General features: G+C 38.9%; 3 protein-coding genes and 2 long non-coding RNA genes across 18 annotated transcripts; 3 read left to right on the forward strand and 2 right to left on the reverse strand.

The window, feature by feature from the left end:
• Positions 1-860: 860 nt before the first annotated feature.
• LOC122051046 lies at positions 861-2,876 on the forward strand. The gene is made up of 2 exons (XR_006131305.1): positions 861-1,246; positions 1,327-2,876. It is a non-coding gene; the product is annotated as an uncharacterized LOC122051046 (long non-coding RNA).
• Positions 2,638-6,661, reverse strand: LOC122051045 (phosphoenolpyruvate carboxykinase (ATP) 1-like). The gene is made up of 13 exons (XM_042611963.1): positions 6,576-6,661; positions 6,062-6,389; positions 5,672-5,850; positions 5,371-5,524; positions 5,214-5,298; positions 4,916-5,016; positions 4,332-4,630; positions 3,989-4,162; positions 3,842-3,907; positions 3,579-3,757; positions 3,322-3,491; positions 3,057-3,225; positions 2,638-2,961 (listed from the first exon to the last, which is right to left on the reverse strand). Exons 2-13 carry the CDS (start codon positions 6,358-6,360, stop codon positions 2,818-2,820), a joined length of 2,019 nt encoding a protein of 672 aa, XP_042467897.1. The 5' UTR covers positions 6,361-6,389; positions 6,576-6,661; the 3' UTR covers positions 2,638-2,817.
• A 12,586-nt stretch (positions 6,662-19,247) lies between these two features.
• Positions 19,248-27,549, reverse strand: LOC122051047 (probable beta-1,4-xylosyltransferase IRX9H). 4 transcript variants are annotated; one of them, XR_006131307.1, is made up of 5 exons: positions 26,618-27,549; positions 23,005-23,254; positions 22,582-22,765; positions 19,830-19,904; positions 19,248-19,548 (listed from the first exon to the last, which is right to left on the reverse strand). XR_006131307.1 is itself a non-coding variant. In XM_042611964.1 (4 exons), the coding sequence occupies exons 1-4, from the start codon at positions 27,379-27,381 to the stop codon at positions 19,517-19,519; spliced, it is 1,230 nt and encodes a 409-aa protein (XP_042467898.1). In that variant the 5' UTR covers positions 27,382-27,549; the 3' UTR covers positions 19,248-19,516. The 4 variants fall into 4 exon arrangements, 2 of the variants coding, with proteins under 2 accessions (XP_042467898.1, XP_042467899.1); XR_006131306.1 differs by having other exon boundaries at positions 19,248-19,593; XM_042611964.1 differs by lacking the exon at positions 19,830-19,904.
• Positions 27,550-27,643: 94 nt separating this feature from the next.
• On the forward strand, positions 27,644-31,440 carry LOC122051048. 10 transcript variants are annotated; one of them, XM_042611970.1, is made up of 3 exons: positions 27,644-28,404; positions 30,609-30,757; positions 30,825-31,440. In XM_042611970.1, the coding sequence occupies exon 3, from the start codon at positions 30,842-30,844 to the stop codon at positions 31,205-31,207; it is 366 nt and encodes a 121-aa protein (XP_042467904.1). In that variant the 5' UTR covers positions 27,644-28,404; positions 30,609-30,757; positions 30,825-30,841; the 3' UTR covers positions 31,208-31,440. The 10 variants fall into 10 exon arrangements, with proteins under 10 accessions (XP_042467904.1, XP_042467902.1, XP_042467901.1 ...); XM_042611968.1 differs by having other exon boundaries at positions 27,644-28,056; positions 28,133-28,404; positions 30,609-31,440; XM_042611967.1 differs by having other exon boundaries at positions 27,644-28,080; positions 30,609-31,440.
• Positions 31,441-33,065: 1,625 nt separating this feature from the next.
• On the forward strand, positions 33,066-34,997 carry LOC122053513. 2 transcript variants are annotated; one of them, XR_006132213.1, is made up of 3 exons: positions 33,066-33,466; positions 33,907-34,091; positions 34,170-34,997. It is a non-coding gene; the product is annotated as an uncharacterized LOC122053513 (long non-coding RNA). The 2 variants fall into 2 exon arrangements; XR_006132212.1 differs by having other exon boundaries at positions 34,177-34,997.
• The last annotated feature ends 37,092 nt before the right edge of the window (positions 34,998-72,089 follow it).

Below are 72,089 nucleotides of genomic sequence, written 5' to 3' on the forward strand. Positions count from 1 at the left end.
TCTTATCCTGAGATTCGTTCATCTTCGTTACTAAATAATATGTATTTTTAATTTGTTCTGATCTAGGAGTTTCGGTACCAAGAAGATTTGTAAAATAAATTGTGAATTCGCATGTAATTTCAATATAGTATGAGTAATTTCATCATGCCTCTATGGACTACTGTAATCGAATTTATTTGTTTTTTTTCTAATTTTTATGGTCCAAACATTTATTACCACTCTCAACGAATCGAACTACCACTCTCACTCTCAACGAATCGAACTAGACACGTCAGAATACGTCTCACTTATGTCTTGATCATTATATTAATGATTATTCATAATTTATTTTTTTCATCTTGACCAAGAGACACTGAGACACTGAAAGTCTCTGACGAGCGAATCATCCCTCGCCATATTAAAAAATAACTTTTTTAAGATAGTGATTTTTACACGATGTGATCATCCTTCTACATTTCTTTTTCCTTCGTACATTTTTCTTCTGAAAAAAAAGTATTTGACTTGAACATCGGAGGGTTTATTCCGGAGACTTTTTCCCTAGTTGCTGGCCTCTAATATTCCGTGTGCTTATTTGAGTGTGCGCAGAGCTTAAGTACCGATGGTTTAGTTATTGTCGTCCGTCAGCACCACATGGGGATCCGTTCTCTTAGACACATACGATAAGGGTGTCCTAGTCGTGTCTTTGTCAACACCAACAACAGCTTATCCAACCTTAATCTGACTCAGATTTCAAACAAGATTAATTAATAATTATTCATAATTTATCTTTTTCATATTAACCCATGGACAGATTGATGATCAACCGAAAGAATTAACTTTTATCATATTAAAAAATAACTTTTTTAATATAGTGATTTTTACCCGATGCGATCATATGTGCTAATGTGCGCCTACAGGATTCCAGTCCGATTGCCTATTGCTTACAATTCTTCAACTGAGACAAGATGACGGTTTGACCGTGTTGAAGAGGAGTGGACATCTTCTCTTTCCGCAGCTCATGAGCCACGCTTCTCATGGATGGCCTGGACTTTGGATCGACGCGCACGCACGCCAACGCGGTCGCCGCCACTCTCACAATCTTCTCCGCCAGGCCGCGGTCTTCGTCGGGAAACGGAAGGCGCGGATCCAACACATCTCTCAGCAGTAGCGCAGACTGCTCATCGCTCGACTCCGACGAAGACAGAGACAAAATGAGCTCCCCTGGGTGCCTTCCCAGGAGAAGCTCGAGCGCCACCGCGCCAAAGCTGTACACATCACATTTCTCTGTCACCTTCATCGTGTAAGCCAGCTCTGCAACGAGATGACAGGAAAAATTGGTTTTCTCAGGGCACAAATTCAATTGGCGTGTTTAGGGCCAAGTTTTGTTCGTACCTGGTGCTAGGTATCCGAGGGTTCCGACCAGCGCGGACCAGTTGGAGGAGTCGAGCTTGATGAGCTTGGCGGTGGCGAAATCGGAGAGGCAGGCCCTGAACTCCGCATCGAACAGGATCTTGCTGGACACGTCGCGGTGCACCACCGGGGGGCTGCAGTCGTGGTGCAGGTAGCTGAGGGCGTCGGCGACGTCCCTCGCCGCCGCCGCCCGCCTCTCCCAGCCCAGCTCCGCCGCCCGGCCGTCGTGCTCCAGCATCTCCGCCAGGCTCCCCCTCGCCATATGCTCGCACACCAGGAACATCCACTTCGAGTGCGCGCAGAAGCCGTACAGCTTCACCACGTTGCGGTGCCGCAGCCGCGTCAGCGCCTTGATCTCGTTCCTGAATCCCTTTTCGTCCAGCAGCAGCCCCCCGCCGCCGCGGTCGCCGTCTGCGAAGTGGAACCGCTTCACGGCCACCACCTGCCCCGTCGGGAGCTCTGCTTGGTACACGCTGCCGCTGGCGCCGACGCCGAGGCAGTAGGCGTCGTCGAAGTCCTCCGTCGCGTCGATGATGTCGCCGAACACCGTCCTCCCGTCGTAGTTCCAGATTGAGAACAAATCCAGGTTGTTATTTCTGAAATCGCCTTTTTCTTCTTGCTTCAGCGCGTGTATTCTTTTGCGACGACCACGAACGCAGACGTATATGACTGCGACTGCCATCGCCAAACAGATTGGAACAGAGATGAAGATAATAACTCGGAATCCATTTTCTGCTTTATGATCGGGATCAGAAGGCATACTCTCTCCGTATTCACTCTTACAATCTCAAAGATACTACAAATGAAGCAACGGAAATGAGAGAGAATTTAGAGTTTGCATCCAAATGGATCGAAGAAAAACTTAGAGGCAGAACTAATTGTGAGTGCTTAATTCAGAGGATAAAAGACTTGCGAAGTCAATCGTAAGCTTATGGAAGACTCAATATGACCAAACCATACAGTTTCTTTGGAAATTTTGAACCTTTCAAAGTCTTGTGGGAGACTTTTTTTTTGGAATTTGCAGACTGTCTTAATGACGAGTCTAATCGAAGAAGAAACTTGGCAATAATATTAGTAGTCATGTATGTGAGCAAATCACGGGTATTGCCGGCGTTGCTCTGAGTCAATGGTCAACGTTCCTATGGCTAGCGTGTCCTTGTGTTCATTGAGGGAAGAAGAGAAGAAAATAGAAATTTGAATCGTAATCTCTCATAGCTTTGAGATACATGACGAATGCACAAACTCAACTTTGAGAAAATAAAAATGAATTTAATATCATATTTCGTCATGCTCTGGTTGACATATATTGAACTGCAGATGGTATCAAATAGTCTAGAAGGCTGAACAAAAGGAAAGGAAACAACAATGGAGATCATCAAAGCTTTCAACTCTTCCACACAAATGACCTCCATAATCTTTCACCATGGCTCAGAAGTTTGGCCCTGCGGCAAGGATCTCGTCGGTCAGATTGCCATCCTGACCAATCTTGTAGTTGGCAAAAACCTCAAAGTTCTTCCTGAAAAGGCCAGCCAGCTTCAGCAACGTCTCCTTGTAGTCTTCCTTCTCAGCCCACTATAACCAAAGGAAACAACTGAACAATGTAAAGGCACAAACATGTGGTTGTTCAGCATTAGATCTCTTGAGCTGTAGACAAGATTAGGACTTACAGTGTTAATTGGATCCAAAATCTCTGGAGGTACACCTTCAATCTCCGTAGGTATCTCCAAACCAAACACATCAGTTTTTTTGTAGTTCACTTTCAGAAGGCTGCCCGAGTGTATGGCATCAATAATTTTCCTCGTGTATGCCAGCTTAATTCTCTTTCCGACACCGTACCTGAAACGAATTGATCGCAATGAATCACTAAGATTAAGCTCTTTCTCCTGCTATTCATTTTTTTCATCTGTAAAATATTTGATGAAAAAATTTCACCTTCCACCAGACCAACCAGTGTTCACAAGCCATCCTGTGGCACCATGGCTCTGCATTTTTTCAGCCAGCATAGCTGCATACTTGGTAGGATGAAGCATGATGAACGCCGCACCAAAGCAAGCTGAGAATGTTGCCTGAGGCTCCTTGACGCCTTCCTCTGTGCCAGCCACCTGATTTTTATTTTTAATATTAGTGAGCATACTCGAACGAATTGATTAAACAGCAACCAAAGAGTGGCAAAGCAATGGACTATATACCAGAGCAGTGTAACCACTGATGAAGTGGTACATTGTTTGTGGCAATGTAAGTTTGCTAACTGGTGGAAGCACACCGAAAGCATCACACGCCAACAGGATGACATTCTTCGGGTGTGGACCGACACATGGTAGCTTTGCATTAGGAATATACTCGATAGGATATGAAGCTCTAGTGTTCTCTGCAACATCAACAATTCAACTGAGCCAGATTCCCTTTTACACAGTACAATTGTGTAATAACATTGCTTCGGATAATTAATCACCTGTAACGGATTTATCAGAGTAATCTACTTCCCTAGTGTGTTCATCGAACACGATGTTTTCCAACACTGCAAGAGGTTTGCAAACATTAGGAAAACAAATTATTCAAGTTCAAAAAGGCATGCAAGTTTAATAGGCCAGGCACTTGCCAGTTCCAAATTTGATGGCATTCCAAATGTCAGGTTCCTTTTCCTTTGATAGGTCGATACATTTTGCATAGCAACCTCCTTCTATGTTTGAAATACCATTTTCACTCCAGCAGTGTTCATCATCACCGATAAGAAGCCTGTTATGGTCTGTCGATAGAGTAGTTTTCCCTGTGCCTAAAATAACAAAGGAGAAGTCATTAGAACTAAGAAGTCATATAGATCAAAATGAAATAGAATTCTACACATTCAGACATGGAATGCTTCTAGTTAAGTTGCAAAAGGTAGGATAATATGGATACAATTGGCTGGTGGCAGGCCAGAATCGAGCCTAACCAACACTTACCTGATAGTCCAAAGAAGAGGGCAACATCACCATCTTTGCCCATATTAGAGCCAGAGTGCAGGGAGAGAATGTTTCTTTTAGGCATTAGATAGTGCATCACACTGAACAAACCCTTCTTCATCTCCCCGGCATACTGTGTGCCAAGGATGACCATTTCTTTCCTAGCGAGATTAAGATCAATGCTGGTGGAGGAAGTCATGTAGTGTGTGTATCGATTACATGCAAACTGTCCAGCATTGTAAATTGTGAAGTCCGGAGTACCAAAATCCTCCAGTTCTTCAGGCGTAGGACGGATGCACCTGCGATCCATCCAGTCATTTCATGCACAAGAGATTTTTTTTTCTTCTAGTTTACATGTTTTCCCATGGTGTTAGGGAGAGAAAGAGGAGCTAGCTAGCTGCACCGATACATGTATATTTATGATCCTGTCTGATACTAACACAACTATCATTCACTACTAGAGATCAACAGAGGCAACGTAGTTTACAAATGACTTATCTGGATACCCGTCGAAGTCCACAAGAAATATAGCACTGTAAAAATGAAGAACATCTTTAGCATTCTAGTTAGTATTTTTCACTTACATGTTGTGCATGAACAAGGAATGATACGCCCTTGCAGAAACAATTCGAACTTTGATCCGATGCTCAGGATCCCAGTTGAGGAATTGGTCATTCACAAATACCTATTTTTATATATAAAAACCAGGGTTTACATGTCATTCAAATGTATATCTTAGGTTCTATGAGAAACTACAAGAAGCACTTGACATGCACAGTGGGTATACATCCCAAAGTATGTTCTTAGTGTAAAATAACTTGTCGATCTCAAAAAATAGTATTTGAGGTGCAGAAATGAATCTCATACAAGGAAGAAAAGTACCTTATCCAAAGAGTTTAGGTAATCAACAGCCCTCTCTCTGTTCACTAGGAAGGTGTGTTCGTCCATTTCAATATTGGGCGAGCCTCTGTGGATAATGAACATATATTTTAAACAGGAAGCTTCAAAGCAAAGGGGTGAAAGAGTTATGTGGACTTACTTTCCCCACCAAAGCTCATTGGCAGTAGTTTCATCCTTGACGACGCGCTTATCCCTGGGTGATCGGCCGGTCTTTGCGCCGGACATGGTGGCCAAGGCCCCCGTTGAAGTAATAAATGATCCCTTTTCATACTTTATGGCTTGCTCATACAATTCTACAAGAATTCAGCGATTCTTGTTAGTATCGTTTAGAAAAGGAGCAACAAGTTGCAGAACATTGAATCAATTCTCCCGGAAAACAAACTCAAGGACGACCGAGATTTGAACGATTGAATGAGGAAAGGGGGAGAGCGAAAGCATACCAGCAGGGGAGAGGTTGTAGAGGACATGGGTGAACTTGAGGGAGCTGTCGCTGACGCTGATGGTCGGCGTCGGATAGTGGTGGTGCTCGGCGTTGACCTTAGTCGCCTCCGCCTTCCTCGCCGGATCACCCCTGACCACCTTCGGCCCTGTCTCCCTCGTCAGCGACGCCAACGACGCACTGCAAATGACAAAATCATGTTACAAGAAAACAGGGGAGGAAGGTAGCCGAAGCGTCCCTCTCTCTCTCTCTCCGTGGAGCGGAAGATCGGATTCCATCTTCTTGCTTTTCAAAATTGTTTCTTTTATATTTAGAAAAATCGATCCACCGGTGGCCCACCAGAATCCGGCACCGAATCTTCATTTTTTTGGTAAGTAGAATTAATATTAACCTGATGGATTGGAGCTGGAGCTTCTGGCGGTCTTCCTCGGAGATGGCGGCGAAGGCCGCGCTGCTTTGCTGCGATCCGTCCTTGATGGGGGTGGTCGGCGCCGACCTCTTCTTCTGCAGCGAGTGCAGCTCGTCGATGGTCTTCGCCTTCACCGGCGGCGCGCTGTCGTCGTGGCAGATGCCGTTCTCCGGCTTCTTCTCCCCGCGCGTCTGGATCTTCGGCAGCCCATTGGGGACCGCCGCCGCCGTCGCCGACTTCGCGCCGCCGTGGGCAAAGCTGAACTCGCCGTTCCCCGCCATCGCCTTCCTTCCGCTCTGTTCTTAATCCACTGAAAAAACGCAACGATAAAAAAAAAAACAATTTTTCTTTCGTCAATTCGTTCTACAGATCAACTTCCACAGACGCCGTGGGCGCGCGTCCAGCTAAACAAAACAAGCAAGAACCACGCCCATCCCCGTCCATCATCAACCTCCACATGAAGCCAAAAAAAAAAGGAGCAAAGAAACACAACTACCTAACCCAAAGATCATATAGCACAAGCCAGGCGACGATCCACAACGATGCTGCAAACGAGAAAGGATGGGAAGGAGAAGGGCACCCATGGCGGGCTTTTAAAGGCGCGCCACCAACCCTGGTTAAAGTGACCGGAGACTGGGTCAGGTTTGTCCAACTCTGGTTAGACTTGAATGCCATTGTCATTGGTTGCGAGCTCCATCGCAAAATCGCAAAAATAGAAATTTAAAAAAAAAAGGTAAAAAAACAAAAAACAAAAAAAAAATCCTGCTCGTTATTGGGAAATAATTTAATGGTAGGCGACTGCAACCGTCGCGCGCCGCGTATCTTGGATTTTCCCAATCATTGCGACAGTTTTTACGTTTCATCAGAATTTAATGAGATTTATAAATGGAAGTTATAATAAAAAAAAGAGAGAGAAAATTATACTGCATTATTTCTATATATAATTTAAATAATTTGATATTAAGGATAATCCTTCCACCACGAACCTTTTCGTTTTCTTTTAAATAATTCCATAGTTTATATAAATAGATTAATTAATATGGAGTTAAATCGTAATGATATTGCTGACTCGTGCGGAGCTGGAGAAGCCATCAAAACACGAACAAAAGGAGGATTCCATATTTGCTTCGACGTTATCTCTCGACAGCTAAGTTCCACCTCAACGCCATTTAATTTATTAATTATTTTTTGATTAATTAAATTTTAATTATTCACGCGTCGAGTCAAATCCGTTCATTTGTCGATCGTGATTATATAATGCGAATTTGACCGTGAATTGAGCCAGAAAATCCAAAGCTTGTTTAGTGCGATTTGCAAAAGCAAGCCGAAGCACACGAGATGGCCCTGACTTTAATGGGGTATGATTTAACCATCATTATAAAAAAAGAATTTCATTCTCACTCTGTTTGTCTTTTTATTTATTTTTAATGTCCTGACAATTTATTATTATTATCAAACTCGACTTACAAGCCAATTTGACGTACGCATTTGATTTTTTGCTAATAAGATTGATCGAAAATATAGAAGCAGTGGTGATGATTTAGAAACTTTAGGAGCATTTTGAAAAGGTAGCAAACAAGAAAAGGAGTAAAACGAAAATTTTCTCTTAAGCCTCGGTGTTCATTATTGAATTAATAGGTTGGCAAATTAAATTTGTTTTCATACACACTTACGTGTCCAGTCGGAATTGCCGAATTGTGCTACGAATATTTTACCCCATTTTTTTATAAGAATTTGCCCTTGATTTTAATTATTTTACATGAACAGATTGTATCTATGTTTTCAACAAATAAAATAAAATAAAATGGTGAGAATTAAAAAAGTTTTTTCCCCCCTTTTTTGTGTCTAGGGCACGTGATTGACTTGCTTTGACCACCGGCTGTTCCTTGGTCAATACTCAACAATAAGACTTCCCAATTTTTTCTTTAAGGATTATAATCAAATAAATCAAAGTAATAAGAGGGAAAAAAAACTAGTTATAAGGGCACCTATAATGACGGTCTATAACATAGGGTTTATACTATAAATCTTTTATTATAAATTCCACTCTCATTGGTGTGGTTTCTAAGTTTTTCTATAAATCGGTTCTAAAATCTTAGGACCGGTTTATATTTATTAAAAAAATGGTAAAGAAAATTTATATTCTCTTTTGATACACGCATAAGTGTTAGGATCGATTTATAACTAGAGAGGGAGTGAATAGTTCGTCGCGTTTGTTGTCTTGCTTTATGAGATGATATGCAGCGGAATGAACTCGAATCAATACTTATAATGCTAACACAAAGATTTACTTGGTATCCACTTCAAGAAAAGGTGACTAATCCAAGGATCCACACACGACGCACTATGAAAAACACTCCTTTTCGGTAACTACCGGAGGTGAAGAAACCTCATACAATACTCACACAAGATACAACACACGCAAGAAGAAAAATATAAGAATACAAATAAAATCCTTCTTCTTCCTCACTTGTTGCTTGTTGATGATGCCTCTTGAACCTTGGAAGTACACCTACACTTCTCTCCAAGAACTTTCAAGAACTGGCGATGAGTGTCGAGGAAGAAAATCGTGTGAGCTGGAGAATAAGAGTTGCGAAGACGAAGGGTCGCCATAGCTTTATACCTTGCGCTTCTAGGACTCCCAATCGATTGGGTTTACTCCCAATCGATTGTCGTGTCAGATCAGCGCGATCCTAGTAGTCCAAAACTTGCATCCTGTACAACGGTCATATCCTAATCGATCGACCAATCGATTGGGGAGGCTTGAATCGATCAGCTGATCGATTCAGAGTGCCCCTGTGCTCTATGGAATCAGACCTGAATCGATCGACTGATCAATTCAAGCTTCCTCACGATCGCGTGAGAAAACCAACTCCAATCGATCGAGCGATCGATTGATGTTGCCCAATCGATCGACTAATCGATTACAAAAGCTTCTGTGGTCGCGATTCAAGCTCTCAATAGATCAGTCGATCGGTTGGGAGCCCCTCCAATCAATCAACTAAGCGATTGGACTGCGGTTTAATCTATCGATTAATCGATTGACCTCCCTTTTACTTGCTTAACTCAAGTTTAGGGTCCCCAAATGTAACATCCGGTCAACCGTGACCTGTTGGATCTCCTCATGCCTAGCATCCGGTCAATCACGACTTGCTGGGACTTCTTCACAAAGTGTCCGGTCAATCCTTTGACTCACTTGGACTTTTCTCTTCGTGCCAAGTGTCAAGTCAACCTTGACCCACTTGGACTTATCGTCTCGTGCCAAGTGTCCGGTCCTCCATGACCCACTTGGACTTCCTTCCACCAGATGTCTGGTCGCCCTTGACCCATCTGGATTTTCTCGTGCCAAGTATCCGGTCAATCCTTTGACTTACTTGGGCTTCCCAACACCAGATGTCCGGTCAACCTTGACCCACCTGGATCTCCACGTGTCTGGCTTTACTCACCAGGTCTTTCCATCTGCCTAACTTCACTCACTAGGCCTTTCCATCTGCCTGACTTTGCTCACCAGGACTTTCCATCTGCCTAACTTCACTCACTAGGACTTTCACCTAGCTTCACTCACTAGGATTTTCCCACTGCTTGGCTTCACTCACCGGGACTTTCATCTACCTAGCTTCACTCACTAGGTCTTTCACCTGGCTTCACTCACCAGGATTTTCCAACTGTTTAACCTCCAATTAGGACTTTCTCAGTCAAGTATCCGATCAATCTTGACCTACTTGACTCTTCTTCACATCAAACTGGTTATCCCTTGATCAGAGGGGAATTGTATTAATAATCTCCTCAATTGGACGATTGTATCTGCAATCTCCATATATTGTCAAACATCGAAACTCAAACATCAAGACTCAAGTTTGAGTCAACTCAAGCTTAGTTAACCAGGTTAATCTTGACCTAGAGATATTGCACCAACAATGAGGACAACAGAAAGGAAGGGCCCACGACCATATTTAATGTTTTTTTATTTATTATTTATTTATATTTTTTTGTTAAACATTTATTTATTTTTATCAGATTATTTTTTTATATAAATAAATGTATAAAATTTAAAATAGTAATATAATTATAAATATTAAATTAAAATATTAATTAATATTATATATAGTGAATGAAATTATAAATAAAGATAAGTGAAAATTATAAATAAAAATAAGTAAATTGAAAAAATTATTAGAAAAGTTTATGATAGTGGATATGAGTGTTTAAAAGAAGTGAAATTTTTAATTTTTGATATGTGATGGAATATAAATTTCTATAAGTGTTTTACCATTATAGATACCCTAAGGGCTTTTCCTTCGTTATAAAATTATTTTATAATAATTTACGTATTTAGTTTTCATTTTATCTCTTCTATCAATTCCTATTGTATTGTATCGAAAGAACAATATTATTATAGTGTTGTATTTAGAAAATACATTATAATGATTGAAATTTAGTATATGGTGGTGTTATTTTTTAAATACATACGGTAAAAGTGATTTGCTCTCTCTCAATGTCTCTATCAATCTGTTTTTAAGTCAACAAGGAGAAGATAAATCACGGATGACTATTAGTCATTAGTGTATATAGCAAGGTATGAGGGGCAGACATACTTGAACACACTGAGTTTTGATCCTAATACTCTGTGTCTTAACCATCGCCCCGCCCCACCATGCCCCGCCACGCCCCGAGGGGACGTTATTTTTTGAATACAGTATCATGTAATTGGTGGAAGAGATGAAATGAAAAACAAGAGTATGTTTTGATAAATCTAAAAGTTAGAAGTAAGTTTTGAGGATTTCACAACTTTAAATGTAACTTTAGTCAATTGCTATTATATTAGTGGATCATCCAACAATCTAATTTAATAACAAAGGAAAATTTATGAAATGATAATTTACTAAATATTTCAATGGGTGGATTTTTCTAAAAATAAAACTCGGATATAACTTTGCATAAAGTTTCAAACAATAAAATTCAAATATGCTACTTTTTATTTATTTTTTTAAGGCTTAGGGTATATTATTTAGGCTAAAGAATTATATAATTACACATGTATAATATATACGTGTGGGTCATTTTAGAATCACGTCGATGAAATGAACTATTGAATTATTATACACCAGATATGAGGCCATGACTTTCTAAATATTTCTATCATGAGTCAATGTCATAAACCATGTGACAAGGTTTGACATTTATGTTTTCCTTTTAGCCTTTGCCATTCATTTTTACTTGTGCACATTAAATGTTCACCAATATTCCATGTGATACGGGTATAATTATCCATTAAATTAGAAAATCACTAGGATAACAACAAGTGCTTCAAAGTTGGCAATTGGTAATGAGTACTGATCCTTGTGATCGATCGTCAAGTTGCGTTGCTCACTTAATGATCTATGCGATCATATCTCATTGATATATGAACTTCTAATATTGAGCCGAAATATTTGTTGGATATGATTTTGCAAATCAAAATCTTGGTGTCATCGACCGTTGAAAGTCAAGTTTCATTTCAAAATCGAAATTTACGTTTCATGCAATCTGGACGCTGAAGGAATGTCGCTGAACGAATCATTCAAGGTTGTTGCGGTAATCGAGAAACTCTCTCCGTCATGAAAGGATTTCAAAAATTACCTAAAGCACAAACAAAAGGAGATGAGACTTGAAAACCTTATCCTGCGGTTGCGAATACAGGAGGATAATCGAAAATTATCCGACTCTAGAGGAACGAAACGGACAGTCGACGAGATGTCCAACCTAACTGAACCAAAAGCCAAGAACCCGAAACAACTGAAACAGAAGGCTTAAGGCAAGAAGTTCAAGGGCATGTGCTATAACTATGGAAAGTCAGGACATATGTTTAAAGACTGCAGATGCCCGAGGAAGACAACCAAGAGTCAGAAGAATGTTGCGAACCAGGTCGCAACTTCTGCTAACATACATCTCACGATCAGCACCATAAATCTCACTGCGGTCGTATTTGAAGCCAACATGATGGACAACCCGAAGTAATGGTGGGTCGATACTGGAGCAACCTGCCACGTCTGTTCTGACAAGGTAAAGTTCTCCAAGTACACCCCGTTAAGTGGAAGAAAGCTCTATATGGGCAATTCACGACGTCCCCGATTGTTGGATTCGGAAAAGTAGTTCTAAAAATGATGTCCGGGAAGTAGCTAACTCTCATTGATGTGCTCCATGTTCCCGACATCAGGAAGAACTTAGTTTTTGGATCGACACTTGTTAAAGCTGGATTCAAACTAGTGTTCCAGTCCAACAACTTTGTACTTACGAAGAACGGTATCTTCGTAGGAAAGGGGTATTTGGAACAAAGTTTGTTCAAGATGATTGTAATGATTGTACACCGTGATTTTGATGGTAATAAAATAAAAACTTCTAGCTATGTTATTGAGTGTTTCAATTTATGACATGATCGGCTTAGGTATGTCAATAATAATACTCTGAAACGTCTCGTCAAACTAAATTTATTATCAAACATCGATGTTGATGAAACACACAAATGTGAAGTGTGTATGAAAACGAAAATGACGAGACTACCTTTTCATTCAGTGGAAAGGTCGACGACCCCTCTAGAATTAGTACATAATGATCTATGTGACTTAAAATTCGTGCAAACTAGAGGAGGTAAAAAATACTTCATTACTTTTATCGATGACTGCTCGGGGTTCTGTTATGTCTTTCTTTTAAAAAGTAAAGACGAAGCCGTAGAAACTTTCAAAACCTATAAAATGGAAGTTGAGAATCAACTTGATAAACGAATTAAAATAATTCGTAGTGATAGAAGTGGAGAATATGATGCACCATTTGATGAATTCTGTTCAGAATCTGGAATTATCCATCAAACAACGGCGCCTTACTCACCTCAATCGAATGGTGTTGTCGAACGTAAAAATCGGACACTAAAGGAGATGATGAATGTTTTGTTGATAAATTCAGGCTTACCCCAGAACTTGTGGGGGGAAGCCATTTTATCAGCAAACCACATTCTCAACAAAATCTCTCACAAGAAAAATGATAAAACACCATATGAACTATGGAAAGGCCGCGAGTCATCGTACAAATGCTTGAAAGTGTGGAGATGCTTAGCAAAGGTCGAAGTACCTAAGCCAAAGCAAGTTAAGATCAGACCTAAAACGTTCGATGCGATATTTGTCGGATATGTCCAAAACAGTAGTGCATATCGTTTCATAGTTCATAAGTTAGATATTCCTGATATTCATGTGAGTACAACTATAGAATTTTAGAATGCAATATTCTTTGAAGACGTGTTCCCAAATAAGAAGAGAAACGTTCAAAGTAATGACAATGGGAGTTCTAACAAAGATGATGTTCCAGAACTTAGTTGTCAGAAAAGGGCTATTAACAATCAAAGCGAAGAGTCACGCCGGAACAAACGGGCTAGAGTTGAGAAATCGTTCAGGCCGAATTTCATGACATTTATGTCGAAAATGGACCCAAGAACATTAACCGAAGCTCTCTCTAGTCCTGATGCCCCACTGTGGAAGGAAGCTGTCAATAATAAAATCGAGTCCATCATGAATAACCATACTGGGGAATTAGTAGACCTTCCTTATGGTACTAAGCCATTAGGTTGTAAATGGATACTAAAATACAAGTATAAAGCTGATGGATCGATTGACAAGTATAAGGTTAGATTTGTAGCCAAAGGGTACAAGCAAAAGGAAGGTCTTGATTGCTTCGATACCTATTCACCGGTGACAATGATTACGTCCATACGAGTACTGATAGCCATTGCAACATTGTATGACCTTGAAATACACCAAATGGATGTTAAACTGCGTTCTTAAATGGTGAGTTGGAAGAAGAAATTTACATGGAGCAACTCGAGGGGTTCGTAGCTCCTGGAAATGAGATAAAGGTGTGTCGACTTGTTAAGTCGTTGTACGGACTTAAACAAGCGCCAAAATAATGGCACGAAAAATTTGATAAAATAATGCTGTCAAACAAATTCAGAATAAATAAATGTGACAAATGCATTTATGTCAAAAGCACACCTGAAAGTTATGTAATCGTCTGTCTATACGTAGATGACATGCTCATAATGAGAAATAATCATGATGTAATCATGAGTACTAAGAAAATGTTGACCAATAATTTCGATATGAAAGATATGAGTCTAGCAGATGTCATATTGGGAATTAAAATTCTAGGACATTCGATGGGATAGTTTTAACACAATCCCATTATGTAGAGTCAGTATTGAAAAGATTCAATGCATACGATCTCTCTACTGTAAAAACTCCTATGGATTTAAGTCAACACTTAGCGAAAAACCATGGTGAGCCCATATCACAATTAGAATATTCTCAGATAATTGGTAGTTTGATGTATCTCACAAACTAAACACGTCCAGATATTGCCTGTGTGGTCAACAAACTGAGTCATTTTACGAGCAATCCAAACGACACCCATAGGAAAGCACTGATGCGAGTTCTTAGATATTTAAAATATACTATGAACTACGGATTACATTATGGAAAGTATCTCGCGGTTTTAGAGGGATATTATGATGCTAATTGGATATCAGATACAAAAGACTCCAAATCCACTAATGGATATGTATTCACGATCGGTGGGAGAGCAGTATCTTGGAAATCCACTAAGCAGACGTGCATAGCTCGGTCAACAATGGAATCCGAATTTATAGTACTTGATAAAGCAGCTGAATGACTGCGAAATTTCTTGGAAGATGTTCCGAGCTGGACGAAACCTGTGTCCACCGTACTTACCCACTGTGATAGTTAATCGGCAATTGGAAGGGCACAAAGTAGTATATATAATGATAAGTCACGACATATACGTCGTCAACATAATATCATTAGACAGTTGATCTCAAACGGAGTGATTGCAATCGACTATGTTAAATCTAAGGATAATTTGGCAGATCCCCTTACGAAAGAGTTAAGTCAAGATCAAGTATACTGTTCATCAAGAGGAATGAAATTAAAAATCTACAACTAAAAATGACTATAGCGGTAACCCAACCTTGTTGACTGGAGATCCCAAGATCTTGGTTCAATGGGACAACAAAGTTACAGAAGTTGTGTAACAACACAAGAGAAATGATTATCTCTACTATCCCAATTAGGGCTGCAAACGAATCAAGCCGACTTGCGAGCTTTTCGAGCCGGCTCGAAAAATATTCGATTCGTATTCGAATTTATCGAATTCGAACCGAACTCGAACATGTTCGAACTTTTTTTCGAGCCGAACTCGAGTCCAAATTATATTATTCGAGCCGTTCGCGAGTTGCTCGCGAGCCTTAATATTTATTAATATAAGTTAAATATATATTAAATAAATAAATTTTGAGCCTTTCGAACCTATTTTCGAGCAATAATTTGAATAGTTCGCGAATATGTTCGAATATTTCAAGCCTAACTCGAACTCGAGCCCTAATTCGAACCGAACTCGAACCAGACATTTTAAAATTTTCGAACTTTGAATCGAGCTCGAACTCGAATATACCTATTTCAAGCCGAATTCGAGCCTTACATTTTTCTATATATTCGGCTCGATTCGATTCATTTGCACCCTTAATCCCAATCCTAAGATGATTTGGTGTTGTCCTACCACATGTAGTGAGGATAAGCTTATGCTTTTAATGACTTCTATACCTTATAAAGGTGAAGTATGGTGGGATACTCTTGATAAAAGTATTACCTATATGAGTGTGAAGACAGACCGCTTCAATGAAACACTTATGAATCCAAGATGGTGTCCATGGCCGAAACGGAACTAACCATGAGAACCAAAAGTATGTGAGATAAGTATCTGTGTGGGTGTTATTGTCTTAGTATACACCAACAGCTGAGCGGTTCAAGACATCACGTTCACTGCGCAGCCTAGTATGCTCGATAGCATTCCACTACGGAAGGTTTAAAGCCACAAGCTACCTTTCCCGATACATTGACTTATCGATTGGACTCTTGTAAAGTGCTAGCATGCATACATGCACTACATGCATTAATTTCCATTCATGTAGGGAATTGTTGGATACGATTTTGCAAACTAAAATCTTGGTGCCATCGATCATTAAAAGTCAAGTTTGATTTCAAAATCGAAATCTACGTTTTGCGTAGATAAATCTGGACTATTAATTTGCTCAAAATCGATTACGGGTGAATGGGAAATTAATTGTTCAAAGATGTGGTCAAATTAACATTAAGGAAAAAGATGGGGCTTTAATCCCACATCGTTAACCGGCGAGAGTCAGCGTTTCCTTATATGTGTTGTTGTGTTCATGTTGTTAATAAAAGAGCAAAGGTGCTCTCTACCCTTGGGCGAGCGAGCCCGCCACCCGCGTAATGGGCGCTTTGTTGGTGCACTTCGCATCGTTGTGAGGAGCTTTAATTTATGCTCCACGTGGCGGTGATGTGGCATGGTCGGGTGCCACCACGTGGCGGTGATGTGGCATGGTCGGGTGCCACCACGTGGCGATGATGTGGCATGTCGGGTGACGAGGTAGTGCCTGTGTGGCACGTGACTGTGTAGAGAGCAATGACTGGATTGGGCGAACAGATGGTGACCGTAGGATCAAAGATGAGGACAGATTGTAAGTAGATGCGATCTGGAGCGTCGGATTCTAATCTGGCCTTGAAGGGGAAGGCTTAATCTGAAGCGTCGGATTAAATGTTGTAATCTGACGGTTGAGATCAAGATGAGATCTGAAGAGTTATAACTCTTCAGATCAAAGGACGAGATCATATCAGAATCTGAAGAGTTATATCTCTTCAGATCTGATGGTTGAGATCAAAAGACCTTTAAAGGGTTATACCTTTTCAAAATGAACGATCCAGATTAGTTCAAATCAAGGGTTACTTACCTCTTCACCCAATATAAATAGATCACTCTCCTTCTTGTAAATCATTCATTCTAAAAGCATTTACATTCAAACCATTCTTCCATCTCTTGCATAAGAAGAGTCCAAAAAGCCTACGAGAAGGTTCGTCGGTCTCGAAATTTGAAGTGCTACTATTTCGAGACGTCGTCGTTATATCTTGGGAACGAATTGCTGCTATCCGTGAGTACTGTAGCGGAACAATATCGTTTTACGGAGATAGTGTCAAACATTAGCCTTGACGACAACTCAGTTTGCTCCCTCCCGGCAGCAATCTCCCGAAAGACCCGACAGTCGACTAAAATCGACTATGTCAAATACCGAGGAGCAAATTCAGAGGTTCGAGAACCTCACAATATTAAGATTGTTCATGACACCTTGTAGTGTTTAATTATTATCCTCGTATGGTCGTATGGGAGAAGCAATCCATAAAAATTTCAAACCCTTCGGATGTAATATATCATGGATAAGATTTGAATCCTCATTATCTATAGAGCCCGCCCCATATTTTATCATTACACTATACTTCAAGAGAGTCATCTTGTCCAACTCGACAAGGAACTTGGGTCAGAGCCTCATATCTTAAAGCGGAATTGATTAACTTCGGTTCGACTTGAGTTAAACATGAGGAGGAACTCAACTGTGTGGATGGGTAAATGGAAGAGAGGGGAAGACTCATGATGAGGGCATGGATGGATGTGTGAGATTTTTTTCCCTTGATGTATACTGCTTGTACGAGTGGATGGATGTATGTTATTTTTTCTTATATCTAACTATATTGACTGTTGAGACTTCTTCTTTTCTATATATTTTACTTGAGCGTCGGAAAATTTTCGCCAAGATCCACCTTAACTCCCTTCCTACTCGCTTGTCAACGGTCGGTGGAAAAGCACTTGACTCATGTCAATGATTGTCGACCCCATAAGAGCCGATCTGATCTGATAAGGAAATACTTGGTGAGAAGCAATCCGACTCTGTCTCGTCTGATCTACTCGTGGTGACTGTCTAAAGTCTTTAGCTAGTTGGCTCATGACTCGATCTCAACCAATTCTATACCGAAAAGTGAATATATTTTTTTGGTGTGATACGCCACTTTTCAATTGCCACCAAACAAAAAGGTAAAGATGATGATATTCTTCAGTTTTTATTATTCCTCTCCTTCTCCAATGTACGAAATGGCTTCCGATAATGGAGCTGTGGTTTAGTTTTTAAGTGGTTAATGAGATATTTAAAGGTCCAATTCCAACTGCAGCTTATTATAAAAATTTTCTTCCAGTCGAACAATAATTTTAAAAACGCTGGCTGTTCAGATAGATACTAGTAAATATTTTCCGATTTATTTCAATGACTAATGGAAAATTTTTGCAAGATCAAATAATCAGAGGAATTAGATATCTGGATTTAAAAAAAAAACATTGAGGAGGTGGTAGTCTTGTTCTCCGAGTAAAAACAGGTGAATCAGTAGCATATGGGGAAAGGAAAGGGGACGAGATAGACTTTTTTTGTAAAGCCAAAAAGTAATTTGAAATCCACGAGAGAAGGATTCGGGGGAGGTGGTATTGAGAGAAGAAGCAGTGGGTTATTGCCATATACGATATTGATGTGGGGAACAAATGCAATTCTGACAAGGAATAATAAGAATAAGAGAAAAATTTAATTCTGACAAGGAATAATGGGATGAAGAGAAAAATAAAAATGATAAATTTAGTTAATTTTATTGATTAAATTTAGGATGATTGATTCAATTTTATGAAAAATTTTTATTGGTCGTTAAAATAAATCGAGAAATATGCATGACGAACAGTCTAGAAGTCCAGTAATTTTTAGTTGCGCGTCTCATTTGAAAGAAAATTTCTATAAATACGCTATAATTAGAAATTAAATCATGGATATCTGAATGATAACTTAAATATTTTATCATGATATCATAACCTTAGGTGATAAGGAATGACAAGAAAATAATAAATTTAGTTAGCTTCATTGATTAATCTCAGTTAATTTCATTGATTAATTAAAATGTTTGATCTGATTTTATAAAAAAAAATTATTGATTATTAAAATAAATCAAAAAATGTTCATAATAAACGACCAAAAAACCAAAAAGCCAAGTATTGTTTGATTTGACACCCAATTCAGGGAAAAAGACAAGGCAAGGAATAATAAGAGCATCTCGAGCTGGTGGGTGGCGAGGCTCATATGATGGAGATATCCATTATGATAAGATCACGTCCTGTTACCAATTATTAACATATATGCATATAATTAACCCCTGTTTTTTTCCCGGTATAATAAAACCAGAACCAATATCCCAAGTATACTTGAACTTTTTCATATAATAAATGACATCGCAATTTTACGGGTATCTGTAACTACTGATCAATTTTTGTATTATTAAAAACACAAAATTGATGCCGAAAACAGCTTACAAGAAAGAGGGTAAATAAAGGGAAAACAAAAAATTGATAGCTTTTGTAATCTGTGCAGATACAAAGCAGTATCATGATTATTGGTCTGCTATTCAAAGAATCTGTAAAATGGAACTAAACGATCTCAGTGGGCTGATTCATCCATCCTCAAGCAACTGCCGCACTAAGAAAGTTGCTTCCTGTATAAAAGCACGAATTCGAAGAGTGCTAGGTCAGGTGCTTTCCTGAAAATACAACAGGAACAGTCAAAATAGAAATGCCAAATTCAAACGGGTTAAAAGCCATGAACTAATGAACTATGACTATTCCAAACAAACACAGGAAGGAGGTACAGTGCCTTTATTTTGATAGCCACCTAAAATAATGTGCAGTCAGGGCATTTTGAGCATAACATGGTAAATGCTTAAAATATCAACCAAGAATCAAGAAAAAAGTTAATACATGAAATTCTCATTCTTACTGATGATAGATATATAGCCAAAGCATTCGTCTGGCACCTTGAGTACGCAATTTAAACCATTTTATGAAGTCGATCCTAAAATAAAACAATTAATTTAATAAGCATGGCACAAGGCTAGAGTGAAGCTATATCTTATTAGGCAATACATACAAAAAGTTACTAAGGTTGAGACAAAATATTAAGATGATATATATATATATATATATATATATGGAAACTTGAACTTTTTGTTCTCACATCAGCAAAAATAAAATAAAAATAAAAATCAGATTGAATATTTTTTTCTCCTCCAGGCTTAGATAGTTTTAATAACTGCATTTTAGAATAAAACATGGTCTTTCAATATTGCAATTTTCTTGCAGCCTACTCCTTTCATTCCTTCTCATAAACTAGATCGGAAATCTACCATATTGGAAAGCTCAAAGACTGGATTTCTTACTTAGCTGCTAGAAAAAGTTCACTGGCTCATGGTTTTCAGGTTATCTTTGAAGAAATGTTATAAAATCTTTTGGGGTTTTTCCCAGATTGGATTTTTTTTCATATTGATCTCTTAAATGAGCAAGCACTCAATTCTGAGGTCGAACTCAACAAATGACAAAGGGGCAAGATCGGCAAATAGCCACCGGAGTGAATTAGGAAACGTTAAGTTTTACTCTTCTACTTCCTTGATCGTGTTTCCTTATTGCTATTTTTATTTGTTTTTATAATTCATGGTGGCAATTATTACACAGTAGCATCATCAATCTCCATTATGTTTTTTTATATAATCTATGTATTATATGTATTTTATTGGAGGTTTGTTTAATTTTTTTTCATGACATTGTTCTGGCTGTTGAAAGACAAAAATATGCATTAATATGAAATTCTTACATACTTTAACAATTCATTACATGATATACATTTTATGGATGCAAATATTATTGGAGCACTAGTGCAACATAGAATAAATCATTTACTATGACAAATTAATTAGAGCATCCACATCAGCTTCCTTATCCAAAATGCATACTTTAGTGTAAATACTTTATTAAATTTGGATATCCACTTTCACTACATATATCAGCTTCCATATTTTTTCTCTCTCCTCTATAATATTTAGGGAATGAAATCTATTCCCTAAATTTAGAGAGGTACTATTTATAAATTGCAAAATTTAGGGAATGGATAGGGTAGCTGATGCAAAGATTGTTTAACTAACCTATCCAAATTTTAGGATAAAATCTTTAGATAGGGTAACTGATGTGAATACTCTTGCTCCTTGTATCAAAGTTTCAACAATGATAAAAAAAACATCAACTCCAACTCTACTTTAGGTCATTTTATATCCTGGGAGTAATTTCTTCTTTGTTGGGCTTTAATTTTAGAAATTCCTTTCTAGTAGAAGTTTATATTCTGATTCTAGCATGCAGTCATCTAATGAAAAATGAATTACTTATATGCAAGTATTTGGGTCTAAATCAATTACTATGCAATTATGAGAAATAGTTAAACTTATTTTAGTTTCATTAGTCTTTGTTGTAATCATATAATTCATTATCAGAACTGATATGATTTCATATATTTAATTTTTAAAGCACAAAATTACAATTTGTTATTTGTTAAGAAAATGTCAATTATACTTGAGTGTTTCCCTCAAACTGATTTTATACTTTAAACTTTTTAGTACTATTTCAGAATTATTATATTAATTAAGATTTTCCTTTCTATAATTTACTATTCAGATTATATTTTCTTCAATTGTATCATACTATGATTTAAATATTCCATTTCATTTATATAATAGTGCTAATTTATATTTAAAACATATAATAATGCATGAATCAATCAAATTTAGTTAGAATTAATTCAGTTATTTATATGTAAAATTTATATATCAAAATGCATTTATTCTCTTTTCAAAAATTTGTCAATCAAATTTCTATATTCACATTTATATTTGTTATAATTTTATTTAATATATCATAAGTAATGCGAATTTAAGAATAACAAAATTGTTTTAAATTTTTACTAATTTTGATTAATTTATTTATTAATATGTAAAGTCTTTAGTTCTTGCTTTTTTGAATATTTAATTTTTTATATTATTTTATAAATCATACTAATTGTGCATCAGGCAGAGCAATGACTTGTCACTCAAAAGAATGAAATCTAAAAAAAATGTTCTTAAAAGAGATTGATAGCAGTAAGCTATAGTAGATGATAAAAGAAGAAAATAACAAATGATATCAATAAGTTCAAAGAGAACAAATATACATATTTACATGATTTAAGATTTCATTTGATTGGAGTTGAAGGCATGGAGGAACCAAGACCAAAGAAAACTCAATAAAGTAATAGTTAAAAGTGATGTAGAAGATTAAGATGTTAACAACATTATCATTTTAAAAGCGAAGTAATAAGATCCACATAGTTGATTCCATGTAATAGGACTCACTGTGGTCAGTTATTATATTCATGCTTATCCACAAACTCTGTGGGCCAAAAGAACACAATTCATCTAAACTAAACCAAATGCAATAACATTATGTCTGAACTCTGAACATTAATAATTCTATGATAGTAATTAGACAGTGAATTAGATATCCATAGTTGAATCGAGCTTTATGATACTTGTGTCAGTAATGATGATATGCTCTCATATACATCCATTACCAAAAAGATTAAACCTGGCCCCTTTTGTGCAGAAGAAAGAATTTATAAATGAAGAGGAGTTCAAATTCAAAAAAAAAAAAAAAAATTGAAGTTGACCAACCTTGTGAAAGTCGCACATTTGAATGAACAATAGCATCAAGGTCCTTTGGCACTCGCCATCCTTTAGGATAAACAAGATTTCTAGATTCTATATGAAGATGCCAATTCATGATCGTCGAGCAACCCTTTGGTAGCCCTTCCATTTGACTTTCATCCTCTACAATCTGCTCTATGAATGTAGTCTCCTAAAAACAAATGACATTTTGATAGTAGACAATGACCATACACGGTTCATAAGTTTTACTGGTTCACATACCAAAAAAACAATAAAGATTCATGGCCAGAAGCAGAAATGGAGCTTGGACCTTTTCTTACTGTTTGCCAATAATAAATAACTTTCCTTTTATCTAAAACTAAGGGACAAAAGAATTCTGCAATGCATCAAATTTTGTTCAGAGCAAAAATATTTTAAAGGAAAGAATACCTGAAATCCCTCTTTCACGGAGTCTAGTTGCCTAATGGCATCTGAGTTTGGACGGTGCCATATCCTGGGGTCCCAAATTATTGTGCTATTGAACGCAAATCCAGACATATCAACATGAAATCTCCTAAGTCTCTTACTTTTCTCATTAGTATGCCATCCTATTACTTGACTTCCATTGCATACTGGACCTTCTAGTATGGCCTTATTTTTGCTTTGAGAGAGCATTGCAACAGGCCAAACACCAAATCTCCTGGAAATGCAAATAAAACAGATTAAGACTTAACTGGTACAAGAAAGTAAGATTTTTGACTTTCTTATTTACCATAATACATAGTCAATACTAGAAGAGAGGATTGAGAATGATTGGCCAGCACAAAGCCGAAAAGTGCTGATTAAGGAGGCAGTCAGGTGGAGAACTTCAGCAATTGCTGATTTGAATAAACATTCAGGCTCAAGCCCAAGAAAATAATTGTCATGTAAAAATTCTGTAAATAGTGACCTTAACTTCTAACTGGACATGCATGATTTATCTCAGTTTCATATCATTGAATGTGAATATTATTCTCTCCTTATTACAATCAGGTTAGTTTTTATTGTAAGTATGGGGTTTTTTATGGAAAATCTGATCTCACTTGTCGACACTGCAAAAATGGTGCATTAGTGTATATATTATATGGTGACAACAGTGAAATGAGCCAGAATTATTTGATTTCAGTTGTATTTATCTCTTTCACATTGCATTGCTTGTCCTAAGTCTATTGATCACATATTTTCCAATGTTCTCTCTCCTCAAATTTAAGTGCTTATGGTTATGGGAATCAATTTCAGCCTGTTTGATGAATGAGAGAACAAAATAATTGGTCGTTTGGGGCTCTAATTCTAAGTCAAAAAATTCACCAATCTTTCACTCTATTACTGCTATACTCTCATGTTTTTTTGGACTTTTCATAATAATGCAGAGGAAAGGGCAGGCCCTATCATGATAATCATAGGGTACCACACAAGCCTGCTTATTAAAATCATGTTGCTTGAAGGAACTATGAGACCTAAGATGAATTTTGTATTCATGGACTCCTCCAGACAAGGCTGGCAAAAGATTTAACACAGATGTCTCTTAACATTCACAAAATGTTGATAGAGAGATGCTACTTTCGTCTTTGGTAATATATTGAAAAGAAGGATGGACATAATTAGGACTTTTAACTTCAAAGCCAAGAGTCATTTAAAAGTTAATAATGATATTAATTCCAAGAGATTCATAATTTAAATGGCATGTCGGATTGTAGATATTGTTATTAATAGTGTATGCTTCTCAAAAGTCCAGTTTTCCAGGCCATGGCTTTTACTTTTGATAGCCAAAGTCTGAGAACCATTTGTTTGGGAATGCAAGAATTTTGCAGATGATGCTGCTGTATCTCAAGTTCTAGCATTCAAGCTATAGTCATTGCTTCTTAGAGATTTAAGTATATCTGTTCTTTAAGAATGACAATTGGGTGGCACAGGTATAATTAGAATAATACGTTTTTTTTTTTCAAAAAAAAAAAGCAAAAAGGATGACTAGGCATGAGGCTCCCATTAATATTTTCAGGAGGAACACAATAGGCCATGCATGTTTGAAATGGACCCTCTTGGAACCTGAATTGAACTAATAGTATTGAAAAAAAATCACAGATTTGTACTTTTTCTTTCATATATATTGAACTTTAAAACTGTCCAATTTTGAAAGAATATACTAAATTGAAGACCGACCCCACCTAGTGAGATAAGACTTGGTTGTTGTTGTTGTTGTATACTAAATTGAAGACACACTGATCTCAATGAACTAACGTGTAATGAAAATATTCTTTGCCTTTCATTAATCAGAATGTCTCCTACAGGCTTAGGCAATCCTAGTGTAAACAATATATGAACATTAAGAATAGACTATTTGCTTCTTTGTCACATCAGCAATCAACATCGACTCCATGATTCCACATCAGTAGTGAAGAAGAGTAATGCATTTTACATAATTTAAATTATGTTTTAGGTTTTATTTGAACAAGTCATTGGTCACAATTATAATTTGCTTTAATAAGGAGTCAATCCATTATGAAGTATGGACCAAGTATTATATATATACACAACACATGCCAAAGATTGTGTGCCATGTTGGCATAATAAAATCATTATCAACATGGCTGACACAGTGGCGGCACAGGCGAGATTATCTTGCTGTCAAATGTTAGGTTTTGTCGTGTTTTGGTAATTTACTAGAAAGATAAGTTTTGGCCCCCGAAGCAACATGAGATTTACTATATTATTTATATTTAATACCTTACAGCAGTGATAGGGAGCAAAAGTCTAATGCCAAAATATTTACATTTTTATCCACTCTTCTACTTTACCTGATTATAAGTAGATACAAATTCTATAGAGGATGAAATAAAAACATGCATTATCTTCTCCTCTCAAAGAATACACAGTGATCTTGTGTTCTCTCAATCCATGGACACAATAGATCTGCTCTTGTTGTGTGGTCCATAACAAATATCTAGTTGGATAGTTCGCCTCTCACATAAGCATCCAAAAAACTGTTAAATGGGTTAAAAACTATTTCGTGCACAGGCCCATGTCTGTTGAGCTGGAAAAGGTTAATCTTGCTCGAGTACCTAACTCTAACGTGCACTAGCAACTCAACTAGTCATTGATGATGATCTAATCATCATCAAAGTGGTCATTAGTCCCAACTATTTGTGATTAATTAAAGAGGTCTAACTCCTCCATGTTGAGCTCGGTGTAAGGTCATATCACTCATATATTCCACTCTCTCGAGTGAGTTTTAACTACATTAACAGAGTTACAGAGTTTTCTTTGATCTCCCTCTCCTAATACCTTTCTTTATAACAATTGAATTTGTATAACTATAAAACACATTGACAGTCTCGAATATGTGCATAGCATCTTAGCATATCGCCTTGTTTTATTGCATATTAAAGATACTCCTAATTGCACTCATATAACAGTATTTTTATTTTGTTTATTAATCCCACTCGATCATCATAGCATTGTCTTTGACGCCCTAATTTGTTGTATTCATTATTTTCTAACAGTAACTCTTGATCCATTGTTAGAGTTTTAGTGCAATGCCCATGTTGCTAATTTGGAGCACCACTTTCAATTTGCTAAGGGTCCATCAGAAGGGCATCTTTATCTATCAGTCACATTAGTCAATTTACATTAGGTTATTTAACCACTTATATTTCTCTCAGAATTTTTTTCCCTTATTTTCATTGTTTGGGAAACCTTTTACTTTGATGAAACAAACTAAAATTTGAAAAGGTCATATTATCAACAAGTTCAAACAATGCCATTTGTTTGGAAAGGAGATGCTAGATTGCTTTCCCAAAATGGACACTGTTTTTCCATTTCCACTCATTGTTTCTACATCTTTATTGATTTAAGTTTTGCTGATTCTCCCAATAGATACATTGACACAAAATGAAGGCATAGGTAAAGCAATAACTATGATGAAAAGAAGCAAGAACTTCAATTTGAAATTTTGTTTTTTTAGTAAGGAATTTGTTGGTAATAGTCCAGTAAGGTATAAGAACACTAAAAATACGTGATTCGGCACCTGATTTTCCTCAGTTGCTCGAACAGCTCAAGTGAGTAGATGTTATCGTCATCAGCGAAGTACACAATCCCATCCAGGCGGTGCTTCTGGATATGCTCGAGTGCTGTGTTTCGCTGATGAACGCCTCTGTCCTTTACGTTGGTTGTGTTCTTATTGCAGACAAGATGTCTGCACATAACTCCGGCATCCACGAGGATCTGCGAGGTCTCCGCAGAAGCCACGTGCATCTCCACCACGATCCAAAGAAGCGGAGGAGGCACCAAGCGCAGCGTTTGCCCCAACCGGTTCAGGTAGTAACCCTGGGAGGCGCGGTTGTACGTGGGCGTGACGACGATCAGCAGCTTCCCACTGCGCGATGGATCCGTTAGCTCATCCGTGGCGTGCGTCCTGCCGTCTGACGGCTGGATCTCGAGCTCCTGACGACCAGAGGGTAGAAGGGCTACGAAATCGTGGCGCGGAAGGTTAATCATACTTATGGAGGAAATGGCGGGAGAAAAGAAGGGGAGGTCATCAAGCTCCGGGAAGGGGTAGAGGCCGAAGAGAAAACCGAGGAGGAAGAAGATGAGCAAGCGGAAAAGGTGGCGCTTCCATGGATTGCTATGATGCTGTGGCTTAGCACGGGAGGCGAAGAGAGAGTAAGGAGGAGCGGAAGAGTCGCTGGAGTGCTGCCGGCCGGGGTTGAGGTAAGGAAGCCCTTGATGGTGGTGAAGAGGCTGATCATTGACGGCGTTAGCTGCCGATTGAGCTCGACGGACCGATGGCATGTAATCAAGAGAGTGAGCGACTCTTTATCATCTGAATCGGAGGGAGAACGGCGAGAGCGAGAGGAGACGAGATTCTCGGCGTTTGGGATGAAGACGGAGATGGAGCGCCATGGCAGCAACAAGGGCTCGCTTGACAAGCCGCCCAAGTAAACACGACTGGTAATTCATCTGGCCAAACCCACTATTAAATCGGTGGGCCTAGTCTTCTCCCCTATCCTTCCTCTTCTCCCCAACTAAACGGAGTCTTATCGGGATCCATAAAAGGGGTCCACAGCTTCTCCCTCCCTCTGCGTCTTCTCCGACTTTTTTTTTTTTCACTTGTGCGGCGTCCGACGAGCAACGTTTGGTGTTTCCTGTCCTCTCCTCCGATCTATGCGAGGGGAAGATCCGCTGCCTTTTGCCGATCTGCGAACCGTGTCGCCGGACAAGTCTCGTGCACAGCCATCGACGCCGTAGAGCCTTGGCCTTTTGTCAGTCTTGCACTCCGCGGCTGCTCGTCCTTCCTTGTGACCAGAAGGCGGCGATTGGTGGGCGATCAGACCTTTCGAGTCGAACGCCGCGAGTTTGAGCATCAGGTGCACCGAATCCTCCGCCTTATTCTGCAGCGAGCTTTTTATTCCCTTTTCCCCCTTGGATCGCTAACGACTTGGCTGGTTGGTGGGGAACCTGGAGTTGGTATTATTCCCGTTCGTTTCCATTGTAAATGCTCCCTCAATCTCTCGTCTTCTTCAATTTAGGGCATCATTTGTAGGGAGTCAATTGCCTGTGAACTACGAATCTAAGTTGAGGTTTTGGCGTTGTCAAAACCCCTTTATTCAAGGTGGAATCGTCACTTTGTCTAGGGCACCACCGTTGGGTGGAGTTTCAACCAAAGAGGGGGGACATTGTCGATGACCATTTGACAGGAAAGAAGATGGTGTTATGTGCCGACAAATTCTGTCGCCAAATTTTCTCTAAAATCGAGTTGTGCTTGTGAATCTTTATTCACCGAGTTGTTCTGTGCGTATGAATCGAACATCTAAGGTGAGGCTGTGTTTTTCTCCTGTATGTGGGGATTAAAACAATGAATAGGGTAGTTCTGAATTGAAACTTAAAGAGCGGAAGTTTGTGAACAAGTGACGAGCCATGTGATCATCATCTTTGGCGTCAAAAATCCTAAATACCACAAGTTAGCTTTTAACCTAGATTTTGGCGAGTTGTAAAGGTTTTGATTGAAATTCTAACTCGACAAAGGCCCTTTATATTTGTCCCTTTATATCTTTTTGATTCCTTTAGTTGATCAACTTCTTGTATACTTATTCTTTGTGTGTTCATGGCATGATTACTTAATATATTATGCCTGTTGCTTATATGGCTACATGTTTGTAGTACCTCTCTTGTATTGATGGATGCATGCTTAAGAATATGCTTATATTGGTCATTCATCTATTGAGATTATTCTTATTATTTGTTTGACATACCATTTGTGATATCTTTGCGAAAGTATTACATAGTTGTTATACATGGTCCTTTAGATTAGTTAGGGCATGATCAGTGGGTTACTTGCATGAAATAAATGCCATACTTGTTATACATAATCCATAGATATGTTAGGGCATGATGAGTTAGTTTACTTGTATCTCTGTCTTAATTTGAGGGGCTTTTAGCCCAGTTTCTGTACAAGGCCTATGGTCTCTCTATCTATATATATAGATAGTGCTTCTAATCAGTCAACATGGTAATCTTGCCAAACAATTTTGGCCAACAATTTAGTATTAATTTTTTTTTTCAGTTCTTGGCATTTGTTATTGCTTTGTAGGGATTTGACCACAAAATCAATAGAGTTCGTGACTCTCTTCCACATTGACACACTACAACTTTCTGATTTGACAACTAACTCTTGCAAATGCCATCTTGAAATGGATACTGCCCATGAATTTGTTGATATTGTTGCCTCCAAGGGCTAATCTCGTCAATCCTGCAAGTACATTTGGTCAACTAAGAGACTGGCATCTCCTTCCATGGATTTGTCTTGCTATTTCCTCTTTTGAATCTTTAACTATGAACCATGACATGTTCAAGTTGTTTTGAATTACATGTCTACTAGTTGTGTCTATCCAGTCAGTCTAATTCTCCGCATCATAGTGGTGGTGATCATTTCTTTTTTCATGGCCAATTATCATAGGTCATCATTGCCTATAGTTTGGCTGGACCTTTGCTCATTTCACCAGCTTCACCTTTGTTGATAGATTTGAATTCAATCATGGCATCATTGGTGGGCTAGTGGATTTCTTCTCTTTGGTATGCTAAATTGCCGCTTAATACTTACAAAGATTCACTTTTATGCTTCTCTTCTTTCCCCATAACCTTCTGGACCGACCAACCCTCTAATGCTAAGGATTGTTCATGGTTATCTCTTGGTATATGCTTCATGCATTGTCCAGTCAGCCTATAATATCATCTAAAGGGATGCTCTTTTGGCATATTGGTTCAGTTTATCTAGGGACTGCCATGACTCCAATGACAGTCAAATTCTTGGATGGCTTACCTTTCATAGCCCTCTCTGCACTAAAGATATGCCTGCAGCTCTCCAACGTCAACATCCTAGTTCCCTCATCAACATTTCATCCAGCTGATTGACACCTCTGCAAATGGAGAACTGCTTAATTATCTTGCTTTGATGCTCTTGCTGCTTTAGGTTGCTAGATTCTGAACATCCTCATCACTCCGTTTGACATAATCCTACTGTTTGAAAAAAAAATATATATTGCAATTTCATTGACTTCAAATTTTCAAATCTGATTTAATAGTTTAGCTCATGCTTGGCCCAATCTCATTGGCTCCATGAAGACTAGTATAGCAAATTTAGCTCATCTTATAAGATCTTGTAGAAAATTTTGTCCCCAGGGCGTAGCACAGCTGGGGGCGCATGGTTTCGTGGCCGAAAGGTCCAGGGTTCGATCCTCGGGGTGTCATTGCCTGGGGGTTAACGTCCCGGCTATGCGCTTTCAGTTGTGTATCTGCATTTACCTCCCTTCATATCTGTGGGACCGGCTCTAGGGGGGCTGCTGATGTGGCGGTTCCATATTTTTTTTTTTTGTAGAAAATTTTGGAGCTTATAGATTCTTTTTATTTGACTTGCCAACTATTATCATTCTAGCATGCCTCACTAAAACAAACATTTATAACGTTTGCAAAATGATTGTTTTTTCTTTCTAACTGGTTTCTCTGGTGGTGTCTTTCATCAGGGTTATTTGTGGCTCGATTTGATATTAGACTTCTACATAAAGCAATACCATGCTATTCATTTAATTTATTGAAGATACTCTTTCAAGGCTACGCACATGATACCTACCATGTTTATCTTGTTTGTCGGTTGTCCACCTGATACTGAAAGGTTGGCCTTTCCTACACAACAGGAACATTGTAGGCTTTCTTTAATTTCTGTTATCTGCCATCATCAGAACATTTAACTCAAGAAATGGAAGAAGCAGAATCATTCTCCAACCCTTCATTCTTGCAAGATGTCTCTACCAGAGCATCAGAGAGATCTGGCAGCGACGAATCACCAGCAGTGGCACAGTTAAGAAAGCTCCTCTTCCGTCGGATTCTTATAGGAGCGAGTGATGGACGATTCTTTCTAGGGACATTCCATTGCATTGACAAACAAGGCAATATCATCCTTCAGGATGCAGTGGAGTATCGTCACACCCGGCGATCTGGAGATCCATCTCCAATGGAACAGAGATGCCTTGGACTCATTCTGATCCCTGCCAGCTGCCGCACCTCATGCCATGCCGAATGCTCCATAGACGAGCAAATATCCCTCCTATCAATTAATAAATGATAGCAAACTGAGTTTCTAGTACAATAAAAAGGTATAAATCATCTGCTACTTGGTATTTTTTTTAAAGCAATACTCCGAATTGCTTTCTTTTGTGAGTGCAACATCATTTTAATTCCTCGCATGTCTCCTAGTAAACATGTAGATGATAATTGACTACGTCTTTAATCTCGACAAACTGAAATTACCATTCTGTTGATGAGAAATCACAGATGATGTTCTAGACTTGATTGATAGACCATCTTTTTATATATTTTTTTGTTTTCTGATAAAAAAGGACGACGGATGAGAGAGAATAGATGGATTAAGGATTGCTGATCCCTCCATCTATTTATTTATTTATTTATTTTAATAATTCAGGTGTTTGAATTTCATTCTATTAATTCTGGAGGTGGAGGTAAACTTTTTTTTAAATTTGTCTATTGGGTAAATCTAGAGCGTAATTTATGCACATTTAGTATGAATCTTGGCATTCTTATTACTCTTTTGAGTGTTTTATTCTCCTCCTTCTTAGTGGTTTGATTCCTTAGTTCTGTCTTTCGTGTTACTTGGAACTAATATTGAGAATAACGGCCTTAGTCCTTACCCTCTCCCTCTTCTTGGAGTTGCTAGAATGTTGTTAGAAATCTTTCCCAAAGCACCTCCCCGCACTGTATATTATTAATTGTTAGATTCTAGCGGTTAATTGGACATTTAAAGTTTAATCTCAATTGTGATATACTGTAGAATTTTTTTTTTCAATGGGATGATAAACTTAAAGAATGCTGTTTGGATTAACTTCATAAGTATTTCTCTATTTATTTTAGTAATCGATGGAAAATTTTTATGGATCAGATTAGTCAATTTTAACTTACGAGATTAATCGATTTGAGCCTGATTAAAAAAATATCATTTTGAATAATTATATATACTTTTTAAAATAAAAATGGCACAAAGTCTTGTTAAAAGTAGGGCTATAATTTAGCGAGCTGATGCCAGCTCGAGCTTGAGAAAATTACATGGGCTTGACTTGAGCTTGATCGAGCTTCTGAGTTTGAGCTCGAGCTCAAGTCAAGCTCAAGTTTGACTTGGAAAAATAAATTAAAAGCATGTTCAAGTGGAGATTCAAATTGTATACCTCAAATACATAAAATGACATACTTTCACAAATTCTTCCTTAATTTATTCTTCATTTTAAAAGTAATAATAATTTTAATTATTAAAATATTAAATTAATCTGACTTGACAAAGTTTGACGAGTCCTCGAATTAGTGTTAAATGAGCTTGAGTTCTACTCAAATGTTAAACGAGTCTGTTCAAGCTTAGTTTGAATGTTAAATGAGCCGGCTTGAGCTCGATCAAATTTGAGCTCAAGTCAAGCTTTGGTTGAGCCACTCATGAGTGGTTCACAAACGGTTCGGCTCATTTACACCTTTAATTAAAAGGTCCTATTTAAACTATTTTTTTAAATAAAAAAAAGATCTTATAGCATTCTAGTTTTAAAATATATGCTAGTGTGTTAGAAATTAGAATTATAAGTCACATTAATTTTTTTTGTTTTGTTTTTGCCATAGAATTATATTTGATCAAAATATAATTTTATTCTAAAATGATAATTTTTAAAAGATTTTATTTGATATACAAGTATCATAACACCTCACTAGCAAGATAATTAATTTTTTTGACATGTTTTAGCATTCGAAATTCCTATTTAAATTCGTCTGAACTTTTTGTATATTTTTGCCAGCTATTATGAATTTTAAAACTGTTTTATCATTTTTACAAATATAGTTTGAATTATCTAATTTTTTATTTTATCAATTTTCCTAACTCTTATTAATCCAGTTATAATTTTCTATTTTATTATTAAATTTCACAATATTATATTCACTTCATTTTAAAGAAACTTATTAATGCTACTGTTTTCCTTGCTAAGCGCTCGCTTCTCCTCCGTTTGCCACCTCGCCAAACCCGATCGACGATCCGGCGACGCAGATTTTTCTCCGCCGCGGCTTCGTCTGTGTCCCCATATGCTTGCGAGTTGAGCGCTCTGCGCGGACATGGTTCAGCAAAAGGCGCACAGTAGGGATTACAAGGAGGCATCATTTTCGTTTGGACGAAGGGAAAAACTGCCGCTTTGCTGCTTTTCAGATTGAATCTCCTCTCCTGTGGTTGAGACCAGTAGCAAGTGTGTCGTCCTTCAAGCACCGGCTACTCAAGTATCCAAATCAAAGAGACTAACCAGAATACATATCGGAGGTCTTGAGCCGTATGTTTGGCAGGGTGAGTCAACAATTAGCTTGGCACTTGGTTCGCATCCAAGGAATTTCGATGCCGTTATAGGTTTCCTACTTCTAATTGTCTAACCCCACAACTGACATTATTCTTCAAGTATTAGTATTGTGCATTCATATATGTTTATCTTTGCTGATGCAATCAGATAGCAATTTGCTTAGCAAATTCATCTCATTTTCAGAATACTTAATTTCAAATTCATCTCATTTTTTTTACTCTAACAATTCACAATTTGTTGATTAGAGTTTTTTCATTTGCATGAAATGACATATTGTGCTTTATAGTTAGTAAACTGTGTCATTGGTACTCCTAATTGGTATAAGTAGTTACTTAGAGTTTTTCCATGAGCAGATTTTTTATTGAAGTTACATATATCACCTTTGTTTTCGTTTCTTCATCTAATTCTGCAAGTGTTCCTTCTTTCTTAGGAGGAACAAACAAGCATTTCTCCCAGGATATGAAACAGTGGGCGGATCTGAGCACATGTAGTTTGTGTGGGACTTTGAAGTTTTTTCATTATTAATATTATTGGCTGTCTAGATATTGCTACTCATGTGATGAGGAAATTAATCCTCAAAGATGGGAAATAGCCCATTGATACTCCATGTAATGGGTAAGTACTTCAGGTTGATTTTGATGTAGTCAATCAAATTAAGTTAGGTCTTATTATATTTTGATCCTTGTGTCTAAGTGTGCAGGAGCTTAGAAATATAAGAAGTCGAGCGAAATACGCAACTAGCGAGAAGGATGACACGGGAAGCGAGTCGACGGGCTCAATGCATATGAGGGATGAGGTGCCGTGAAAAAGTATACCGATAGAGTGAGAAGGATTCGTGCGATGCTTCCGAGGGACGAGAAGCCGGAGCGGAAAACTACTCGAGGAGAAGGTCGGAGTTGGGTTCAGGTAAGCTCAACTCCGAAAGGCCAGAGTGTTGGTGTAATTTACACTAATGATCTAACTCAGATTTTGATGAATGACATGTGGTCTAAAGTTAGAGTGTTTTGTGCTGTAATTGCTTTACCAAGTGTGTAGGAGTTGACGGATTTAAATAACCTGACACTAGGTTGAAATCTAGCTAGCCCCGTGGAACCTGATAGTGCGAAGTCCAGATAAGTTCGGGGGACTCAATATCTGGTGGAAAGTCCGGTTGGGTCCACCGGACCTGACAACTGGTGGAAAGACCTGGTTGGTCAAAAACAAAATCAAGCGACTGCAGTTGGTAAGTGGAGGTAAGCAACTGGAGGAGAGATCTGTTGGTACAGGTTGCACTAATAATTTAGTTTTGATGTATGACAAATAGGTCAAAGTTAGATGTGGTGTGTGTTTAACCTTTTTACCAAGTGTGCAGGAGTTGACTGGTCTAAAGGTCCTGACACCAGGCTGAAATCGAGATAGGTCCGCGGGACCCAATAGCTGGTGGGAAGTCCAGATAAGTCTGTGGGGGCCCAATATCTGGCCGGAAGTCTAGTTGGGTCCGCGGGACCTAACAATTGGCCGAAATCTAGTTAGATTTATGAATCTGACAACTGACAGGAAGACCTGGTGGGTCATGTTAGAATTTGAAAGATATCCTAAGGCAATCGTCTTATGTTTTTTTATTATTTATTTGATAAGTATAGACTCATTATTTGAGTGCATATTATATGTTTGATTGTCTTAAACTCATTTACTGAATGTCTGTAACATAATTCATAGTATGAGAGAATTTATGATTGGATCGCAACTAGTGATTATCTCTACATGTGTAATTATGAATATATTGAAATTTTCATAGTCGTCGAATTAATGTATTTGGACACCATCAATTCTATAAGAGTAGCACGAGTTATACTCCTTGGTTCGGCCAAGCAGTTATTTTTTCACTGGCTGGAAACATTGGGATGTCGAGAGTTAAACGTAGATGCTGGTTATGGTAACTAGTTCATTGGAGTGACTCGTTGTAAAACTTCATATGGTTTTCTACATATATATAGATATGTCTGTGAAGTTCTTATTGCAACACGAGTGAAAGTTTCCTTCGACTTGATGTATACAAGTCATCTTGGTCATGGAGACTTATACTTTGACATCTTAAGTAAGCATCTCATTAAGGTGTTGACCCAGGATGATTGAGTATAAGTTGAAGTGCCCGAAGGTGTTTGGATAGCCCACAGAGGATTCACCTCTCCTTACGAAGAGACGTATACCCTATGACCGCTCGTTAGGATTATTACTCAAAGTCTTTGGCCAAAGCATCATATATTAAGAGTACGAGACTCTTGTACACATATACGAGTAATTTGAATCCGCAGAATGAGGAAGTATTACTTGGGTTAGGTGTGACGTAGTCAGTCTAGTGGGGACAAAACACATAGACCATGTCCTAAATCAAGTAGGTATAAGATGAGTGAAAAGAACGAGGCACAACTCACTGTAGCTGCTGAAGGGTTTAGAATTAATTCTAAGATCAACTATGATTTCCCGGCTAATTGGGGATCATGATGTACTACTAAGTGTCATTCATGATTGTTTTATAATTAAGTAGTTAATTATGGACGACCAAGATAAACCGGGAACCTATTGGGTCACACGCACTAACGAGTTTCTAAAAGACGTAAAATAAGTTAAAGAATAGAATTCTTAGATCAAGAGATAAATGTTTGGTTGGACCATACATAAGACAAATATGAAAATATTTGTCACAATGGAAGCACGGATGTGCCACATCTCTTATGGAAGAGTTGGATCATATTTGGTTTAATCATGAATTAGTTATAAACCAACTTAGTTTAGTTGTGAACCAAATCAAGGGATTAATGGGCTAATTTTTTGTTAAGAGATAATGAGTTGGATTTGGGTTTTCTAATCCAACTCATTAATGAGGGTTATATATTGATATGGTCGAGAGAAAATTATATACATGAGATCATTAATTGTCTTATAAGGTTTTTGGAAAACCTTAACCCAATTTCTCTTCTCCCCTCTCTCTTTGCCATCGCCAACAAGGGGAAGTCTTTCCCCTTGTTCCCATGACCACCACAAGGGAGAAAACTCTCCCTTATGTGCTTCTCTTCCTCTTCCTCTTCCTCTTGATCCCTTTTCTTCTTTCATGGCTAGTAACTTTCGAAGGAGAGACTTGTACTAAGGAGTTGCCTTGAGGAGCTCGGCGTGGATATGAATAGAGGCGAGGTTCAACAATGTTGCTACAATTGATGCCCTTCTCGTTACAAGTCATGCGTAAGGTACACCTAGCGTAAATTTACTTTCCATAAAAATTTAATTATACGATCATGTTTGGCATGTTGTATCCTTGTATGTGTGTGGTGCGTGTGATGTAATAATTTAGGAATTATTATTATTTTATTTTCCATTGTACATGTTTATGCATCAAGCATATCTCAATAGTGGTATTAGAGCTTAATCGTGTTTTGACATGATCGTAAAATTATTTTACGGTTCGTAATTTGTGTTGTAATTAATTTTAGAATTTTTCTGGAATTATTAAATTTTTTCTATTTTTGGAAAGTTTCCTAAATTGTTAGAAAATTCCATTTTTGGAAAGTTTGTGATATAATTTCAGAAAATTAAATTCGGAAATATTCTGTTAATTTAGAATATCTCAAATCTGGATTTTTTTAAAAAAATTTCAGAATCACCCGCATCGGGCATATCCCAACAGTGGTATCAGAGCCTGATCGTGCTTTGACATGATTGTAAAATTATTTTACTGTTCGTAATTTTTGTTGTAATTAATTTTGGATTTTTTTTTGAAATTATTAAGATTTTTCTATTTTTAGAAAGTTTCCTAAATTGTTAGGAAATTCTATTTTTGGAAATTTTTTATTTAATTTTGAAAAATTAAAATTAGAAATATTCTGTTAATTTAGAAATTATCATTTCTAGATTTTTTTTAAAAAAAATTAAGAAATATTCTATTTTTAGAAAATTTCCTAATTTGTTAGGTAATACTAAATATGAAATTTTTTTTTTAAAAAAATCTAGATATGAGATATTCTAAATTAAGTTATAGAATTAATCTTTTCTAAAATTTTTAGATTTATTAAAATATTCTATTTTTGAAAAGTTTCTTAAATTGTTAGGATATACCAAATTTGAAAAAGCTCCTACAACACTTCAATAAAGGCCTTATATCAAGACCTTCGACCATGGAGCTTCAATATATCAACTGCTACGACTTTCACTCTTGCGTAATACTCCGAAAAAGCTCCTACGACGTTGTGAAACTCCTCTGATAACTGACGATCAAGATCTTCCTATTTTCTCTGTTGTCGGTAATATTATTTTTAGTTCTTGTACTTAACCTTATAATCATTCAAACTATTAATGGATTGCCCAACAAAAGCACTTAACGAGTGCGGGTCTTGGAGTAGGAGTCGTCGAAGGCTCCGAACCAAGTAAAACTACTTGTGTTAGCGAGTGATTGTCTTTCTTCTTCTAGCTTCTCTATTTTATTCTTCCGTTGCATACTTCGATTTAATTCACTCTCGATTTTTGATAAACGATATTCACCCCGATCTAGTGTATTTACGATCATACAAGATCCAGTGAAAACATGTTTCCAGTTGAGGGAACTTTAGGCATCGGTCTAACTCAGGTTTATTTGATAAACCTAAGTTGAGACCTTGATTAAATCCTGGTCTTGATGAGACAAAATCTAATTACTATTCCTATCTTATTATATTGTGCTAACTCTGTTTTGCAGGATAAACATATTTTTATTTGTCGGGACTAACGCTTTTTATAGGAAGGAGAAATACGAAAAAGGAGAGTCTAGACGCCTGGAAGGGGTCCGAGCGCTCGGACCAGCTCGCCCGGGCGGGTGCTTGGGCAAGCATCCGGGTGGTCCTAGCGCCCAGAATTGGTCCAAGCACCCAGACTAGAAAAATTATCTAGGAGCTGAGTTGGAGCATGTTGACTGGTTGAGCCCACGTCAATGGTCCAGGTGCTCAGAGAGGGTCCGAGCGCCTGGAGGTGGATACAACTTCGCGGATAAAGTTTCTACGAGAGGTTGCCACGTCAACATGGTCCAGGCACCTGGAGTGGTTCCAGGCACTTGAAATGAACCTATATAAGGGCTTTCGGACAGTAGCTTCAGAACAACACTTTCTACGACTTTCATTCTTGCATACTGCTCCGAAAAGGCTTCGACAATACCGAAAGGCTGCTCAGAAGTTTGAAGAACGAAAGACTTTAATTTCCTTTCCGTTTGTCGGTAATAATTATTTCAATTCTTATATTCAATACTTGTAACACATTATTCGAACTGATAGTGATTGTCAAATGAAAGCGATCGACGATCGCAGGACTTGGAGCAGGAGTCGTCATAGGTGCCGAACCAAGTAAAACCATCTATGTTAGCGTTGGTTTTTGTTTTCTTTATTCCGCTGCGTAACTCGTTTTAACTTCGATTTTCGACAAACGCTATTCATCCCTCCCCCTTTAGCGTCTCTACGATCCAACAAGTGGTATCAGAGCAAAGCCGCTCTGAATTAGTGAAACTACCAATCAAGCAGGGGATTCCTTTTTGAAAAGAAAAAAATTATATATTATTTTTTTATTAGAAATTATTCTCCTCCAATTTTTTTTCTTCATTGAAAAATTCTCATTTTTTCTGTTTTTATTTTTCACCATTAGTCAGAATTAATGAAATACCTCATTTGACAAAATTTGTCATAATATTTTTTATTATTTTATTATTATAGTCTTGAAATCTTTGTGAATTTTCTTTTAGTGTTGAAAAATGGTGTACAAAGAATTACACGGGTGAAATGTTAACGAACCACCTTCATATGAGATGTACAAAAGACACGAATTCAATCTGTGGATGATGTAGATGGAAAGCTTCATCCTTATGAACGATTTCGATGGCGGCATGACACTGAGGCGATCAACCCAAAACACGGAAGTCAACAAAAAGGTAATAAATTCAATTGTAAAATTATTACCTAATGAAATCATATGCAGAATTGGAGAACACCGAGATGCCTATGAGTTCTAGACTCATCTGACCAAGTTTCACGAGCAGCCGAAGGAGCTAGAGGATCAAGTCAAAAGTGAATCCAAACTCGAGTCTAACTCAATGGAGAAGCCTACTAAATTAGGAGTTGTGCATGGGGTAAGTCTAATTTACCAAAATATCTCTATAAGTAGTTATTTACATAATATGCATGATAAATTAGATATTATTTCTTGTAATAAATTGGATAATGTTTTGTATGACGAATTAGATTTAAAAATTTCAAATGAAATAAAAAATTTAATTAATAATTTAGAAAATAAAACTATTAATTTTGAAAAATTAATTATTTCAAAAAACTATGAAAATTTAGTTTTAATTAATTCAACAAATTTAAATTTAAATAAAGTAATTAATGTCAGGGTCGAAATGTACTAGAGGATGGGGGGTGAATAGCTTGTCGCGCTTGTTGATGTGCTTCTTCGATGATGTGCAACGGAATAAACAACAATAAACACACTCACAACGCTAACACTAAGAATTTACTTAGTATCTATCTCAAGAAGAGGTGACTAATCCAAGAATCTGTTGAATTGTAATTCAAACTATTCCCTTCCCTTTAGTTTTTAGTCCCACATTGCCAAGCTAAGAACTTTGGAAGGCCTTATATATGGAACTCTTCCATCCTTGCTTAGCAATGATAAGGGGGGCCTACACGCATGCGCGGGCCAAGCCCAAATCGAATGAATTTGGGGGGTTCGAACCGGAAATCCATAAACCGGGCGTCACGTACGCGATTATCGCGCGCAGGGGGGGTGCAAATCCCCAGCTCGTGGGCCTCGCGCTTACGGGCGGCCCGGTCTATTTTTGCCAGTCCGGTTTGGTTCACTCCATTCGGTTTTGTTGCCTGATTTATCTATTCCGGTTCGGTCCTTTTCCGCGCCGCGTGAGGAATCAAAACAGCGCGACGCACTGTTTCTGTCCATGTGAACGAAGAGACGCGGTTTTGTTCGCGTGAAGGAGCAAAGCGACGTACACTTTGGTGCGTGCGCTGTTTCGAAGTGTATAAATACACTTCCTCCGTTCCTTCTGAAAAACACACCGAAGCAAAGCATTTCTTCTGCCTTTAGCTTCTTCTTCTCTCCCCTTGTTCTGAGTTCTTAGGCTTGGTTCGCGATCTGAGGTTGAGTCCGAGTGCGGCGCTCGTTTTGGAGTGCACCTACGAGCGACGCGAGCGGTTGTCGGATCTTGGGAGGATTTTGCCAGAGAGCCTCTGCACCGTGGGCGGCAATCAATTCTCTAAAGACAATCGGCACGTCCGACGCTTCGACCGGAGATACACAATTTCTTAACCCTTACTATTATTAAAGTTTATTGCATGCTCGTTCATTTATTGGTGCAATTATAGATTACTGTATTAGCGTAATTAGTTCTATTACATTTATTACAATTTTAGAGAATTGATTGTAGCATCAATAAATATGATGAACGATAGGGTAACGGGGTCTGATGAGGCTAGCGCCCGACCCGAAAGATTTTTCGGGCAAAACTTCTGACGTTGGCAATGAAATTTTGACTTACTACGCTAGGGTTATTCTCCGTTATAGAAACAGACCCTCCTTCACCCAATGAAGAGGAACCTGCCCGTAGTGCTACCTTAGAGAGGTTTAAGCAAAGGGATTATCTCTGCCATGGGAGAATCCTATCTGCCCTCTCAGACGCACTATTTGATGTGTACTGTTCAACCGCTTCAGCTAAAGAGCTGTGGAAATCTTTGGATAAAAAATACAATTCTGAAGATTTTGGTTTAGAAAAGTACACTGTGGCAAAATTCCTAAACTTCAAAATGGTTGAAGGCAAATCTGTGATAGAGCAGACACATGAATTCCAAGTCTAAATTCATGGTCTTGCTGAAGGAGATATGCCATTACCTGAAAAATTTCAGGTCTTGTCAATCATTGAAAAATTGCCTCCGAGTTGGGAAGATTTTGGCATGACTCTTAAACATCGGAGAGGTAAAATCTCTCTCGAAGATTTGATGATTGCCTTAAATATCGAAGAAGAACATCGGAAGCAACATAAAAATGATGATACAAGAATGCCTATGGATTTTATTCCAAAGGCGAATGTAGTAGTCTCATCTGATAAGAAGAAATTCAAAAATCAGAAAATGAAAAACAAGATGAAACCCAACCCAAAGGTTCAAAAGAAAACTGAAACCAAACCTAAGCCTTGCTGGGCATGTGGATAGGTTGGACATTATGCCAAATTCTGCCCTAAGCGAAAGGACAAGGAGAAAAACCAAAGCAATACGTCCAAGGCACAAGTAAATGTCGTGACTGCTAGTGACGACACCAGCGATAGGTTTGTTACCTTCAAACCTGAACTAAACTTGATCTATCAACCCAATGAATGGTTAGTTGATACAGGTGCTAATGTACACAGTTGTGCTGATCGCTCAGCCTTCCTTACTTATCAGGTAATTGAAGGCACTTCCGTGACCATGGGGAACCATTCTGCAGCCAGGGTGTTTGGGATAGGACAAGTTGACCTGAGGTTCACCTCTGGAAAAGTCCTGTCACTGCATGAGGTGCATCACGTTCCAGCGGTCCGTCGGAATTTGATTAGCGGATCAAAGTTAGTCCGTGCTGGTTATGAGTTGAACTTTAAATGTAATAAAGTTGTAATATTACATTTAGGAACCTTTATTGGAAAAGGTTACCTTAATGAAGGTTTATTTAAACTCAATGTAGAAAATGCTACTTTAAATAAATCTTCTGATATTGGTTGTTCATATAACATTGAGTCTTATGATCTGTGGCATGATAGATTAGGACATGTCAATTTTAATATCGTAAAAAGGATGATGAATCTTGACATGATCCCTAAGCATGCTATAAATGATAAGAAAAAATGTGAAATTTGTGTGCAATATAAACAACCCCGTAAACCCTTCAAATCAGTTGATAGAAATTCTGATATTTTAGAATTGATTCAACTGTTGTGAGTTTAACGGTGTAATAACGAGAGACCATAAAAGGTATTTCATTACCTTTATTGATGACCACTCTCGTTATTGTTATGTTTATTTGCTAAAAACCAAGGATGAAGCTTTAGATAAATTTATGATTTTTAAATCTGAAGCTGAGAATCAAACCGATAAAACTATTAAGAGGTTAAGGTCTGATAGGGGTGGAGAATTTACCTCGAACCTGTTTCAAAAATTTTGTCAAGATACAGGTATAATCCATGAGGTAACTGCTCCATATAGTCCTCAATCCAACGGTATAGCAGAACAGAAAAATCGAACCCTTGAAGATATGATTAATTCCATGTTAGGCAGTTCTGGGTTATCCAACTTTATGTGGGGGGAAGCTCTATACACTGCATGCCATGTGCTAAATAGAGTCCCAATGAAGTTAAGGGATAAAACTCCATATGAGCTTTGGAAAGGCCGAAGGACAAGTTTGAAATACCTTAAAGTGTGGGGGTGCCTGACAAAGGTACTAGTACCTGAACACAGAAGGAAAAAACTTGGTCCAAAGACCATAGATGGTATCTTCTTGGGTTATGCTCAAAATAGTATTGCATATAGGTTCCTGATTATTAAATCAGAAATTCCTGGAATAGATGCAAATACTATTGTAGAACTTTGCGATGCTACATTTTTTGAGGATATATTTCCTATGAAGACGAGAACACCTCAATCTAGTATTTCTACTAGAAATGAGCCTTCTTCCGTAGAGGTCCCATTATCCGTAGTGGGTACACCTTCCTCAAGTCACTCTAGACTAGATGAATCTAGTGAGTATACAGAACCGAGAAGGAGCAAGAGGCAACGTGTGTCTACGGATTTAGGCCAGGACTTTATCACCTATAATATAGAAGGTGACCCTGTGACATATAGAGATGCTATGGCTTCTCCTGAAGCTAAGCACTGGAAAGAGGCCATTAAAAGTGAAATGGACTCTATTATCTCTAATGCCACTTGAGAGTTGGTAGATTTACCTCTTGGGTGTAACACTATAGGATGTAAATGGGTGTTTAAAAGAAAACTAAAACCTGATGGGTCAGTAGATAAATTCAAAGCCCGCCTAGTTGCTAAGGGATTCAAACAGAAAGAAGGGATTGACTATTTTGACACTTATTCTCCTGTTACCAGAATTACTACAATCCGAGTGTTAATAGCATTGGCGTCCATATATCATCTTGAGGTCCATCAAATGGATGTCAAAACGGCATTCCTTAATAGAGATCTTGAAGAAGAGATATATATGGATCAACCAGAGGGATATGTAGTTTCTGGAAATGAGAACAAAGTCTGTAGGTTAGTCAAATCTCTTTATGGTTTGAAGCAAGCCCCAAAGCAGTGGCACGAAAAATTTGATAGAGCTATGTTATCATTTGGCTTTGAAATGAATGACTCTGATAAATGTGTGTATTCTAAAATGAAAGGTGATAATCATATTATCTTATGTTTGTATGTAGATGATATTCTACTGTTTGGTTCTAACATTTCTATTATTAATGAGACTAAGGCCCTCTTAAGTGGTAAGTTTGATATGAAGGATATGAGTTGTGCTGATATGATTTTAGGGCTGAAGTTGACTCGTTCAACTGATGGAATATCAATTTCTCAATCACTCTATATTGAGAGAGTATTAGAGAAATATGGCTATAGCCAAGTTAAATCTGTAGTCACACCCTATGATCCTTCAAAAACTCTCCACAAGAATAAGAGTGGTGTGACAGTGTCTCAATTAAGATACTCACAAATAATAGATAGTCTAATGTATTTAGCAAATTGTTCTAGACCTGATATTTCTTTTGCTATATCGAAATTGAGCAGGTTTACCAGCTGTCCGGACAGAACGCATTGGGATGCATTAGATAGAGTACTCAGATATCTGAAAGGCACTATATCCTTGGGCTTGTGATATGGGAGATTCCCTGCAGTCCTGGAGGGATATAGTGATGCCAGTTGGATAGCTGACACTGCTGAGTGTAAAGGCGTTACTGGTTATGTCTTTACACTTGGAGGTGGTGCAGTTGCTTGGAGGTTTGTTAAACAGACGATTATAACCCGGTCTACATCTGAGGTAGAATTGTGTGCTTTGGATACCACAGTAACTGAAGCTGATTGACTTAAGGGTCTTCTTTCTGAAATTCCCTTGATGATGAAGCCAATACCTTCAATTTCAATACACTGTGATAATCAAACAACAATAGCTCAGATTAGAAGCTCCAAGTATAACCAGAAATAGAAGAGACATGTACGAATAAGATTAAAGTCTATTCGTGAGCTAGTGTCTCTTGGAGTGGTGTCATTGGACTTTGTAAGTTCAAAAGACAATATTGCTGACCCACTCACTAAAGGACTTGATTCTGAGAAAATCAAGAGATCTAGTAAGGGAATGGGACTGAGGCCTGTCCTGGTTTCATCTATAGCGGCAACCCAACCTATCTGATTGGAGATCCCAAAAAGTAGGTTCAATGTGGTACAAACAAGCTATAAGGGTGAAACGTAAGCATCAAATTGATTGAGATGTAATCTCATAGTGTCTTCCCTGGATAGATGCTTGACTGCTAGTAAGGATGAGCTTAGGAGCTCTTAATGAGTTCAAGGTCTTAATGATAGGATGCTTGCAGTACATCCTTGGAGAACTCACCTATGTAAGTGTAACTGTGAGGCCGCAGTGTGGGGGGTCTAGGCAACTCTCCTTAGCACTTATGAAACAAGATTCGGTGGCATGGCCGTAATGCACCAACCCAGAAGGATTCAACCGTCGCCAGTGATGAGTTGTTACCAATTGATCTTCACATATATAAAAGGTTTAAGATCAAGACTCAGTTCTCTTCAAACCTATGTGAATAAGGTTGGTGTACTTAGGTGAAAATTCAAACCGGAAGGTATTTTCACTGAAAGCTCATTGCAACCAAGCCTCAGAACATATCTTTCTTTTCTTCTAAAATAATTTGAATTAGTGGGGGATTGTTAAATTGTAATTCAAACTATTCCCTTCCCTTTAGTTTTTAGTCCCACATTGCCAAGCTAAGAACTTTAGAAGGCCTTATATATGGAACTCTTCCATCCTTGCTTAGCAATGATAAGGGGGGCCTACACGCATGCGCGGGCCAAGCCCAAATCGAATGGATTTGGGGGGTTCGAACCGGAAATCCATAAACCGGGCGTCACGTACGCGATTATCGCGCGCAGGGGGGGTGCAAATCCCCAGCTCGTGGGCCACGCGCTTACGGGCGACCCGGTCTATTTTTGCCAGTCCGGTTTGGTTCACTCCATTCGGTTTTGTTGCCTGATTTATCTATTCCGGTTCGGTCCTTTTCCGCGCCGCGTGAGGAATCAAAACAGCGCGACGTACTGTTTCTGTCCCCGTGAACGAAGAGACGCGGTTTTGTTCGCGTGAAGGAGCAAAGCGACGTACACTTTGGTGCGTGCGCTGTTTCGAAGTGTATAAATACACTTCCTCCGTTCCTTCTGAAAAACACACCGAAGCAAAGCATTTCTTCTGCCTTCAGCTTCTTCTTCTCTCCCCTTGTTCTGAGTTCTTAGGCTTGGTTCGCGATCTGAGGTTGAGTCCGAGTGCGGCGCTCGTTTTGGAGTGCACCTACGAGCGACGCGAGCGGTTGTCGGATCTTGGGATGATTTTTCCAGAGAGCCTCTGCACCGTGGGCGGCAATCAATTCTCTAAAGACAGTCGGCATGTCCGACGCTTCGACCGGAGATACACAATTTCTTAACCCTTACTGTTATTAAAGTTTATTGCATGCTCGTTTATTTATTGGTGCAATTATAGATTACTGTATTAGCGTAATTAGTTCTATTACATTTATTACAGGATCCACACACGACTCGCTCTCCACTAATGAAATACTCCTTTTCCGTTGCAGCTGGAGGTGGAGAAGCCTTGTACAAACTCACACAACAAAAATACAACACACGCAAGAAGAAAATACAAAGATACAAAGAAAAAATCTTTCTTCTTGCTTACTTGTTGCTTGTTGTTGCCTCTTGAACCTTGGAAGTATAACTACACTTATCTCCAAGAGTCTTTAAGAACTGGCTGTGTAAGTGTGGAGAAGCTTGGAAGAATCGCTGAGAGTGGAGTCGAAGATCTGCGGAGGAAGACGCTCGACAACGGCTTTAAACCTGTGCAACAGTCGGATCTCAATCGATTGAATGACTCTCAATCGATTGGGGAGGCTTTGAATCGATCAGTCGATCGATTCAGAGCGCCTCTATGCTCTCTGGAAATGACTGAATCGATCGACCAATCGATCCAGCCTTTCTCGCATCTTCGCGCGAGAAGTCCAGTCCCCAATCGATCGACCGATCAATTGGAGATGCCCAATCGATCGGCTGATCGATTGGGAGAGGTTCTGTACTCACGACATTTGTTCCCAATCGATCGCCCGATAGATTGGGCCACACCTTCTTCGCGACACACATCCAATCGATCAACTAATTGATTGGACTACGGTACAATCGATCGGTTGATCGATTGACCCTCCTTTGACTTGTCTAAATCAAGTCCAAGGTTCCTAAATTCAACATGCAGTCAACCGTGACCTGTTGGAACATCATGCCTAGCATCCGACCAACCTTGACCTGCTAGGACTCCTTCACCAAGTGTCCGGTCAATCCCTTTGACCCACTTGGACTTTCCCTCCGTGTCAAGTGTCCGGTCAACTTTGACCTACTTGGACTTACCGTCTCGTGCTAAGTGTCTAATTCTCGATGACCCACTTGGACTTACACCAGATGTCTGGTCACCCTTGACCCATCTGGATTTCCTTGTGCTAAGCATCCGATCAATCCTTTGACTTACTTGGACTTTCCAACACCAGGTATCCGGTCAATCTTGACCCACATAAATTTCCACGTGTCTGGCTTCACTCACCAGGTCTTTCCATCTGCCTAACTTCACTCACTAGGACTTCCATCTGTCTGGCTTCACTCACCAGGACTTTCACCTATCTTCACTCACTAGGGTTTTCACCTGGCTTCACTCACCAAGATTTTTCCATTGCCCGACTTCACTCACCGAGACTTTCACCTGCCTGGCTTCACTCACCAAGACTTTCACCTAGCTTCACTTACTAGGGTTTTCACCTGGCTTTACTCACCAGGGTTTTCACCTGGCTTCACTCATCAGGATTTTCCAACTGCCTAGCTTCACTCACTAGGTCTTTCACTTGGCTTCACTCACCAGGATTTTCACATCTGTCTAACCTCCAGTTAAGACTTTCTCAGTCAAGTATCCAGTCAACCCTTTGACCTACTTGACTCTTCTTCACATCTAACTGGTCAACCTTTACCAGAGGAGAATTGTATCAACAATCTCCCCAAACGGACGATTGCATCTACAATCTCCATGTATTATCAAATATCGAAACCCAAACATCAAGGAGGTGCTTGGTAGGCAGGTTTCAGATGCTGGAATGGGAATGAAATCTATTTCATTCCCATTCTTGATGCTTGTAGATGGGAATCAGAATCAACATATGGATTTGATACCCCTACTTTCATAACCCACCCACCCACCCCTAGGTTATCGTTAAACTCATTCCTCCATATTCACGTGGGTTTTTTTTTACGGCCTAACCCCTCGAGTCGAACGTTTTCTTCTCTTTTGATTTTCACATTTTTGCGTCTTTCTTCCTCACTCGCCGTTGCGCCTCAACTCGCCTCTTTGCCACAGTCTGATTTGTCGAAGGTGAGTCAGTTGCCTCAACTTGTCTTTCTTTCTCTTTTGATTTTCGCATTTCAGCGTCTTTTTTTTACCTAATTTTCGTCAATCAGAATTAGTATCCTTTATTTTCTATTACCTCTTTATTTTCTATTAGTGACAACAGTGGTCCTTTTTCTAGGACTATGGAACTCGATCGTCGCTTTTGAGATCCTCTCTCTTCAGTAGATGTAGTTTTATCATTTTCATTCGATCACTTTGTCATGACATCTCTTATTTCCTATGATGTTCATTTACTCTATAAATGTTTTTTGAAATGATTGTATTCTTTACTTTATGTGAAGTAAAGAATCAACAGAAAAAAAGAAAAAAAGAAAAAAAACATACAAACTATTTAATTATGGCCTAAATTTGTGAAGATCATATGAAGGTTGAGTTATTGTTCAGTTTGGATCCCTCTGAAGTTGAAGATTTTATACTCAATTGTTTGGAATAGTATGTTTATGATGTCGTTGGATTTGATGAATATTTTTTGCTTATATCATTTTTGATATGTGATAGATGTTTTAATTATGCAAGACCATTGCCAAAGTTGTTGCCATCATATTGCATTTTTTTTAATAAAATTGTGTGATTATTTTTTATTTTACTTATAAGGGTAAAATGAGAATTTTGGCCGATTCTCATTCCATAATTTAAGCCAAACCAAGCAACATTAATGGGAATAATATCCATTCCAATATCTATACCAAGCACCATCAATCCAGTAATCATTCCCATTGTCATTAACCCCTCAATCAAAACCCATTATCATTCTCATTGCCAAATATATACCAAGCGCCCCCCAAGACTCAAGCTTGAGTCTACTTAAGCTTAGTCAACCTGGTCAACCTGACCCAGGGGATATTGCACCAACAATCTCCCCCTTTTGATGTTTGACAATACCTTTAAGTTAGGCTAATCACATAGCCTCAACTTCTTCTCATGTCAATGCATGAATGAGGGTTTCCTTCATTCTTCTCCTTTCCTAGAGGGCAGACTCTCTCTTTAGGAAATGAAGATTTAACTTAAACCCAACATTCTCCCCTTATTGGCACACATAAAAAAGAACTCTCCCCTTGAAGAGTTACTCACTGTTGTTCACAACTTTACTCGTTGTTCACAACACCATAATGAAGGTCCCATACCTTTCATTATCTCCAATGCTCACCCTTGAGGATTAACTATTCCAACAATGAAGGTCTCATACCCTTCATTGTACCCAATGTTCATCCTTGAGCATTTTTCAAGAGAAGGATATACCGCCTTCCATGGTTTCAAAAAATAATTTTCATGTCCTTAGCGAGTGACTCCCCCTAAAGACATGCTCGTAACTTCTGTCATTGCACTAACAATGACTTGAAATTCATAAACCTTTAGGAAACCCAAAAATTTGAAGTTTTGAGGTTCAAATCTCAAAATTTGAATGCAAACTTCAACTTAAACTTCAACTTTGTCTTTCTTAACCATTTCCTCTTGTTTTCATCATGAAAACTCCCCTAAATGTATATGAATGAACTTCAAGGGGTTAGGAGTGGTTAAAGAGACTAAAAATGGTTTAAAATGTTGAAATCAGGTCAAAATCAGTAATCTCAATCGATTGAAGTTGGGTCTCAATCGATTGAAAATTCAATCGATCGCCTGATCGATTTTGCGAGCTTCTGTTCACGGAAATTGCCAAAGCTTAGAAGTTTATCCAAAGAATTTCTGTTTATTGAACCCATAGCTAAACTTGAATCTAACACAAGGTAAACCAAATCCTAAAATTTAAATTTAACTCATCTCACAAAATCAAAGGATTCCTTTGTTTGAAAACTTAGACGGGATGAGATGAATAAAAAATTAAATTAAATTAAAGTTAAAATAAAATTAGTTAACGTATTACATTCTTTTAAAAATTATTGTAAAATTATTTTAAAAATAATTATAAAAATCCTTTTAATTTTTCTAAAATTATTTTAAAAATTATTTTAAAAATTATTTTAAAAATATTTTTAAAATATTTTTAAAATTTATTTTTAAAAAATCTTTTAAAGAATATTTTAAAAATTATTTTAAAAATCTTTTAAGAATCTTTTAAAAATCATTTTAAGAATATTTTAAAAATTCTTTTAATTTTTTAAAAAATTCTTTTTAAAAATCTTTTAAAAATTAATATAAAAATTATTTAAATAATCTTTTTAAAATTATTTTTAAAAATAGTTTAAATCTTTTAAAATTATTTTAAAATATATTTAAAAATTTATTTTAAAATCTTCTAAAAAATTATTTTAAAATATTAGTTAAACACTTAACTAAAACTAAAAAATTTTAATTAAAACTTGTACTAAAACATAAATTAAATCCAACTTAAAATAAAAGAAAATCTAAAACACTAAATAAACTTATATTAATTAAATAAAATTAAACCTAAAATTTTATTAAATAAATAAAATTAATTAATTTTAATTAATAAATTAAGTTAAGTTAAATCTAATCTTAAAGATGAAGTAAATTAAGATTTAAACTAATATTCTCATTAATCGATTAATTTGATTAATCAATTAATTTGATTAATCAAATAAGTGAATTAATAGTTAATCAATAGATTATCATTGAGTTAGTAATAAATCATTTAATTAAACTTAATTTTAACCTAATTAATTACATCTAAGATTAATTTTTGATTAATGATTACTTTAAATAATCTTATTTTAATTAATCAAACTTAAATGAATAATTATAATAAGTATGTAGAAATACTTATGTAAATAATATATTTGCTGAACATAATTGTTACTAATACTAAATCCCTTAAACATTTAGATAGATCTTCCTATTGCTATCAAAAATAATCAGGAGGTGCTAAGTTAAGGGGGAGGAAGGGCCTTGTAAATATGTTACAAAATTTAACATACCTAAACTCTATACGAATTAAGGGGGAGTATTAACTTAAGGAGGAGAAAGGATTTAAATGTTTTGAAAAATATTTTCACTTTATTCTGAAACATATTTTTAAAATATTTTTAAAATTAATTTATTGAATTTCTTTGAAACATTAATTTGAAAAATGCTTTTCAAAATTATTTTTTTTTAAAAATTTTTCTTAGAAAATTATTTCTTTAAAATTACTTTAAATTTTTTAGAAAATTAATTCTTTTAAATTACTTTGAAAATTTTGATTAGAATTTTTTTTTAGAAATTCTTTTGCATATATTTACATAGATTTTTTTTCCAAAGTTTACTTAGAAATTTTTGAAAAAAAAAATTACTTATAAAATTTTTAAAAAGTTTACTTAAAAATTTTTAAAGAAAATTTACTCAGATGATTTTTAAAAAATTTTACTCAGAAATTTTACTTAAATTTTTGAAAAAGTTTACTTATAAATTTTTAAAAGAGTTAATTTTTGAAAAAAAAAATACTTAGAAATTTTTGAAAGAGTGTACTCAAATAATTTTTAAAGAAGTTTACTCAAAAATTTTTTACTTAAAATTTGAAAAATGTTCACTTAGAAATTTTTGAACAAATTTATTAAGAAAATATTGAAAAGGCCTATCTAGAATTTTTTTAAACAAATTATTCAAATACAAAGTATAAATAAATTTACAAACCTCTCCCTGGGTCCGACATATACAAAGTATTTACCTTCAATTTTCTTTCTACATTACTGTCTGACATTACTTATCTTTTGCTTGTTTTTTTTGTTAGAGTGTATACTAAAAGTCTAGCTTTTGTATAAACATTTATTTAGAAATAAAGAATCACAATGGTCAAATATCTATATTTATTTGTTAAATGTAATTTGTTCAATTAATTTATATAGTAGACAACATGGTGTGTGGTGTCACACACAGAAGATCATGTTGTCAGTTCTTTATAAATTATGAACAGTTGCTCGCGACTAAAATGGAAAGGAACAAACTGTTGAAGTAGTCGTAGTGTAATTAAGTATTAATTTATCTTAACTAATAAATTACACTGATACACTCCAAGTGTATTGAGTAGGACTATTTTAGGTAAATTCTTTTTGTACTGACTTTATAAAAGAATTAGACCTTAGTTATTATGGAAGCGTGCGCTCTTAATCATAATATAATAACAAACACATATATTTAGTATTTATTTCTTTGACTTATCAATGGGTGAGATTTAGCTCGATAAATCAATAAGCCCGATAAGTTGAGAAATGATATTACTTATAGTGTGTGTTGCTGATTATAGAAGGAAACTGTGTCCTAGTAATCTAGGTTGAGAATGACCTCAAGAGGAGCTCATAAGGATTGTTATGTTAAACCCTGCAGGTGGACTTAGTCCGACATGACGATGAGGTTGAGTGGTACTACTCTTGGACAAAGATATTAATTAAGTGAGTTGTCAGTAACTGATTTAATTAGTGGACATTCGGCATCTTAAACATAGGGAGACTAACACACTCATAATAAGAAGGAGCCCAAAATGTAATTTGGAATTGGTGTGGTAGTTCAATAATAGTTCTTTAGTGGAATGAATTATTATTGATGAAATTAAGTTATGTGTTCAGGGCGAACACGGGATGCTTAATTTCATCGGGAGACCAAAACCAATTCCTCCTCTCGGTCCCTATCGTAGCCTCTTAATTATAGAGTACTATACCCACCTATACCCACCTTCTTACCCATCCTATAGGGGCCAACCAAGCTAGCTTGGAGTCCAAGCTAGGGCCGGCCAAAGGCATGGTTCATGGGTTCATGAGGTGGCTGGCCCTAGCTTGAATCCAAGCTTAGGTGGCCGACCCTATTAAAATAAAAAGGAATTTTATTTTTTAAAATTTTCTTATGTGGATTCCATGGTTTTAAAAGAGAGTTTAAAATTTAAATTTTTCCTTTTATAGCTTTCTACAAAAGATTAAGAAAAGATTTGAAATCTTTCCTTATTTGTAGATTGAAAGGAAGATTTTAATTTTGAGAAAACTTTCCTTTTTTTAACCATGTTCATGATTTAAAAGAGAGTTTAAAAATTCAATATTCTCTTTTATTAGTTTCTACAAAAGATTAAGAAAAGATTTGATATCTTTCTTTATTTGTAGATTAAAAGGAGATTTTAATTTTTAGAGATAACTTTCCTTTTTGGAAATCATCCACATGTTTAAAAGAAAGATTTTAATTTATAAAATTTTCTTTTTACAAATCACCATGAAGGGAAAAATTATTGGAGAAATTTTTATAAATTTCCGGAGACAGATTAGGAAGTTTTAATTCTTATTATAATTAAATCTCTCCTTGTTTATAGCTTATAAATGTGGTCGACCATGTAATGTGAGAAGAGGAAATTATTTTTAATTAAATAAATTTTCCTTTTCATAGCAAAAGAATTAAGGAAGTTTTTTATTTAAATTTCCTTATTTGCCAAGACCAAGGATTATAAAAGAGGGGGTAGAGGTGCCTTCATGGGCGATAACCTCTATTCTATTTTCTCCTCTCTTTTTCCCTTGGGTGTGGCCGACCCCTCCTCTTTCTCTCCTCTCCTTATTGTGGCCGACCCCTCCTCTTTCTCTCCTCTCCTTATTGTGGCCGAAACTTCTTCATTGGTGGAGTTCTCTTGGTGGCCGGATCAAGCAAGGAGAAGAAGGAGAGAAAGGAAGCTTAGTCTCTAGCATCCCTTGGTTCATTGGTGGTGGCCGAACCTATCCATCAAGGAGGACTCTTGGTGGTCGAAACCTAGAAGGAAGAAGAAGGTGCTTGGTGGTTCTCATCTCGGAAGATCGTTGCCCACACAACGTCCGAGGTTAGAAGAGGAATACGGTAGAAGATCAAGAGGTCATTAAAGTTTACAAAGGAAGGTATAATTAGTAATTAATTTCTGCATCATACTAGTTGTATTTCTTTTGTATGAATTCCAAACACAAGAGACATTAGATTCTAGATTTTCAGATTTGTTTTGAAGATGTGTTTCTTTTATTTTATTTTTAGAATTTGTGATTAGATTGTTCTTTTTGGTTAACCTAGAGTTATTTAAGAAAATTAAATATTAGTTTTCCTTAAAAGGCTTTGTCTAGGCGGTGGTGGTTGCTCCCATATCCAAGAAGGTCATGTGCCTCGCCATGCAGTCCTGGAAGCTAATTTTGAAAATTAATATTTAATGGAATTAATAACATAGGTGGATTTGGATCAATAATGTTAAGTTCCGCTTGTGATCCAAATCTAAACCATTAAGAACAGATAGGTTAAATTTGGAATCAATGATGTTAAGTTCCGTCTGTGATTCCTAATTTAATTTCTAAAGAACACAATAGGTTATTTAAGGAAAGGTTCGACACTTGTACAAAAATTTTTGTACAGTGGAATCAGTACGTTTTTCTAGGACTAACCAACATTTTTACCTTATTTTTTTTTTCGAATGCCAAAGAGGGAGGGTATGGGTTAATGTAGAAAAAATAAACAAATTTGATGAAGCAAATCAATTTCAAAACTAACTTAGATCATTTGTTTGCATATTGCATATTGTCTTTTAATATGATTTTTTTCTAACTTTAACCCAGATTATCATTGCATCAAAAAACAAGGAGATTGTTGGTGCAATTTGTACTAATGACCTAACTCTAATTTTGATGAATGACAAGTGGTATAAAGTTAAAGTATTTTGTGGTCTAATTGCTTTACCAAGTGTGTAGGAGTTGACGGGTTTGAAGGACCTAACATCAGGCTGAAATCCAACTAGGTCCACCAGACCCGATAACTGGTGCGAAGTACAGAAAAGTCTGTGAGACCCGATATCTGGTGGGAAGTTCGGTTGTCCACGGGACCTCACAACCGGTCGAAATCCAATTGGATCCATGAGACTTAACAACTGGCGGGAAGGCTTTGTGGGTCAAAGACAAAGTAAAGCGACTGTAATTGGTAAGTGAAGCAACTGGAGGAGAGATCCAGTGAGGACACGTTCTCGATTGAGGGAACTGTAAGTGTCGGTCCAACTTATGTCCATTTGGTAAATCTAAGTAGAGATCTTGACTAGATCCTGGTCTTGAGAAGACAGGATCTAATTACTACTCCTATCTTATTATGTTGTGTCAACTCTGTTTTATAGGATAAACATATTTTTATTTGGCTGGACTAACTCTTTTTTACAAGAAGGAGAAATGCGAAAAAGGGGAGTCTAGATGCTTGGAAGGTATCCGAGGGCTCAGACCAGCTCGCCCAGGCGGGTGCTTGGGCAGGCACTCGGGTGGTCCAAGCGCCCGGAATTAGTCCAGGCATCAAGACCAGAAAAGTTATCCAGGAGCCGAGTTGGTGCATGTCGACTAACCGAGCCCACGTCAACAATCCAAGGGCCTAGAGGTGGATAAAATTTCATGGATAAATTTTCGACAATAGGTCGCCATGTCAGCATGGTCCAAGCGGCCGGAAGGATTCCAGGTGCCCGGTATATTGGTCCTTGACTAGCAGTTTTAGAACAACACTTTCTACGACATTCATTCTTGCGTGTTGTTCTGAAAAGGCTCTGACGATACCGAAAGGATGCTCAAAAGTTCAAAGAACGAAAGACTTCAATTTCCTTTCTGTTTGTCGATAACAATTATTTTAGTTCTTATACTCAATACTTGTAACATATTATTCGAATTGATAGTGATTACCAAATGAAAGTGATCAACGATCGTAGGCCTTGGAGTAGGAGTCTTCACGGGCTCTGAACCAAGTAAAACTATCTGTGTTAGCATTAGTTTTTGTTTTCTTTATTCCGCTGCGTAACTCGTTTTAACTCTCGATTTTCGACGAATGCTATTCACCCCCCCCTCCTCTAGCGTCTTTATGATCCAACACGAAGGATCACCCAAGCGACCAAAGAAGATGCCAACGACTGGAGAAGGCGTCAGACAGTCAGCACATGACTGATTGATTTAGGCGCTCGGACCACCAAGGCGCCTAAAAGGCGCCTTGTCCCAGTGCTATTATTGTGGATCACCTTCGAGTCCACATCAGTAATGGTCCAAGCTCCATGTCCGGGAGCCCAAACATGGAAAAATTTAATCTCCAAGTTGTTACGAAGTTGTTGCATGAGATAAAGTTTGCCTCGCTAGGGGCATCCGGAGAGGGTTAAGGCATCTGGAGATGCCACGTCAGCAAACTACTAGTTTCAACCAATGGACTATAAATAGAGCCCTGGTTTTCTTCAGACAACAAACTCTGTAATCTTGCTTGTTTTGAACTTCTGTACTCTCAACGCTATTAAAGGCTTTTCTGCCTTCAACAAAGGAGAACTTTCAACTGGAGCTTTAACTGCCTTGGATAGTAACCTTCCCCATTGCAAACCAAATAAACTCAAAGTCTTCTTTTAGTTTTTATGTTATTATTTTTTATTAACTAATATGTATTTGTCTTTACTAAATAGAAGCAAAAGAAGTGTTTTATTTTAACTTGCAGGCAATTCCCCCCCCCCCCCCCCCCTCTCTTTTGTCAGCCGCACCAGGACTAACATAATGTGGGGCCCCTGGGTTGGGGTAAAAGTCAAGGAAGCTAGCTGATTGATGTGGTGGTCAAATTCAATGAGAGGTCAATGTTCAGGGCCAACACGGTCATATGTTTGGACCAGGAGTTCTAGCCGATCAAACTTCTTGTCTAATTGGACCCCGAACCCCTCAAGATCGATGAAACCCTGATCTATATAAGTGCCCTTCAGAGTCGAGTTTGCTTGGTCATTCGGGGCGGGGCGGGGCGGGGCGGGGCGGGGCGAAGTAATATTAATATTAGTTCTTTTGAAGAAGCAAGATTGTACAAGTATGATATGATGATAGTAATAGTTCTACTATCTTCAAAGAATAAGTGCAAGACAATATTAAAGTTACCAACAACAATTAAGTAGAGATGTAGCATGGTTGTTGGAGAACTTCTCAGGGCAGAGTTGTCGAAGCTTGCATAGGCAGACGCAACAAGAGTAGAGTAGATCGGATGAGAGAGTTGTTGCTAGCTCGACGTTTGAGGGCTTCTTTTATAGGCAACGTTCAGTCGACCGAAAAATTGTTCGGTCGATTGATCCATTCCATTAGGTCGACTGCTCCTTCTATCGGTTGATTCTTTACGTTGATCCGAATCAACTGATCCTATAATTTTTATTGTTCGGTAGACTGATCAAGTCTATCGGTCGACTAGACCCCTAAATTACCATTCCAGTGAAGATTTGATCTGATCGTTTGTAACTTCCATTTTAGGTTCAGTTAACTGATCTCCATTATCGGTCGACTAATCAACATGTTTACCAAGTTCATGAGTTCTATCATATCTGTTTGATCGGTCAACATATCCTATAGTTCGGTCGACTGAACCTTGTTCAACCCAGAACTCAATTTTATCTACAAAACAGAGTTAGCACAAATACAATAATAGTAGTGCTTATGCAAAATAAAGTTAGATAGATATATTAATGTATGAACAAGACAGTAAGAATTATCATGATCTCAACTTAAAAACCTTCGTCGGTTTCTTTAGTTGGATCAGCGCCTAAGGTTTGTCCCTTTTGGAACATGACTTCACCACATTATATCCAGTAGCTTATCTCAACTCACCTGCTAAACATCATTTCCTCCAGATTTGTTTAGATGTCTCTCGTCTGATCCACTAAGACTTTTCCTACAATACTAAATTAGTACAATAGCAATAATAGTAATGAAAAATAGTGTTAGTTAAACTATACTTAGGTTTATCAAAATCCGCTGGTCTGGTCAACCGCACGTAGTTAATCGAAAACTATCCGGTCATACATGCTTGAAGTTCACTCTTCCAAAACTTCTCACTACCTAGGGTTATCTCTCCCTAGGGTTTCATTGTCTAAGCTTCACTCACCAGAGATTTCACCACCTATCTTCACTCACTAGAACTTTCGCTTTGCTTAGAGTTCACTCCTCCAAGACTTTTCATTACTTAGGATTATCTCCTCATAGGTACCTAGGGTTACCTCCCCCTAGAGTTTTCCTCTTTACCTAGGATTACCTCTTCTTAGGTACTAGAGTTATCTCCCCCTAGGATTTTCCTCTTTACCTAGAGTTACCTTCCCTTAGGTACCTAGGGTTACCTCCCCCTAGGATTTTTCTCTTGCCAAGCATCAGGTCACCTTGACTTGCTTGGACTCGCCAGTCACTCGGTAGACTACTCATCACTTGCTAGTCATCTGGTCAATCTTAACGTGACTAGACTTCTCAATTGATTATCTCAACCTTGACCAAGTTTCATTAAACATACTAAGGTTTGTCCCTTTTGGAACATGACCTCACCACATTATATCCAGTAGCTTATCTCAACTCACCTGCTAAACATCGTTTCCTCCAAATCTGTTTGGATGTCTCTCGTCTGATCCACTAAGACTTTTCCTGCAATACTAAATTAGTACAATAGCAATAATAGTAATGCAAAATAGTGTTAGTTAAACTATACTTAGGTTTATTAAAATCCGCTGGTCTGGTCAACCGCACGTAGTTAATCGAAAACTATCCGGTCATACATGCTTGAAGTTCACTCTTCCAAAACTTCTCACTACCTAGGGTTATCTCTCCCTAGGGTTTCATTGTCTAGCTTCATTCACCAGAGATTTCACCACCTAGCTTCACTCACTAGAACTTTCGCTTTGCTTAGAGTTCACTCCTCCAAGACTTTTCATTACTTAGGATTATCTCCTCATAGCTACCTAGGGTTACCTCCCCTAGGGTTTTCCTCTTTACCTAGGATTACCTCTTCTTAGGTACTAGAGTTATCTCCCCCTAGGATTTTCCTCTTTACCTAGAGTTACCTTCCCTTAGGTACCTAGGGTTACCTCCCCCTAGGATTTTTTTCTTGCCAAGCATCAGGTCACCTTGACCTGCTTGGACTCGCCAGTCACTCGGTAGACTACTCATCACTTGCTAGTCATCTGGTCAATCTTAACGTGACTAGACTTCTCAATTGATTATCTCAACCTTGACCAAGTTTCATTAAACATATTATCAAACAAACATCAAAACCCTAGAGGTCGATTGCACCAGCAGATGGTAAGTGAGACACATCTAGTCCACTTCCCCGCCATTGATGTCCGAGGCGGTGGAAGTGTACCAAAGCCTATGGATGGCGGTGGGAGGAGTAGTAGCCATGAGGAAAGGAAGAGTGTACGGAGGAAAGAAGGAAAAAGAACTTACGGTGGAAGCAAGGAACTCGAACAATCGTCAATGACAGCGAAGGAGGGTAAAGAAGAAAGTGAAGAAGAAGATGAAGATGAGAATGAGAAAACGATAAAGTTGCGTCAAAGGATGTAATCCTTACAAACCCTTATTGTGGTCCCCTATGGTCGTTAGATAGTGGAAGCAAAAGAGAGAGATTTAATCTAGATCATTGAATTTGAACCAGCAGAGGTGACATCAAATCGCAATAATAGCCCATCATTTGAGATATTCTTTTTCACAAACATGCGACACCTGCAGAAGGATACAGGCCACATTTATTAGGGATGGGAGATGTTAAGCAGGGTTATAATGAAAAGGCGTACTCATCATACCAAACATTAATGGTAAGTAACATCCCTTGTTTTTAGGCACTGATGTGACGTCAGCTCGAGCCGAGCGACGGAGCAAGGACCGAGCGCCAGATTGGAAAATAAAAGATACAAAAAATACAAGTGTCTAGTCAGTCGGATTTGCAGTTTCCTTCGACTAGACTTGAAAGGGAGGCTTGTGATATGACGTGTAAAGTGGGTCCCAGGGTTGGGCCAAAGTCAAGGAAGTTGGCGAATGTGGCGGTCAAAGTTAAGGAGAGGTTAACATTTGGGGCCAGCACGGTCATATGTTTGGACCGGGTGTTCTAGCCGACCGAACTTCTTGTCCAATTGGATCCCAAGCCCCTCAAGATCGATGAAACTCCGATCTATATAAGTGCCCTTCAGAGCCGAGTTCGCTTGGTCATTCGGAGCGGAGCTAGCTCGGTCACATCTTTCAGCCATGTTTTCTAGCCGATCGGGCTTATGGTCCAATTGAATGTGCTAATCATACGACCCCGACCGAACTTTGTATCCGAGTGAAGAGGTCGAGTCCTCGAGAGGGATATTATTCCTTAACCAATCCGACCCCATCCGCAAATGAAGTTCGATCGAACGAGAGGGGGACTTGGTCGACCTGCCAACAAAGCATATTAGGGGTCCATCAATCCATTGACCTAATATTCTTTTTTTGTGTCTTGTTTAATAGTTATCATAGAAACAGAGGAATATTCTCTGTGCATTCTTTACGAAGGAAGCTTCTATTCTGCAAATTACAAAAGTGGTGGGTCCATTTTTTAAAAGTATTCAGAATGGTCAGTCCTTTTTTTGACAATGCCTTCAGATTCGTGCATAGGGGAAAGGTAACACTATAAAAGGAGGTCCCCACCTAAAGGCGTAGGTAAGCGAAATTACGCATTCGGAGTCCATTATCCTTCACTACTATTCCTTATATTCTATTTTCCGAGACCATCTATCTGACTTGAGCGTTGGAGTGTTTGTGTCAGGGATCCCTCCCTGACTCGATTGCTGATATTTTTTCCCTTTACTTTCGTTTTTGACACACATGAGTGCTCGACATCATTTTCTTCCAGCTCACAATCTGTTCACGGTCAACATTAGAGCATTTTGTCCAACACGTCATCTTTTCTGATTTCAGATTGGATCACCACCAATTATCCTTACAAATCAAAGATTGTCATCTAAGTTTATACATTTCTTGCTTATGGTTCAAGTAAGGACTCTCTTTTATTAGTTAATTGTACTGGTATCCTAAATCGTCGTTTCTTATTATGGATAGCAAAAACTTTCCTGCTCAAACTATTCCTTTGAGTAGCTTTTGACCTTCCATTTCTAGAGCAACAGTCCCCACTGAACTCTCTATCTACATGGACCACCAGTGTCACCAGTGTCTCATTTAGATTAGGCCAGGCAATGTAGTGGCCTATTCTATAGACACTTGACACTAGTGCCATAATACGACTGCTAAGATTAGATGGTTGATCGTACATGTGTATATTCTTGCTGATTTTAAAGAAAAGTTGTCTTTGCTTTGTGACATACATGTGGTTTGTTAATGTGATATAGAAACTTTGTGGAACATGCAAAAGCTTTCAGCTTGGTAAGCAGTAAGTTAATTTCTCATATTTTATTTTTCAATTTGCTTTTTGTCTGGTTTAGGACATTTTTCTGCTTTTCATATTACAGTTCGAGTCAGATTGCTGCAGATACTGAAGATAAAGATGGAATCCTTCAGAGTGATCTCTTTGACACAAGAACTGGGTTACTAGATTTCTGTCAAAATGAGCTTTACCAGTTTGCTTTCACTAATCACTATGATATCAAAAGGAAGTACAATTCAGGTAATCCCTTAGATTTTTCTGATACCAAAAAGAGTTTCATCTGTTTGCTTTAACACCATTTAGCTGGTTATCCAGTCAACTGGATCACAAACAGATGAGTTTAAGTCGACTTCCTGGTCAACAACTTATTCTTGAAATATAACTTTTTTACTTTAATTGCTTATCATATTTTACATTAAAAGTATTCCAGTTCAACTAGTCAAAATCATTGAATTTTAGTAGGCAAATTGGAATTCAATCCTTCCTCCTTCCAAATAGATATGCAATTCCTTCCAACTTACACAGAAAGAACTCAAACCATGGAGTCATTTCTATGCATTTTCACTAACATTTCATTGTATATCCAACAGCAACAGATTCAAAATAAAGAGCTGAATTCAACAAGAAACCAGTGAAGAAAAATTAAATAGAAGAAAAAATTGAACATAAGAAACCATACAAATTACCTCCCTCCCTCCCTTCAATCCACCTGCATTTTCTGCAAGGATGCCACAGGGAAGAAGAAGAAAGAAGTGTCTTGTGCTAAATAAAGAGCCCTAAGAAAAAGACCCAAAAGCTGAAGCCATCCTTTCACTTTAATGAGCTACACATCCTATTGATTAATTAATTATAAAACTGGTCCCTTCCTGGCACCACTCAGAATCACACACTTAAACAATGCAATAGACTGTGTTCCTTGCAGGATGCTTAATATAAATATATATATTCTTTCTCTTTTCTTTTTCAGTATTTAAATTATTTAGTTCAAAGTAAAGAAGAGGAGGGACCCAATTTCCTTCCCTTCCCAATCCACAAAAGTCCATTGGATTTTAATAAACAGAGACAATTAAGTAGGAAAGATCTTCTCTGATGTGGCAACTATGATTGCAGTTAACTATGATGAAGTCTGAAGAACACATTTCCTCGGTGAGTTTATAAATTAGCACTGATGATAAACTACAATATCCTTCACCAGAGAAGGGATTTAAATACTCATTTTTTCTAGTGCATACTAAAGTCGCCCTGCCAACTGCCATCTCTGCTTAAAATACTGAAAGGATCGACTTGATTCCTTTCTGCAATATCTATTCTCTGGATGTTCACTTATTTAAATACTCCTTGCAGTTCCTGCTTTTTGTTTTGTTTGAGTATGTTTACTTGTCAAAGTGCTGAGGCAATATAAACTCCTCTTTGAATTATTTGGGTTGAGAAAATCCACAGTGGACTAGTTTGATGAGGAGGGTTAGGGAGGGAACAGAATTGAATTGCTTTCTTGTGAAGAAAAGAGGTGGGGTCATAAATTGGAGTTTGATGAGGAAGCAATAAAGAAGAGCATAAATTAGTGGATGGTCAATTTTATATCGAGGAGCTAAAAAATTTGAGAACTACCATGATGGTGATGCGACAGAAATCTTTCCCTGCATCATAGCGATGATATTGAAATTTTCTTCTTGTGACATGGTTGGCTCTGTGAAGAATAACACGTAATTTTATTTGGAAATGTGAAATTGGAAAATCGGGGATGTGATGGTTCTACTGATTAAATAAAGATCTCGCTTTTCTCTGTAAAATAAATCAAATCAAGGAAGGAGTCCCTGACGTTGGTCCTCTAACATTTAAGTTAGAAACAAAAGAAGAGAAAGCGAAAATAATAGGGATAGGAATGAATCCTGCATTTTTTTATACCTAGCATACTCTTTTATACTTTTTTTAGTGGCTTTCCATCTTCCCGTGTTTAATGATAATAATTACCGACAGAAAGCATTTTTGTCTTGGTTTCTTAGCATTCAATGATAGATAGAGCGATCTCTTTTATTTTCTCTTCCCCTTATTAAATATCTCAGTCTTTTCCTCTTTTATTATTTTATCGATTTATTACTAATATGTATGATGCCAATGCCACACCCGAGCCGGACGGGTGGTTCTCTCGGCCCGCTCTTCTGCTGACCGGGCTGATCAGATACTGGTTCATCCAAACGATCGACCAGACAATGGTCCCTCCGGTTGGCCTATGTAGTCGCTTCCTGCTCGAGTCATGTAGACGAGCCTTGCTTAAGTCCTGGTATTGATCGTCTTGACTTTGACCTACACCGTGACAATTGATCCGTGTCAGGTAGACTCCTCCTTTATCGCCGCATCACAAGTCTCCCCATCAAGTATAGTCGAAGGAGGCTGCAAGTTCAACTGACTGGACAGATGGCGCCTTAGGTGATTTCCACATCTGATTGGACTGTGCATGGTTCTTAATTGCCGATCGACCCATAATCCAACGCTACTCGACTTCATTTTGTCGTTGCCAGGTTCATCCCTGTGACTCATTCTTTGCATCGATCGGGGCGGTGAACAACAACACTTGGCAAATTTTCATCCTTTCCTTGTGCTTCCTTGGACGAGTGCGGTCTCGACTGACATCATCCAAATTTCTCGATGATCGTTCAAATTCCTGATAATTATGGTCGAACACGCGGTTATACCTTTTAATTAAATACCTTAAATGCTTCCTGATGACCGAAGGACACATGCCCTATACTATCGCTGCATGCTCAATGTGACAGGCAGATATCCGCTTGTGACGCGACGTGTGCTTTTTCAAATTCAACAGTTGGATCTGCTTCTAGGTTTTTGTAATTCCAAATCGGACGGCTGAGGTCGATTGACCGCGAGGTTTATAAGCCTCACGTGTGTCACCGTCATATTCATTTCACGTCTTCGTCTAGCTTCCCGTCGACGCCTTGCATCCTCTTCCTTTCCGATGACCTTTTCTGTAAGCTTCCATTTTCCTCACTCAAATTTTTTTCGTTGTTCTTAGCGTCTTCTCTTTCAATCGAATGTTCTCGTTGTTTCCCGTCGACCTTTGTTTCGGATGGCAAGCTCCTCGCAATCTCTCGTCTCTATCCCTGGACTCTGGTACATGCCCCTCGAGTCCAAGTTTGATGGAGGCGACGCTGAGAGTTTGAGAGTCGCCTTTGAAATTCCACCTGATTATCAAATCAACCTGCCTTTGGCTTTCGACCGCCCGAGCGAGCCGCATCCAGGTTTTGTATGTTTCTTTAGGGACCAATTTACCGCTGGTCTGCGGTTCCTTGTCCACCCCTTTTTCTCCGTAGTCTGTAAATATTTTTGTATTTTTCTCCACCAATTAATCCTGAACTCCTTTAGGCTGCTGTGCGGGGTTGTCGTCCTCTTCCGCCTGCACAACATTCCTTTGACCCCTCAGCTCTTCCACTACTTCTACTATCCTAAATTGTTCGAGTCGTGGATCTTCTTATTCCAAGCCCGAGTGGGTTTGGTCTTCTTCTATAAAATATCGTCCTTCAATAAGTATTGAAAGGACTACTATATTTTTTAAATTCCCCGAGCGGCCCGATTTCCCGACCGGCTGGCAGCTTGAAGTGGCGAACCCGCCGGAACTCAATAAGTACAAGCGTCGATCGGACTACCTTCATACGACTTCACACTTGGTTGGTCAGATGTATCATATCCACAAGTTGTTGCATGAGGGAGTCCTCTATGTGTTCGGCTTGAGCCTGATCCGCACGAAGCTCCCGTCCAACCTAGGTATGCTCTCCTTCTTCTCCTTTGTTGAATCTAGCTGATTTTTTCTCCTTTTTTGCAACTCACATCATGCTAAGGGTGCATCTGGTTGGCAAGAGTAAACTTGCGGACGTGGAGATCAACATTACAGTTATAGCCGATCTGGAGAGCCGCGACTTCTAGTCGGTCGGCTCGCAAGAAGATCTGCTCGAAGAGAGCGCAGGAGTGTCAGACCAAGGGAGCAAAGGGGTAGCCAGCCGGACGGCTACCGGTGAAGCGATTGACGCAGCGAATCCTCCGCCAGAACGGCTTCCGGTGGTTTCGGTCGACGGGGCCACGGAATCGGCTTCTTCCGGGGAGTCGCTGATAAGCCGAAAGAAGCACCGCGCGAAGGTTACCTCCTGATCCGCTTCCTCCATGATGTGGTCCCCAACGAGAACCAACCCGCGCCTTCCTTCTGAGTGGGGTGAAACCTCGGTGCCTACTGCCCAAATTGTGGCCACTCCCCCTACTCCCTGTCGTCTGATCGGACACCTTCCTTGTCCGGGCTGCCACAAGGAACCATTTGCGCGCCGCTAGTTGCTTTCATGTCGTCTCCACTATCGAAGGCTCAGAAGTCTCACATTCGACCGGCGTCAACGTCTCAGTCGGTTGGTAGAGTAACTTCAGCCCCGTCCGCTCTGAGTGGCCGACGTCATATAATGAAGGTTATCCATTTGCCTACGGACGAGTGGCGTGACCCCGACAGTGCCAAATCCCAAGCCCCCCGAGTACCAAATAATTATCCAGGGGTCGCTCGCACAAATATGGGTTGACGCCAGGGCCCGAGCGGTGGTCATGCCTCGAGGGGCGCTCGCCGATAGTCATATCCAGATGTCCACTGGGGTAAGTATTTTACTTGTATGTTCCTATTTATCGCCACTTGGCCCTAATAAATTTCTGCTTCCTCACGGTATTGGGTAGAAATCCTGGCCATGTGCCAAAGGCTCACATTTTTGGAGCAAGAAGTCAAACAGTTGTGCGCCCCAAGCGGCCAGGCAATGACTTCTCAGGTGCAACTAGAGCAAATAAGCGTAGAGATGACTTAATTAAGAGCTGATCTAAGTAAGAGCTCCGAGCAGCTGGAGGTGTAGAAGAGCAAAGGCGCCGAGCAGGCTGTACAATTGACTCGGCTTGATAAACAGGCCAGCTCCTTCGAGTCCAAGCTCAACTTGGCCAACACCAGGAAGTTTCGGGCCATCGAGGATTTGAAGATAAAAAATAAGGAGTTTCGGGCACTAGTTCAAAACCTGAAGGATATGGAGGCCTCACTAAACGTCGAGCAGGAGAGCAAGTTAGTCGAACACTCCACCATGAAGATCCAGCTCGACGCAAAAGATGAAGAGCTAGCCAAGTTGAAAGAAGAGCTGAAAGCCTCCCGAGCAGCCTTGGAGACTTATCAGGAAGTCGAGTCCAGTAGGTTTGAGTTGCTGAAGAAAGCCTTCCTCCGTTCGGACGTTTTCAATGACAAGGTCACCGACTGGGCTCTTCGCCTCTTCAACCTCACGATCGACAGGACACTTGACCAACTCAGGGATGACATCTACATTCCAGTTACTCTGACCAGTAAGGTCATCAGCCGAGACAAGCTGACTGAGTCACTGCTCGGCGATGTTTTAAATTATCTTGAGTGATCTTGTTCGTGCGAGTTTTGCTTTATTCTGTAATGCCCTTCCTAAGTTTTGTAATTTTTGAAGTATCAATGAATGATCACTAGTCTGGCGAACCTTTCTTGTTTGTTCCTCCCCTTCCTGTTGTTCAGCCTTTTTAGTTTGACTCGCATATAGCTCACAAGTTGTCGCGCAAACTCAAGTGAAACCGCGAGCTTCGTGACCTTCTGATCGGCAACGGGCTATCCATTTTCATAGCCGATCGATCAATTTCAGGTTTAAAGTCGACGCTCGACCATTGATGTTGATAGAGGTTTTAAGGTCGTCGTTTAGTGAAGACTGGAGTTTATCATCATCGCTTGACGACTGATGAAGACCAAGGTTTAAGGTCTCCACTCGACCATTGATAAAACTAGGGTTTAAGGTCGCTGCTCGATCGTTGATGGTGACAGGGGTTTGAGATAGCCGCTCGACCGTTGATGGCGATAAGGGTTTAAGGTCGTCGTTTGACCGTTGATGGCGATAAGGGTTTAAGGTCGCCGCTCAACTATTGGTGAAGACTGGGATTTAAGGTCGTCGCTCGACCATTGATGACGACAAGGGTTTAAGGTCGCCGCTCGACCATTGGTGAAGAATGGAGTTTAAGGTCGCTGCTCAACCACTGATGACGATAAGAGTTTAAGGTCGTCGCTCGACCGCTGATGGCGATAAGGGTTTATAGTCGTCGCTCGACTTTTAACTTGGTCGTTCGGCTCAACATTTTAGAAAACTTTCGCTATTTATTCAGGTCTGCCCTGCATCCGGAAGGCACATACACAAGTGCATTTATATTTGCTCACACACCTCTCACCCCGCCTTGTAGGGGTGGAGATGATTTACGCTCTATGACTGCTCTAGCCGTCTTCCGTCTTCATTCCCTAAATAGTAGGCCCCCGAATGGAGTTTTTACACGATTTTTATATGGTCCTCCCCATTATGCCTCGAGCTTGGTGACGTTGCCGATTGGCTTGATTTTCTTCCACACTAGATCCCTGACCTAGAAAGACCTCGATATTACCCTTCGATTGTAGTTCTGCCTCATCCGTTGTCGGTATGCCATTAGCCGGACGACGACTTTATCCCGCGATTCATCCACCAAGTCGAGCTCCATTAACCTCCACTCGGCATTTCCCTCATCGTAGAGTTGCACCCGGTCTGACTCTACTCCAACCTCCATGGGGGCCACCGCTTCTCCTCCATACACCAGCTGGAATGGTGTTACACTGGTTGCCTCCTTTGGAGTCATGCGAAGTTCCCATAAGACACTCGAGAGCTCGTCGATCCAGCTGCCCTCGGCGTGGTTGAGCCGAGCTCATAAGCCTCTAAGGATCTCCCGGTTTGTGACTTTCGCCTGACCATTACTCTGGGGGTAGGCCACTGAGGTGAAGGCCAACTGGATGCCAAAGCCTTCGCACCACTCCCTGAGCCTCCGAACCATGAACTGCCTCCCGTTATCCGAGACGAGCCGGTGGGGGATGCCGAATCGACACAAGATATTATGCCAGATGAATTTGATGACCATCTGCTCACTTATCCTTGCCAGTGGCTTGGCCTCCACCCACTTTGAGAAGTAATCCACCGCAACGAGCAAGAACCTCCGCTAACTAGTCATCATGGGAAACGGTCCCGCAATGTCCATGTCCTATTGGTCGAACGGACAAGACACCGTGGATGCTTTCATCTCCTCGGTCGGTCGGAGTAGGATGTTGTGATACCTTTGTTAGGATAGACATACGGCTACTGTCCGACCTGTTGGTTGGTCCTAGGAAGATCATACCGGTTCCACTGTACAAAAATTTTGTATAAGTCCTGAACCTTTCCTAACAACCTATTGTGTTCTTTAGAAATTAAATTCGGAATCGCAAACGGAACTTAACATTATTGATTCCAAATTTAACTTATCGGTTCTTAATGGTTTTGTAACGCCCCGTCTTCTACTAACTAAGCTATAAGGCCAGAGGTTACGGTTGCTAAACTATTATGTGGCTATCACTGATGTATAATGTGAAAAACACTGAACTAAATTAAAAACTTTGTTAATTGCTATTAAAACTGGAATTTATGTTCAAAATACACTTTCATTGTTGTACATATGCTAAAGAAGGGAATCTAAACTTTCCATTTGATTAAGGATCTGAAATCAGACGTTTCCAGCTGAAATCAGACTTCCCAATCGATTGAAGCTGAGACTCGATCGATTGAAAGGATTCAATCGATCCACTGATCGATCCAACGTGCTTTTGTGTACGGAAATCTTTTCTGAATCGATCGGCTGATCGATCTAGCCTGGGCCAATCGATCAGCTGATCGATTCAACAGATCTCTGTTAGCGGAAATTACTTTCCGATCGATCGGCTGATCGATCCATGGCCAATCGATCAGCTGATCGATTTAGCAGCTCTATGTACGTGGAAAATCACTTCCCAATCGATCGGCTGATCGATTGAGGACCCTCCAATCGATCGGCTGATCGATTGTGTTGGTTGCTACTCGGAAAACCTATAGGTTCCACTGTACAAAAATTTTGTACAAAGGTCTGAACCTTTTCCTAGCTACCATGTGTTCTTTTAAATTAAATTTTGGATCGCCTGCGGAACTTAACACGTTTGATCCAAAACTTAATCTATTTGTTCCTTTAGGTTTTGACTTGGATCTCCTGCGGAACTTTACACGTTCGACCCAAGTCTCCTTAAGTTATTAATTCCATTAAATATTAATTTCCATAATTGGTTCCCAGTACTGACTGTTAGGATCCTTCGTACGGAGGCTAGAGAGGGGGGTGTGAATAGCCAACCCCAAATCGTCGTTTCTTTCTACAAAACGTGTTAGCGCAGCTGAAAATAAACACAGAAACGAAAGGGAAAGAAGACAAACCTCAAACAAATCGATGTAACGAGGTTCGGAGATAAACTCCTACTCCTCGGCGTGTCCGTAAGGTGGACGAAGCCTATCAATCCGTCGGTGGATGAGTCCCCGGAGAACCGGCTAATAAATGCTCCTTGTGGGTGGAGAAACCTCGCCACAATACTTGTAACAACAAGAAAGGAGTACAAGGAAAGCAAGAAGCAAATACAAACAACAATATGAATGCAACACTCGCTTGCCTTCTCTGTCGACCGGAGGCGATGAAGCAGCAACTTCACAACCCAACTGCAGCAGCTGATCGACGACTGGAAGCTCACGCGAAGCTTCGGAAGTGAGCTCAACAAAGCTCAGAACCTCAGAGTATAGGAGCAGAAGCTTCAATCCAAGGAAGAATAATAATAAACCAATGTAGAAGCTCTCAGCCTCCTTTTATACCTGCGGAGAAAGAAGCACAGAAGAAATCTAGCTGTTGCGTCAACCTACTGATCGGTCCACAGACCGATCAGGGAACTTCCTGATCGGTCCGGGGGACCGATCAGACTTTGTGCTGATCGGTCCCCAGAACCAGTCGCCTTCTGCTTCGCTCGCCGGATCGGTCACCGGACCGATCGGTTATCTGATATGCTGCGATGTATTCTTGATCGGTCACCGGCCGATCGAATATTCGATATCCTGGATCGATCACGGATCGATCCACTCATGGTTTCGCCCAAACCAAGTCCAAACCAACATCCGATCAATCTTGACTGTTGGTACATTGCGCCTAGCATCCGGTCACCCTTGACTGCTAGGACTCCCTCAAGTGTCGGTCAATCCCTTTGACCCACTTAGACTTTTCTCTCCGTGCAAGATCCGGTCAATCCCATGACCTACTTGGACTTCCCATCACCGGATGTCCGATCACCCTTGATCCATCTGGATTTTCCTTGCCCGGCCTCAACGGGACTTTCACCTAGCTTCACTCACTAGGGTTTTCACGGCTTCACTCACGATTTCCAATCTGCTGGCTTCACTCACGGGATTTCCCAACGCTGGCTTCACTCACGGGACTTTTCCAACTGCACGCTTCACTCACGGGACTTTCTAAGCGGCTTCACTCACGGGACTTTCCCTGTCCGGCTTCACTCACCGAGACTTTTCCACATCCGGTCCGAGCGAGTTACTGAGCCCTCTCGACCCGCAGTTCGGAGAACGAGCTCAGCCCTCTCCGACTTCCCATGTGCCAAGCTTCCATACTTGGACTTTTCTCGTGCCAAGCTCCCTGCTTGGACTTTTCCCATGCCAAGCTCCCTGCTTGGACTTTTCCCGTGCCAAGCTCCCTGCTTGGACTTTTCTGAGTCAGGTCAACTCACCTCGGGTCAACCAGGTCAACCTTGACCACAGGTTGCACCCACAATCTCCCAAGCTTGTATCCTTGTCAAACATCAAGATACAACCATTGTCAAACATAACTCGTCAAACATCAAAACACAACTCGAGTCCAGTCAACTCAAGTCTAGTCAACCAGGTCAACCTTGACCTAAGGTTGCACCAACAATCTCCCCCTTTTTGATGTTTGACAAAACCCATTGACAAAACCCATAGTTAAGTTAGGTTAACTCGATAACCTAACTTAGGTTTTCCAATGTTCTTCCCTGAACATTCTCTAGACATTCTCCATTCTCCTTTCTACTCTCCCCCTTTTTGACACACATCAAAAAGAGTGAATCAAGGTCAAGGGTTTCTTCCTAATGAAAGTCCCATACCTTTCATTGAAACTCTTAATTTCCCCCTTGACACTAGAGTCAACAATTAACTTAGTGATAATCCCATATCACTCATCCTCAAAAATTTCGACGAGTAAAAACTCCCCCTAAAAGTCAACTCCTCCTTGACTAATAGGTAAAACTCTCCCTAAAGGTCAACTCCCCCTTGACCATTGCACCAACAATGTCTTGGAGAGTTTCAAACCTTTAGAAACCTAAAACACCACTTCCCGAGCTACAATTTCAGACAAACAGTCGAAATTCAGCAGATTGGCACGCACTGATCGGTCACCAGACCGATCAGGGATTCCCTGGATCGGTCACGGTGACCGATCCAGGCAACTCTGGACCGATCAGAATCCCCTCTGATCGGTCCACAATTCTGATTTCTGATTTCTGATTTCTTCTCCCGAAATTCAGAAACCTCTAGAAAATTACAGAAAATTCTAAAAATTATGAAATTTTGAGGATACATTCCTCATAACATATACTATCAAGGAAAAATAGTTTTCTATGAAAATAACTTCCATTTTCAAATCTTGATACAAAGTTCAAAAACTTTGAAATAGTTCAAGTTTACCTCAACTTTGTATCAATTTGCGCAATGATGAATGCTATCACTAGAAAAGCTTCATCAAGGTTTTTCAAATCAATTTTGAAATGATTTTAAACCCTTTAATTTGGGGCCACAATCTTTGGGCTATATGTACATGACTTGTACATAAGCTTTCCCTATGATCCCCAATTAGAATTAGGCTCATCTAGGTACAAGAACTATGCACCTTGAT

The sequence above is a fragment of the Zingiber officinale genome, chromosome 3A (genome assembly GCF_018446385.1).
Source record: "Zingiber officinale cultivar Zhangliang chromosome 3A, Zo_v1.1, whole genome shotgun sequence".
Lineage (NCBI taxonomy): Eukaryota > Viridiplantae > Streptophyta > Magnoliopsida > Zingiberales > Zingiberaceae > Zingiber > Zingiber officinale.

Coding starts and splice junctions, on each gene's coding strand:
- LOC122051047 (XM_042611964.1), bottom strand. CDS start 27,381: ATGCCATCGGTCCGTCGAGCTCAATCGGCAGCTAACGCCGTCAATGAT. Junction 23,255..26,617: donor GAGCAACTGAGGAAAATCAG/GTGCCGAATCAC, acceptor TTGCATTTCCAG/GAGATTTGGTGTTTGGCCTG. Junction 19,549..22,581: donor AAATGTGCGACTTTCACAAG/GTTGGTCAACTT, acceptor GCTTTTATACAG/GAAGCAACTTTCTTAGTGCG.
- LOC122051048 (XM_042611970.1), top strand. CDS start 30,842: ATGGAAGAAGCAGAATCATTCTCCAACCCTTCATTCTTGCAAGATGTC.
- LOC122051045 (XM_042611963.1), bottom strand. CDS start 6,360: ATGGCGGGGAACGGCGAGTTCAGCTTTGCCCACGGCGGCGCGAAGTCG. Junction 4,163..4,331: donor CCTCTTCTTTGGACTATCAG/GTAAGTGTTGGT, acceptor TTGTTATTTTAG/GCACAGGGAAAACTACTCTA. Junction 3,226..3,321: donor ACTGGTTGGTCTGGTGGAAG/GTGAAATTTTTT, acceptor AATTCGTTTCAG/GTACGGTGTCGGAAAGAGAA.